General features: G+C 37.5%; 1 long non-coding RNA gene across 1 annotated transcript; it reads right to left on the reverse strand.

Annotated features, from left to right (window-relative positions):
• Nucleotides 1–6181: 6181 nt before the first annotated feature.
• LOC143665337 (uncharacterized) lies at nucleotides 6182–41559 on the reverse strand. Its single transcript, XR_013166888.1, has 3 exons — nucleotides 41470–41559; nucleotides 9532–9617; nucleotides 6182–9016 (listed from the first exon to the last, which is right to left on the reverse strand). It is a non-coding gene; the product is annotated as an uncharacterized LOC143665337 (long non-coding RNA).
• Nucleotides 41560–72089: the final 30530 nt, after the last annotated feature.

The following is a 72089-nucleotide window of genomic DNA, read 5'->3' on the forward strand; positions in this document are numbered from 1 at the left end:
TTCTAAATCCTCTGGAAAAATGATTAATGCGTACACTGCCAATGCGAAAATATTTTTGACCCTATTAAAGTCGACCAAGGGTAAACCAAGTGTAGGCTGGCATTGTATCAAACTAGCTTTATTAAATTTGATTGGAGGTTTGTATGAGGAAGGGACAGACAAGGACATTATTTTGCACAGCAGCTCTCTTTTGAATGAAAATATCAAGAGGAATACAAAGTAGCAATATGCCCTGGACAGGAATCACTTTAAATATAAGGAAATATTGGGAAGAACTTTGTTGAAAGGGTAAACCGTATTTGCTAGAAAATTTTCTGCTCCCTTATTGCTATGCTGGTCATTTGCCAATGGGGGTGTTTTAATTTAGGAAAGCCTTATATTTTGTCATTAATAGATGAGCTAGTTCAACCTTGCTTCCTCTCTCTCTCAGCTGTCATTGAGTTCCACAATTTAAAATTATCTTTCTGCATTCTGAACCTTAGCAGAACAAGTCTCATTCTCACAATGTTTCCCCAATGCATCCATCCTACATAATCATGCAATTAATTAATAAAGGGATACTTTTTTTTCCTCTATTAGTTGTGCTGTTTTGAATAAACGTGGCACAATTCAGGTACAATTTCATGGATAGACTTTCTCACAGGGAAAAACATCCACTTTAACTGTTACAATATTGAGTTAATGTATAACTTGATTTAGGTGTCACCACCCTGATTTCACATTTAATGTTTTTCTATAGTTTTCTCAAACCTAGGAAATAGTCAATCACATGAATAACATCATAAATATTGCCCTTTTATCACATGGAAAGTAACACCAATTTCCTTTAAAGCAGTGGTGAATCATATTATCTTTGATGCACTGAGCACATAGTAAATGCTTTGAATGAGTAAACGATTGACCATCTACCGAAGGGAAGACTAGGGCGGCAGCTAGACTGACAGTTTAGTTTGCAGCAATAGTCTAGTGAAGGTCTTAAACCACCGACCATTTCTAGTACACACACTAGAAAACAAAGGTGGTTGGAGAACAGGTAGTCAAAGGATAAAAACAAAACCCTGGGGTATTAGTTTTGCCTCCTTTTCTAATTGAAAGGCATGAGTTGTATTACTCACCCATGTTTCATGTCCTTTTCTGCAGCATCTCTTCCTGCAGAAGATTAAACATCCCTGTCCTGCTTAACTCAGGCACAGCTTTTGGACTCGGTTTGGCCAATAAAGGGCAAGGTAAAGTGTGAGGTGTGTACTTTCCAGGAAGAAACTTTAAAAGCCAGGCCATAGTTTGCTTATCCTCTTTTCCTTCTGCATGATAATCAGCAAAATTCCAGATACAGAGTAAAGTGGAGCCAAGACATAGCTGACTTGTTATGTACATGCCGTGTAAATGTGAAACATGTCTTTGTTATTCTAACTAATCCAGACTTTGGAATTGTCTGCTACCATACAAATTTAGCTTATCCTTACTGATGTGATCTGTATACTTTTAGCATGAATTAGGGAACATGTCCTTAATTATGCCTCTATGAGCTCTGGGATGAAAATTAAGGCCATCTTCCCACTACCTTATCTAGAAACCTACCTGCTTCTGCACTCATCTCCCTTTTCCTTCAGGTTTAATGGGTGCACCTCCCTAAACCAAAGGCCAAGCCCTTTATTTCTTATTTAGGTCTCATTTTTGCTCACATACTTACTGCCTTTTCCTTTGAGTTATTCCCTCTCTCCTGCAATATCAGTCTTCTTCTCGAATGGATCATTCACATCTTCCTTCGTAAACATATTTTTTTCTTGGCTTCACATTCCTTTCAGCTGGCCCCTTTCCATTTCTCTCTCCTTTTTTCTCAACAAAACTTCTGAAACTATTTAACTGTGTGGGTGGTCTCTATTTCCTCATTCCCCCATTCAATCTCCAACCCCTTCTAATCTGGTTTTCATCCAACCACTAAAAAGAAATTGTTTTTGTCGAGGTCACCAAAAGTCTCCATATATCCCAGCATATTTGGACACTTTTATGTGCTAATTTTACTCAACTTAGTAGCATTTCATTGAGTTGCCCCTTCCCTCCCTCTTGAAGGTCTCCTTACTTGGCTTCCAGCACGTTCTCTTGGCTTTATGCTCCCCACGTTTGTGTATTCTCTTTCTTTGCCCACCTGTACAGTTTGTAAAGGACAAAATTCTTTTGGGGCAGAACTGAGTCCTCTTCCATTCTATCTCCATGCTATTTCCCCCTATTGATTTTGGTCTACGGCAACACTCGTTGTTTCTACAGACACTTTTTTGTTGTTACCTCCTGGCAATATTCATAAAGCCATTTCTATTTATTTTCTGATCCCCCAATTCAAAACATCCCTGATGAAACTTTAGACACAATCCATTCATTTGTTGTTGTTTTTTAAATTCCCTCATTTATTCTTTCAAAACATGTCTATTGATCACCTACAGTGTGCAGGGCACTGTAAAAGCTGTTAGGAATATCAAAAGAAAATCAGCCATAATTCTTGCTCTAAAAAAAGCTAGTGGGGAGGAAATTGTGCCCACAATTTTACAATTATAGTAAAATGAGAGCATTTCTAATAATGTACTTTGCATAACACACTGTGGAAACCCAAAGGAAAGAGAGTTTAGGTTTTCTGGGGCAGTAAAAGAAGGATTCCCAGAAGAAGTAATATTTGGGCTAAAACTTGGTCAAACAGGGATTTGTAAGAATGGAGAAGAAGAAACGTTAGGCCCAGAGGCACGAAGATGTGAGATGGACTGTCATGTTGAGGAAATTTCAAATAGTTCGTTCTTTTTACAGAGTATCTGGGAGGTAGGGAAGAGGCGGGAGCTGAGGTCAAATTGAAGGGCTGCATCTAGGACATGAGTGCTTTTATGGAATCATATTCTTTTGATGTTCTGGATGACATTTCTGAGCCCTTCCCAGTATTTCCGTTCAACTCATCATGATCCTATATGCATGGTCTTTATTATACTAGGGTAGAGGCAACATAAACACTATTAAAAGGTATGAAACTGGAAGTACTGTCTTCTGTTTCCTTCCGAGCCCTTCTGTTCCTCTATTATATCTCTCTGATTAAATTCTATTCTTCTTGGATTATCTGTTTACTTCATTGGGTTTGGGGTAGCAGTTTTCTGGAAAGAGAGGTGCTGAAAGTTTGAATGTTTTGACAGCTTTCCCTTATAATGATGTCATTCCAGTCCTTAACCTTTACAGAATTTAATTTTTCTAAACCCTGCATATCTGCTTGAGGACTAAGCTCCCCTTTAGTCTTCAAGAGGGAAGATGGAAATGGGTAAATTCATTATAGCACATTTGAGAGTATAGCACTGGAAGATAATTCCAATGTCGTCAGGTGGCTTATTGCAGAATGCAGTTTAAACAACCACAGGAAGAAGTGGGTACAATGTCATGGCGCGGACACATGCCAGACACGTGGAAGGTCAGTGCTGTGGGAACTTTGGTGACACAAGAAGTGAATGAGGGCATATCTGAAGAGGATTCTTCTGCCATATAGGTGGTCAAACTCAGCATGCTTGAGTGAGAAATGCCAAAATCTCCATTAGAGGAAATAATGTCAACACCACCAAAAGATTAACTTTCTACTTAGCTCTGACTCAAGTCACAAATTGAGATTACAAGTTAAAAAGGCTGCAAATGAGGCCATGAGCTACAAATCTGACTACACCAGTTAATTTCAAGCATATCTGGTCAGCAATTTCACTGTGAGTCTGTTTGACAATAAAGGAGCATCACTAACAGGGTCTAAATTTGAGAAAATCCATAACCCCCTGAGGATCCACAAGATGAGTTCTAATATACTTCCTCAACAAGGCTAGGAAAATAGTAGTAGCTTAGTTAATAATTAATTGCATAGTTAGCTACATTGCAACAAGGACCAATTTCGGTCTGTAATATAATTATTTTATTTTTTTGCTCTAAGTTTTATTTTATTTGCTGTAACTTTTAAAGATAATTTAATTTGAATATGCTGATATTTTAATATTCCCAAAATAGTGGTTTGAAGCTATCCTTACTCCAGAAAAACATGTTATTAAAGCGAATTCATTCCTGTGGGTGTGAACCCATTGTAAGGAGGATCTTTTGATGAGGCTACTTCAGTTAAGGTGAGAACCACCTTGATCAGGATGGATCTTAATCCTAACATTGGAGTACATTATGAGCGGGGTGAATTCAGACAGACAGAGGAAAAGCAACAGGGAGTTGCCGGAAGCTGAAATTCATGGAAACCAGAAGAGAATGGCAAGGTCAGGAGAGGATACCCTGGGCGCTGCCCTGGCACAGAGAAACCAGGGACCAAGAATCGCCAGCAGCCAGCCCCAGAATGCCACAGGCTTTGGGGAGAAAGCATCACCTTGATGATGCCCTGATTTGGGCATTTTCCTGGCCCCAAAACCATGAGCTGATGAATTCCCACTGTTTAACTCCACCCATTTCATGCTTGATCAGCCCAGGAAACTAAAACACCTAGGCAACAGAATTTTGCTTTATCTTAAATCTGCATTATGTACATACATACGTATGAACATGGTTTAACCCAGTGGAACTCAACGGAAATTCATCCTTCCAGGTAACTCAGCACTATTTCAGTGTGGCAAATATGAACATTTCTAAAATGTTATTATGTTTACATTCTAAATCTAAGGTTATTGATATAGCTGCCTCTTAATAGGCTCTTGATGAAGAACATTTCTTTAAAAAGTAAAAACAGCAAACCAATATATATAGACATAGATTCTTGTCGATTTCGTACCTATCAGAGCAGTATAACAAAGAAACTCTTTCAAAAATATTTCAGGTAAGTCAATTTTCCATCGAAGTATTATAATGTAATATGGTATTTAAAATATTTAAATTTTACGATGCAAGATTGAGTGATATGAAAATTTGACTGTTTTATTTTTTTAAAAATCTGCTTCTCTTTTAATGTCTTAATTTTATAATAGGACAGGCAAATTGATTATGGACAGGAAATTCCAGATGAGGACTTTAACTTCATGGATGAATGTGTTGGGAGGTGAATCACAAATACGTTTTCAGGGACAAACTTTCACCATGGAGTGCTAGCAGGCACCATTGTTTTACTTGAGTTATTTTATAGTTGTAAGTGAATGGACTCTGATAACTTCTCCAGTAAATTAGTCATTCTAGTGGACTGCCTACGGCATTTTTGTGAAAAGAGTAGAGCCAAGAACAAAGAGACATTAATAGCATGAATCAGATCTGCCCTATGACTTTAAATAAGTTGAAAGAATGGAATATGGGAAGGAAAAGTGTGCAAGCCTAATTTTCTGAGGATAGAGGCAGTTTTGTAAAATGACTAAGTACACAGTGATTTCTTATCTGTCGAGCTCTGGCCCATTCAAATGCTCGATATGATTTTCCATTTACATTTGATAGGCAGAGTGGGATAGGTGGCTACTGACATTGGCGTCCCTAAAGGAAAGATGCATTTCTCACATGGAATTTGAGCCACTGAGTACATGATTCTTTTTAAATACCTGTTCTTCTCTATCTCCCAAGCACGTGTGTCAGGAAATGTGATATCCTTAATACCAAAACGTGTTCAGGAATAATGAAGTCTATACTCAAATGTATGTGAGGAAAGACTAAATAATTTGTAAAATGATTTAAATAAGAAGCTACATAATCCTGCTCTCCTTTGCTCCCCATGGTACCCATATCTTTTCTCAGTACTGGGGAAGGAGTCTGGGGATATTCATTAAGGATTTCAAGTCATTAGGGTGCTACTAAGATCATTAATTTCTACCACAAAGTCTCAAATGTATTACCCCATTCAAGTGGGTCCTGGGGAAATCTGGTACATTATTTCTGATAATGGAAAATGTACCTTTCTGCAATGGCAGCAATGCAACTCACAGGGGTGGGTATTGAGAAAGTAGGTATTCCAGGTGTTGAGAGTTCCACTGCATAGCTCACTGTTTAGTTTACAGCTCTTAGGTAGCAGCCAGTACACGACAAACAAGTTAGCCTGTTGAAAGATGGGAAAGTCACACATACAAAGCAAAGATGGACTGAGGGTTCAAAATGAAATTAAATGAGAAAAACAAATAAAGTTAAAAAAAGTTAAATTTCTTAAAAACATACACACACACAAGGTACTTTTAATGAAAACATTTTTGCATTTATTGTTTCTTCTGTTCTCTAGGATGTGGGTCAAGCTTTTGTTATTTGTCATTATGATCAAGTTCACGCACAATGAGTTATTAATACCTGGTATGTACAGGATGCTGTTTAAATATTGTAGTGGATGCAAATGTTAGGAGTAAGATGACATTCTGGTCTCTAGGAAAGAGATGGAGTATGCATTTTTGTAATGGATTTGTATCAGATATCCACAAAGTAAAGCTCGTACAGATTTTCGATAAAGCAGAGGATGGCTCTAATAGTTTGCTTTCCTGATGGACTGAAACCTGGTCTTTGTGGTGGCCTACAGTAAATGAAATTGAGGTACAGGAAATGCTTTGATATTTTGTAGAGGAAGGAATAAAAATAATTGGCGGGGCAGAAATTTTGTACTGGAATTCTCATGTGTGAACTTCTCACTCTTATTTTAATTATGTTCCCCAAGAGGGCCCAGGGAATACTCTCTTCAATGAGTCATTGAGAAGTACATGAGTGAGAACACCAAAGTTCTTTGGAACCTGAGGTGGCTGTCCTTTGCCAACAAGGGTCTAGGTTGGCATTGCTCTAATGTAAAAGAGACTTCTTGTTTTCACTGGGGATGGTGAGATTCCAGAGTGGGAAAAGCCAGGTGGCAACATTCAACCACCATTTTAAAGAGTGGGCATTCAATTTTATTAAAAATTCTTGGTGCCTATTGAGGTTTTCATATGATTTTTTTCCTTTAATCTACTTCTTATATTAAGCTTCCTGAAGTTCCAACTGTTACAGCAGCCTTTCATTTTTGTGATAAATCCTATTTTATAACAATGTTTTACTTTGTGGCTGGACTGTGGGATTCATTTGTTAATAATTCTTGAATTCATATAATAAGGTGAAATTGAACTACGATTTTATTTTATTGTCTTATCCTTGTCCAATTTTTGGTGTCAGGATTATGCAAGACTCGAAAAATACATTGGACGGTTTTCCACATTCCCTGTTTTTTAATGCCTGTGGGGATTATCTGTTCTGGGGAGCATTTACTAAGACTTTTCCGTGAAATCATCTGAGTCTGGTGCTTTTTTAGGCATAAGTCTTAAAATTTTCTCCTCTAGTAATTATTCTGTTCAAATTTTCTACCACTTCTTGAAGCAATTTGGGTAATTTGTATAATCCATTTCATTGAGCTTTTCATTGGTATAAAACAGAACATTCTCACGTAGCTATTTTTAGAAAGAATGTGTGAGAAGTAAACTTTCTGAGTCTGCTTCCTTGAAAATACTTTTATTTTTCTCTTACAATTGATTAAAAATGTGGCTGGTTAAAGAATTCTAGATTTGAAGAAATGTTCTTCCCACTCTTTAAAGCATTGCTTCATTTTCATCTGGCATAAGTTGTTGCTGCTGAGAAAGATATGAATATATCTTTCACTATATATTCATTATATGATTATAGTGAATCTCACTCCTTTGTAGGTCAACTGTATATTTCTCCATGGAAATTTTTAGGATTTTCCCTTTTTTGGAGTTCTGAAACTGCCATGATTTGTCTTTTGCTTCTTTTTTCATTTAGTCTGTTGAGTACTAGATAAGCCCAATTTTAGCTCTGGGAAATTTTACTTTATAGTTTTCTTGGTCATTTCCTTCCTGTCATTGTGGTTTTTTTTTCTTATTCTAAAAATCCAATGTGATGGATTCTGGAACTTCTACTTCTATTCTCTATATGTCTTAGGTTTTCTCTACAAGGTTACCATTATTTTGTTCTTTTGTGCCATGTTGTGGAAGAATTCTTCAGGTTGCTCTTTCAGTTTGTGAGAATTCTTTGGCTATGTTTCCATGCCAATTGGCTTTTAAAGCCACTATTTTAAAAAAAGACCACAACATTTTAAATCTCTGAAAATTAGTTATTTGTATTTCCATATGGAATATTCTCTGGAACTTCTCTAAAGACATCAATTGTACATATTTGAAATGTAGAATTCCATTGTTTTTCCTGGAAGCTCTGTTTCTCAGCTGTTAATTCATTATTTGAAGATTCTGTTGTCTTTATTATTCTGAAGCCCTCTCAAATGTTTAGTCCTTATTCATTTTCTGTTCATTTTTGTGCTTGAATGTTCCTGTTCATAATCTGTGGATTGTCTCTGGTGATTATTGGGGAGACACTATACGTGCAGTTAAGTGGGGTATGTAGGCGCCTGATCTTCCAGGAACAGGGTCTCCCCACTTGTCAGCCACCTGGATGGAAGCCCTGCCTCTCCAGACCTGGTGCTCAGAGTCATTGTGTTAGCTGTAGCTTCCAGGTAAATTTTTCTGCAGTCCACTCTTCCGTGCGGTAGACAACCAACTTAACGATTCCCCAGGTTCCTTTCTTCTGAGCCCAGAGCACCCCTGGGATTGCTTGTCTCTCTTGCATATGATTTTGATTTCGGGTCTACCTTGCAATTATTCCTAAAAAAAGTATATTCTACTAATGACGTTCTTTCCCATTTTTCAGTGACTTTGTGCAATCATATATTTTAAAAATATGTTTTCTATCATTTGTTGGGACTTAGGTGGAAGAGGAAACTGTGTGCACTCAGTCTGACATCTTGGTCAAATATTCTCTATATTCTTTGAATTTTCTGTGTCTTTATCTAGTATTGCTGATCTTCTTATATCTGCTCAGCAATTCTTTTCCATCTTTCATGGTCTTGAGAAATGTAGTCAGAGTCTGTGAGAAGGATAAGGCCATGATACTAGACATCACCTTCCTTCAGCAGGCTATCATTGAACAGACTGCTACCCCAAGTGTGACACATAGTAGGGAGTTACTAATGAACAAAAGCAGAGAACTGTTCTGGAGTCAGAGGGTAGAGAACATGTCTTCTGTGGTAAATCTGCATTCAGAAACATGAGAAAGTTTTAGAAAATTTCCATGTTCCCAACAAGGTTCAAAATAATATTGCACTTATTAGACTCTAGCAAGCAATTATAAAGATAAAACCAATTGAGATAAGAAAGTATTTTGTAGATATGAACTATGCAAATGATGGATGTGTAACTTCAAGGGTCATAGGCAACAACAAATTGAGAGAAACAAAATCAAGTTAACAAAATAGAAAATAGAGGTAATAAAATATTGCACTTCCAGGAAAAGTCTACATATTTGAAAATATTGAAAGAAAAATTTAGTAAACTGGAGGACAGAGCTATATGGTCCAAACCACACATATAACAGAGAGAATAGAGGAAAAGAAGTTATAAGCATAACTATAACAAAATAAAATTCATTAGAAGAAAAATACATGACTTTTAAAAATAAAAATAGTTCATAAAGTAGTAAGCAATCTTAATTTCACTAAACATGTATGGGTGAAATCATTGAATTCTAAAAACAGAGCAAATTTCTTACAATCGTTAGCAAGAGGAACATTTTACTTAAAACGGAATAAAAGATTGGCTGTGGACTTCTCCAAATGATTCTTTTTTGGATCACATCTATAAGACACAATAGATAATGTTAAATATAAAATTGTAGACAAAGATATATTAAACTTATAAAATAGAGCTCAAGCACAAAAAAGCATTAAATGTGATGCTTTTATGTTGATAAAAGTTAATACCCATGATAGAGCTAAAATAGTTGTGAAACATGATTAAAAAGATAACATCAGGTAATACAGAGCATAAATTGGCAGGAATATATGAAGAAAATGATGGAAACATGATTGTGATGGAATGCTCTATCATAACATTCTTAGTCTTTGACAGATTAAGAAATTAACAAATAAATAAGGATTGAAAGGACTTGAAAAATGCAATTAACATGGCTATTGTACACAGCTATGTATATGTGTGTATATTCATATATTTAAAAACTCTATAACACCTATAAAAATTCTGTGCTCTACCATATATTCTTTTTCAAAAATATTTTTAGTGACAAATCTCCACACACATACAGTCCATACATGATGTACAATCAGTGGCTCACAATATCATCTCATAGTTGTATATTCATCACCATGATCATTTTCAGAACATTTGCATCACTCCAGAAAAAGAAATAAAAAGAAAAAAAAAAGAAGTCATACATCCCATGCCCTTTACCCCTCCCAATCATTGACGACTATTATTTCAATCTACTCAATTTATTCTACCATATATTCTTTACAAATGACCACAAAATATTGGCGAAAACTGATAATATACTAGATACACACCCTTAAAATCTTAATTAATGGCAAGGAGCAGAAACTGTGTAACATATTCTCTAATGCATTACAGTGATATGAAAACTTAATTGCCCAAGTCTAAGCCAAAAATTCACACTGCTTGGAAATTAAAGTGAAACAAAACATTTTGCTAAAATCTCTTAGATAAAAGTAACACTATAACTTTAGCTGTAGCGTATTTAGAGAGATAAGGAGAACTTTCTAAATTAAAACCTCTGTGATGTTTCTAAAGTCATGGCTTGAAGGCAAATTTATAGCCTGGAGTTCTTGTTTAGTAAACAACAAAGAATGAAATCAACTAATTTAATATTTAATGCAACAAAAGGAGAAAAAGCAAACATAGGAAACTCAGGAAGGAGAAAATTATCTAAGCAGTAATTTATTATTTTGAAATAATGAAAATGGCAGTTTATAGAAATATTACTGGCACATCAGAACAAAACAAAATAAGGAAATAACTAAGTCTGGAAACCAATCATTAAAAATGGGGATCGCTCAGCAAGCAGAATTCTTGCCTGCTATGCCAGAAACCCAGGTTTGATTCCTGGTGCCTGCCCATGCCAAAAAAAAAAAGCAGGGGGGATATATCAGTAGGCAGTAGAGTTCAAACATCTTAAGAGAATTTTACATGCAATTATATGCTAATGAATTTTAAAGGCTCAACAAAAATAGGTAAGTTCTTGATAAGGTATATGTTATCAAAAATTGATCTGGAAAACAGGGGCAAATTTAAATAGACTTGCAATTGTTGAAAAAATGATTAAATAATATATTCAACTTACAACGTCTGTATTTTCAGAATTACAGTGATTTAAAATTCCCAAAGTTTATAAGCTAATCCAGAACATATAAGAGAAAGAACATTTTTAAAGCTATTTTTGAAGCTAATGAACTTTAATAACAAAACATGACAAATTTAGCACGGCAGTGAGACTACAACGTAGTAGTCTCACTACCTTAACACATAGATGCAAATGTACTACATAAATATCGTAAAATAAATATAGAGGTTGTCATGATCAGGTTCATGTATCAACTTGACCAGGTGGTGGTACCCGGTCACCTTGTCAGGCAAGTGCTGGCCCATCTGTTGCGATGAGGACATTTCATGGACTTAGATCATGATTACATTGGCTGTATTTACAGCTGACTGCATTTGTAATCAGCTAAGGTAGTGTCTTCTGCAAAGAGTGATGCTTAATCTAATCACTGGAAGGCTTTTAAGGAGAATACAGAAGAGACAAGTCACTCTTCCTGCATCAGCCATGGAGCCTCTCCTGTGGAGTTCATCCATACCTTTCATTGGAGTCGCCAGCTTTACAGCCCATCCCATGGATTTTGAGTTCTTCCATTCCCACGGTTGTCCAACTAGCTTCTCCTGAGAGTTCGTTGAGGACCTTCATTGCAGTTACCAGCTTGTGGCCTGCCCTACAGACCTTGGACTCTACATTCCCATGATTATGTGAGACACTTTTATAAATTCTATATATATGGATATCTCCTGCTCATTCTGTTTCTCTAGAGGACCCTAGCTAATACAGAGGTATATTAATAGAATAAAACACCATGACTAAAACTAGTTTTTAATCCCCCAATAAAATAACCATTCATCATTATTGATATATTAATTTGAACCTTATGCAATAGGTTGCAAATAATCAAGGATAATATCCACATCTTGAGAACTTTCATCACATCTACAAAGTCCTTTTTGCCATGTTAAGTGACATATTCATGGCTTTCAAGGGTTAGGGTGTGGATGTCTTTGGGGACCCTGTTATTCTGTTTACCACACTTAAAATTTTTGAATAAATGTAGCATCTTTTCCAGATTAAATTCTTGCCAAACCGAGACCAGAGGGATACTTCCTTAATATCATGAAACATTTGTATCACCAAGCAGCAGCCAGCATCTTATTTTGTAGAAAAACCCTGGAGATGTTCCGATTAGAGTTAGGAATAAGATGAAAATAATGGCCACATTGCTGTTACTTTATATTGTTTTGAAAGAAGTAACCAAGAACACAAATAAATAGGAATATAGACCTAGTTTAGAAAAGAAACTTAGTTCTCATTCTTTGTCAGTGATGCCAGGGCATAACTGAAAAGCAGAAGAGTTAGTTGAGAAATGGTTAGAATTAATTTAGGTTTAAAGTATCTAGAATTTTAACAAATAAACAAAAAACAAACAAAGAAAGTCTTTTAATATGCCAGTAAGAAATGGTTTAAATCAGGCAACAAAAAGAGACATGTTCCCAGGGATAAAAGGAGAGATAGAAAATAGTGTTGGAGGCTGTAGTTTAGTTTTTTTTTTCGCACGGGCAGGCACTGGGAATCAAACCTGGATCTCTGACATGACAAGGAAGGAACTCTGCCACTGAGCCACATTGCACTGCGAGGAGGCTGTGGTTTAGACCAGTGATTCTCAAACTTTTTGGTATCGGGATTAAAAAGTGCTTTAAAAAGTATTAAAACGTAATGAGAAAAAAAAGGTAATAAGTTTTTGTTTATGTGAATCATATCAATTGGTATTTATCTAAATAGTCCCTAAAACAGATATTTAAAAACTATTATTTAGTAATTAATCTAAAAAAGTAAGCCAATATATATTAAAATAATAATATATATTTATGAAAGGCAACTATATTTTCCACTCCCTCCAAAAAATTTATTGAGAAGAGTAACATTGTTTAAATTTTTTTCAGTCTTTTAAATTTAATATCAGGCTTAACAGAAAACAGGCTCAACTGAATTTTCTTGTCTGCTTCTACATATAATTTGTTGTGATATATTGTTTTTGGTTGACGTACATGAAGAAAAGCCGGCCTCACAAAGATGTGTAGTTGGAAAAAGGAGGAGTATTTTAATAATCCTTTTAGAAGAGGGTGGACAGTCTTTGAAGTTTTGGAAAGTGTAGTTGCAATGAGGAGTTTGAAATGGCATTAATGAACATTTCATTCTTTGCTTCATTAAACTACACTGAAGAAACAACAGCAACAACAAAAAAGCAAAATAAAAAAGAATAAAAAACAAACAAACAAAACAAACAAAAAATCCATTGAGCTATCCTGTACTTAGAATGAATCTTGTCCTCATGCATGCTTTGATCATTAGGGAAATATTTGTTCACTGAGTTTGTAGAGCTTTGAAATGTTGACACTTCACTATAAATAGCCGAAGATCAATTTTGTTAATATCACCACCAATATCATCAAGAGAGTTTTTAGGTATTGGGAAGGTGCCAAGCTCCATAGTGGCAGATAGAAGTTTTTTAAGATTCTAAGTTTTGCTTGAAAGAAATTTCAGGATTTTTCTCTACTGTTGTCTAAATCAAATTTATCCTGACCAAATCCTGAAGATTACAAAACTGGCCATTTTACTTTACAACCAATAGCTCATGATCCACAGGAAGATAAAAACATTAGTGACGCTTAGATTGTAAATCAGAAGCACATTTGCAGCTCTGGTCCGTCAACAGTTCACATAAAGTGTAATGAACATCTGAAAACCATGGCAAAAAGTGTGCTTTTAAAACGTTTATTTAGCAGAATATGGAAGGACGATTGGAAGTAAGTTGGTGTGGGGGAAACTAGAGGGAGTAAGGAAGCTCTTTCAGTAATTAAATTACTGAAATTTCAGTGGATTCTAATCGAGGTTGGGGTACTGAGAATTGAAATGATGAAATGTGTTAAAGGTATATATCCCCTAGTTATTATTTTTATAATTGTTGTTGCAAAATAAGAGTCCAAAAAAACTTGGCCAGAGATTGAGTGTTAGATCAAAGGAAGAGAATTCATACATGATTCTATGGTTTAAATCTGAGGGAAGAAGAAAATTTGGGCACTGAAATGGAGATGGTTAGAGGGAGTCGGTAATAAAGAGAAAAATGAACTTGGTTTCTGAGATGCCAAATTGGCAAAGATGATGCTCTGTGGGCAGATGGAAATATGAGTTTATAATTCAGGTGAAAGCCCCCAGGCCTGGAAATGTTAAAAGTGGAATGCCTGATCTGGACATGCTAGAGCTGATTTAGAAATGTTCTCTAAGCAGAAAAAATGAGAGATTGGAAAAAGAGAACTGTGCTTTGGAGACATCCACAGAAAATGAGAAGAGGGAAAAGGGCCGTTGAGGGACAGTGAGGAGGAGAATGCAAACAGTAGGAAGAGTATCCTACTGTTTCAGTACCAGGTGGGCCCCCCGGGGCGACTGCAGCTAGGAGCTCAGGATGAGAGGAGAACTGAGAAGAGGAGGGCCCCATGTTCTCAGATAGAAGCAGTTTTCAGGGCATTGCAGAAGGAAAATCATTTCACAGAAGATCATGTAAACTGAAACAGGGAGTTAGGTCACTTGAAAATGATAAAAGAAAGAAAGAAAAAAGCAATCTTAAATGGACTACACACTGACATCAAGGACATGTTTTAAATGGCTTTTCAAGTTGCTGTTGATTTGAAGACAGATGGGAAGGAACTAGTAAAGAGAGAGAAAATTTAGAGATCCATTGAGAAATCAAACAAGTGCGTAACTGGACCCTCGAATGTTTGGGAAAGCCTAACGTCCAGTTTGCTTTTGAACAAATGAATGAAAACTTAGATTCCTTTATATTTGGAAGGAAAATGAAAATAAAAAAAGCTAGTTTTATGGCGATGATGAGAGCTATAGGACAGGAAAAACATGCCATTGTGGGTTCTTAGTGAAAATGGTGGTTTTAGCTGTGCTAGTACTTGGGCAGATTTTATCTGCCATCCAGATGGCCACTGGGAACTAGAGTGAGTTTGCATGTCGTATATAACCTAAATACTCAAGATTCAATCTACTGGTTTTATTTAATGCCATATTCCACTAAAGTGATATGAACACTCTCCACTGGAACGTCACAATAATGGGACTCTTCTTGTGAAACAGTTTTCACTGATGAGACTGTCTCACACAGGTTCTTTTAGGTATTTAGTAATGAAAGATCCAGACCTTAGTTTCAAGTTTTGCCCAACGATGATGAAACTATGTTTCATCATTTGTAGGTCAGCAACTAGAGTCTAGTCAATTGAAGCTGATTTTCTTTACTGTATTGAAAATTTATGCATGTACTTAAAAATTAATATAAACATCTTTCCTGAATGAACTTGCATTATTAAATAGAATCCTTTTAACTTTGGGGATAGGAATATAAACAGAGGTAGCATTAATTAATCTATACATTGTACATCCACTCGTTAAGAAATTTACCTTTTGATTAACCATGCTTTATACCCAAAATCGGAATTTTTAATGGTATAATCCACTGATTTTTACCACCTTTTGTCTTCCCTTGTAACCCTTCTTTCTTTGCTCAGGTTGTGTCCTGTGGGCCATTGTTAAAATCACTCCTTTTGCTTATATCATCCCTCTCGCCTTTTTTACCCAGGTGATAGTCAACTTGAAAAAACCCCATTCTTGTTTATATACAACTTTCTCCCCATTCTGTGTTCTCACCTTAATCATTCAACTAGCTGAAAAAAATCACACACTTATTAAGTGTAAACTGGGCTTTTAATGATTCAAAGTAAAATATGTATGCGTCTGATTCAATTTCCTCTGTTAGATCTACTTAACGTGCTTATAAATAAACATATTTTGGTTTTCTAAATCACTTAGAATTCGCTCGTCTGCAAAGTCAATGGAGGTTTTCAATAGTCAAAACCATTTTAAAACAGAATTAAAGGAATGAGAATTCCTTTAGCTTTTCATCATCAATGTTCCTAATTAATTTGATAGATGTTTATTGAATGTCTACCATGTGCCAGGTAGTGCTCTACTCATTAGAGATATAGAAGTGAGCGATGCAAAGCTCAAAACTAACTAGACTGTAAGTGGGGCACTCTATATATGTCAGGTGCCACTATGGTCAATGGAAGAAAAGAAAACACTGTTAGAGGAAAAGAAGGCTTACTAGGGCATGGTTAAGGAAGGCTTTCTGAGAAGGTGACATATGAGTGGAGAACTGAAGGAAGAGAAGGAACAACCCATGAGAGTCTCTGGAGGAAGAGTATCTAAGGCTGAGGAACAGTGAGGGGAAAATTCTTGAGGGTGGCATGTGCTTGGCATGCTCAAAGAAATGCCCATGTGGCTAGAGTGGGGGGAGCACAGTGGGTGAGGGAGAGTTTGAAAAGGGGTAATGTCAGAGAAGGGACAGTGGCCAGACCATGGAAAGCCTTTCCTGGAGATTGTGTAGACCTTGGCTTTAACTGACTGAGATGGCCAGCACTGGAAATTTCCAAACAGAGCAGTGTCATGATCTGATTTGCATTTAAAAAGCACCATGGGGCTGGGGGGTGGGGGGCGGGAAACTGAAGAAAGTAGGGATATGGGTTAGGAGACCACTATAATCATCCAGGCAAGACATGACGACTGTTTGGATCAGGAAAGTAGCAAGTGGGTGGTGAGAAGTAGTCAGATTCTGGATATATTTTGAAAGTTGAGCAGACAAAAACTTGCTGATAGATGATATGGAGATTAATGAGGGGAGAAAAGAATGACTACGAGATTTTTGTCTTGCAAAGAAATTTGCAGAGATGGGATTGTGTGAGAGCTGTCTTTTCTTTTTCTTTTTTTTTCTGTGGGGGTGAGATGACAGGGAACTAAGAATTCAGTTTTTCATGCATTAAGTTTTTGATGCTTTTTAGATATCAGGGTAGAGATGTCATGTAGGCAGCTGGATATATACATATGTCTGGAATTCAGGGGAAAGATCAAGAATGGAGATATTATATTTCAGAGTCTTCAGGAAATAGATGATATTTATGGCCATAGAAGCTGGCTGAGGTTATCTAAAGTTTGAATGCACATGGAGAAATGAAGTCACAGATCTGAGGCCTGAAGTTTAGAGGTTGAGGAGATGAGGAGAAATCAACATGGAGATTGAGAAGGAACAGCTAGTGAGGTGAGGGAGAACTAAGGGGGCATATTGACCCAGAAGCCAAGTGAAAAAAATACTTTAAAAGAAAGAGATCATGTGTGTCAAATGCTCTTGAATTTTTTAATGAAATGATTACTGGTAATTGACTATTGAATTAACTGATATGGTAATCATTAATGATCTTGTCAAGTGAAGGTTTAGTGGGGAGGTGGGGTGAAGCTTATGGGAGAGTTGGAGGAATTCTGGCAAGAGGAGCAGAGAGATGGGTTGGTAGCTAGTGTGCTGTATGTATTCAAGAGAGGGCATTATTAAACATTGGAACATTCTAGCATGTCTTTTCACTCACATAGATCCAATAGAGAAGGAAAATTGATTATAGAAGGGAGAGCAGACAATTGCTAGAGCAATGTCTGAGTAAACAAGAAGGGATGAAGTGCAGGGATGAGGTGGAGGGGATGGGTGCTCAGAGTAACAGGCAGTTCACCCACATTAACAGCTCAGGGGCAGAGGATAGGAACAAGCTGCGAGGAGGTGTGAGGATATAGCCCATAAATATTGCATGCTCCTTGCTTAGGTTTTGTGGTTATCACCATTCTATTTCTCCAGTGGACTTGATGGTGGCCTGATGATGATAAATCATCACAATAAAAATCATAATAGTCCAAAGTAGAAATTTGCTCAAGAAAGGGTACTTCTCTCTAACTTCTACAGTTTTGAATTTTGAGCAGCTGAGCTCCCTGAATCAACCATGCATACCATGATTGTCAGAAATATTAACATTTAAGACTCTAGTCTAGGGGCTACTCTAGATCTGTCAATTCAGGTATATTTTATTTTGCCTGTATCACGTTTTAAAACTTTGAATTAGTTTCTGACATTTTAAAATTAGTATACTTCACTCACAAAAATATCTAGTCTTCTTCTCTTGAAAAATGGATAGATCTGGCAACACTGGACGATCACTGGCTGGAGCTGAACACTGAGCAGGAGGCATGCATCTCTCTGTTCATCTCTGCCCCGGCCCAGCCTTTCTTTACTGACTTGTTTATTTTGATCACTTGGCCTTTGTTAGCACTTTGGTTTGCAAATCCCAACTCTGGGCTTTAGACCACATTTAAGCAAGGTTCATTTTGTGTATTAGTGCTCTTGCTTCATGAAGCCATGATGATAAATCCCCATATGTCGACGTTCTACATGATATTTTTCTGAGTTTGAATTATTCATAGTAGAACATTTTTTCCAAATACCATTGCATACATCCAAATATTTCCCCTGTTCCATGTCATCATAACATTTTTAATCTCTAGAATTAAGTTGAACTTCCTGGGACCAACTATAAGCAATTTGGCCATCAGCCTTTTTAAGAACCAACTTTAATAAGGTCAACCAAGTTTCTCAAAATAGTTTAGATAACTCAAGTTATTTGTGCCAAGTTCCCTGCTAAAATTCAGTCATTATTATTTCTTTTTGGGGGGGGTCGTGGTGCATGGTCCAGGAATCGAACCCGGGTCTCTGGCATGGAAGGCAGGCATTCTACCACTGAACCACCTGTGCATCCTCAGTCATTATTTTTTGACACCTTGCCCCATGTCAATGCACTTCTCTTGTGTGGTGTTGTGTTTATGCTGGTTTATGGTGGGAAGGAGCATAACTGGATGTGACATGATATAAGTGATGCACTGGCATGTATAATTTAAAGACTACACTTGTACTGGAAGCAGACACCTGCAATTAATTCAGATCCTGAGAATTTAAAATGAAACTGATGAACAAAAAGAGAAATGTCCATGAACTGAGGGATACATGATCTGATTCACACCCTCAAAGCTAGATTAGTATGTTAGTTCATTATCACCACTAAGGATCTCAGAGACAAATATTACCCGTGTGTAAAGTAGTCAGTCATTATTTTCTAAATTCGGTTAGGTTCTTCAAAAGATAGTCTATGTAGTAAACATTTTAGAAAAGCATTTTCATTCTTTCATTTTAATGACTTGGCTATTTAAATTATTTAAATCTCAAAGCAGGTAAACCAAAGCTCTCTTTCATTACATTTCTCTGGATTTATACAGAGAAATATTTTTATTTTAAAGATGTGTTTGTTTTAAACAATAATGACATTAATTTCTCATTTAAGAATAAACTTTTCCCAGCCCTCTCCCCTCTATCATTCTCACATTCAGCTTCATTCAGTGTACTAACATGATTGTATTCCAGTAAGGTAGTATTGTGGGGCTGGGGGCACAAACGAAATCAGTAGGAAAGATAGATGATAAAGACTGAGATGGTATAATCTAGAAATGCCGAGAGTGTACAATGATAGTGACGAAATGTACAAATTAAAAAATGTTTTTGCATGAGGAAGAACAAAGGAAAGTCAGTATTGCAGGGTGTTGAAAATAGTTGGTAATTCATAATTTAAAGCTTTAATTTAGGTGTAAGTCTAAAGCAAAAAATGTAAAAAAATAAAAAAAACAGAATAAACTTTTCAAATAAAAGTAATATATGTTTATCATTAGAAACTTGGGAGGCACAAGAGTATTAAAAAGTGTTGCTAAACATCCCATCCAAAGGTTTCCTGCCAATTCTTTCTTTTGCATTCTTATCTATCATTATCTATCTATAGCTGTATCTACGTCTATATCTATAGGTAAGCATTTTATAACCACTGTAGTATATCTTATAATTGTGTGGATCAGGGATGTGAATAAGTTTCAGTGGGTGTTCCTCTTTTCACATGGCATTGCCTGAGGTCATTTGGTGACCTTCAGCTGGCAGATGGGCTGACCTGGGAGGTCCAAGATGGCTTTTCTCACATGGCACCTTATAGAAGGACGGCCCTGTAAAGACTTGGCCCAACTCAAGCTATTGGCCAGCTCAACTCATTCTTTCCATGTGGACGTCTCTATGGGGCTGCTTGGGCTTCCTCACAGTATGGAAGCTGAGTTCCAAGTCTGAATGCTCCAGAAGTACATATATTTAAAAAATATTGTTGGAATCCAACTGTACATCCAGCTTTGAACTCTGCATTTAACGTTTAAGGTCATGTTATAGGCGTTTTCTTATTCCACAAAAATTTCTTAACAATTGATTCTGATAGCTGCATATTATTTTCTATTATATGGAATACATAATATGCATTTTGTATTATTTAATGGAATTTATTTAGCTACTACACTGTTACAAAATGAAGTGATAATTTTTTACTATATTAATAAATATAAAGTAAAATTGCCATGCATAGCTTTTTAACTGAATTTTTATTTATTCCCTTAATATGTGGAGGTGGAATTAGCGAAGGGTACAAAAACTTTTTAAGGCCTTTGATACAGATTGCCAAATTTCTTTCCAGAAGTGATGCAGTATTCATACTGTTACCCTTAGTGTATAGTGTACTTGTCTCGCTATTCGTTCATCAGGACTTTCACCTTTAAGTCATTGCATATCTGATCATTAAGCTATCAGCATCTTCTTGATATTATTTGCATTTATATGATCACAAGTAAGGTAAAATATTCTCATGCTTATTGTTCATTTATATTACTTCTTTTCATATATTTGCCTATGCATGCATAGAGATACAATAAATTAGCTTATCTGAACTCTTTATATATAATAAAAAATGATCTCTTTAATTTAAAAACATAAGTTGTAACAAAATATATCTAAGTACTTTGGAACAGAAATTCAAACAGTAATATTCACATAGTTTAAAATTTCCCTATATTTTCTAAATTTGAACTGGATTTAAAAGCCTTTTCAAATAAATAATTTTGCTTATATTATTTATTGGCACAGTTTCACTTTCTATTCCTATAGAAATACTTAACCTGAGATATGCAGAAAGTTAATAAAAATTAAGGTGACTATGTGATTTTAAAAATTCTCTCTCTTAAGAAGAATTACAAAATATCCTCTAAAATCAGCATTAAAGATTGAGCCCTTTGACTCTTTTAACAATTTTTAAAAACATTCCCGAAATTCTGAAGATATGTTAATTGTGTATTGCGCTTTTCTTACAGAGTGCAAATCATCATTCATTTATGAAATATTACCAGTTTGAATAATTTCACATAATTGTTATTTACATAGTTTCTCAAGAAAAAGGAATATCAATACATTCTACTGAAAACTATTTTTATTGCTTAATTTTAAAACGATTTGAATTATTTAAAGAATATGACTTCCCTCCCTCCTTCTTTTAGGTTAATTTCAGGACACTGTTATAAAAGTAGTGAAAAGTAAAACGTCTGATATATAGGTAGATATAATATAATTACGTAATAGATGTATATTTTGAATGTGAAAGACCATGAAACTTGTGGAAATTCACTGTACAATCTCAGTAGCAATATCACAAATTACCTTGGGAAAAAAACAAAATGAATGCAGGAAACATTTTTTTCTTTTTGGCTGGGAAATGAAAGTATTTCATCATGATGTCCTGCCAAGATTTGTCCTAAATAAATTCAAAATCCTTCTCTTTACTTTCCAAAATTCTCCCAAGTGCATTGCTATTGATTTTGAAACATATATTTTCTCATAGACTTCTTAGTCAGTGTGCTTGATGTTTACTAACTTGCCTGTTAGTCATTTTTCCATATCCTCACTTTTCTTCATTGCTTTGTTATGCAAGTGTTCCTCTAAACTAGCTGGGCTACTAGTGATTTGGATTACAAGTCTACCCACCACACATATAAAGGCTGTGCATACATTTTCTCTTTTTGTTTTGCAAAATTTGGTGATCCTGAAAGAAATGCTTGCGGTGAAGTTACATTACTAGCTACCTAATGTGATGCCATGTTAAACTCTAATTGTCCCTCCACTGAACTTAACAAAGGCAAAATATCTATTTTTTTGTATTAAATCAAATGCAGTAGCACACAATTGCATGAAGCTATTCCATCTCTTTTTACTCGAGAGTTTCATAACAGCCCCCTTTACTGCCGAGGGGTTTCTGATAATGGTGTTCATGTGGCTTTGGAACAATAGCAGAATGTTAATTTATTCCCTAGTGTTACCTAGAGGCCCTGACTTGGGTCCAGGATTGGTGACGCCCTCATTTAAATACTGGGTAGGATCAGGCTGATCAGGTGGCTCAGAGTTAGCACAATGGGCCGTGAGGGGAAGCCCACTCCCTGATCAGGGCAGATCAGGAGGATTCCAAGTGTAATTGGTCTCCAGGGATATGTAAGTCACTCTTGCACACCCCCTTCAGACCTCCCGAATGCCTTGCCAGCTGGAAGGAAAAGAGCTTCTTGCATTACCCACAAAGGAAGTGGGGACTGAGGAGAGAACTGGAGAAATTAAAAAAAGGAAAGAGACTGCAACACAAATGAAGAGGTGGGTAATAATATTGTACATCTAAAAGCCTGGCGAGTGTGTCATAAACAAATGGGATTGCAATGGTCAGTAGACAATTATATCCTGTTCCCTCATTTAAAATGCTGACTAATTACATAGAGCAAGAGGAAATTAGCACAGGAACCTCATTCTTTGCCAACTCCACATCAAAATGCTATAAAAGAAAAACATGAAATCAATCTTCTGTGGCTTTAAAGAACTCATAGTTCCTGAAGACGAAACATCTGCACAAAGTCCTCCAAAGTATAATGAGACTTACTGGATGTTCAGATCTCAGATATTCAACTTGTAAAAAACAAATGAAAAATGCCAGCACTACCAACAAAAAGCTAAGGCTCTCCTTGTTTTGTGATCTGTGTAAGCATTTTAACTGTTTTTCTTATCCTGAACTTATTACTTAAATTCCCAACTCTCATGTCAAATAATGATTTTCTAAAGTGGAAAAATATCTTCCTTGGACAGAGTTGTCTCCTGAAATTTCTCTTGGTATACTCCGGGCTTGCCTTAGGGTTTAGCTGAATTCTTGAGGCTCCTATTCAAAGAGGTGCTGGCGAATAGCACAGTTGCATTTAGTTTTATCTTATAATTTTTCCGAATATAGAATTTTTGAGAATCGAATCATTTTCTTCTATTTTACAGTTTAAAGATGCAACACCACGAAAAACAAAACAAAATAAGCAAACAAAAAACCCAGTTCCCCAAAGACTTTAAAGACATTTAAATAAGCACAAAACATCAAACCCTTGAATAAAAGCCTCAAATCTTTATCAACCTTTTGTTAGAATACTCTAAAATATTTGGAAGATGAAATAGTGGAGAGAGTTAGTAAGCCAACCCTGCAAAGTGCCTTTGGACAGCGAGGTGGCCTCTCTGAACCTGGGTTTCCTGCTCTTTAACATAGCAGGTACCGATGCTTTGCAAAAGCCCACTTTAGGGTCCTGCTGAGCACACGCGCCAGAGGTGACCAGGTAACCCTGGACGCCAGGGCTCTATACTGGTTTCCAATGGAGGATTTCCACTGCTCTTTTCAACATGAGGTTTTGGAACCGGATTTCTTTTTGGGCAAAGAGAAGTATTGCATAATCCTGCTGATTTAAAATCTTTTTTCTTAAAAACACCGGACTAGATGACCTCTTGCGGCTCAGTCAGCTATCACAGTCTGTGAGTCTATGCCAAACACTCCCACGGGAACCCTACCAGGAGGTTCAGTGCTACATCTGAAATGGAAACTATCAGTGAGGAAAATAAGAGGGCTTATATCTGAAGATGAAACAGGTTTTTTCGTAGAACCATAACAAAAGGCTTTCTCAGGAAAGCAATTTAAATAACTCTTCTTTATGGTGGTCACCTAGATAGCTTTCATTCACTACTTTTAACAGGGGTGGTTGCTTGCTGGCATGGTAAGGAGGCAATAATCTTTTAAACATTATCCTCCCTCAAATGCTAGGGTCCCGGCATGTCTGTTTCAACCTGGCGAAGGCGAAGTTGCTGTAGATTCATTTGCTATCTTGATAGAAAGAAATAGAGAAAAAAAAATTTTTTAAAGCTAGTACCGAATTAAGACAGCTAAACAGTTTAATGAGGATAATAGTATTGAAATTACTGCTGAGGTATTCAGCAAGCTGCTAGTAACTGATCCATTGAATCAGTAGCATCTCTGGTTTCAGATAGAATCCTCTGGAATAGAAGCCCATTGCTCAGCTCAGAGGAGCAAACTCAATTCTTAAGTTAAAGGGTTTTCTAAAGTTCATAAGTTTCCCTCCCCATGCTAACTCCTCATTGCAAGGACATGGGGGATATGATGTAAGAGAAGTTTCCCTTGGGGGAAGCAGGAAGTTCCCAACAGGTGGAGAAGGAAGACTCAGCAGACGGACAGCGTGCACGTTTAGAATTCTGGGAGGAGACCTTCTCAGGGAGTCACCTTCATGAAAGGAAGTGGCTGCAACACAGCACAAATGTCAGAATGCAAACACCAGCCTGAGGCAGGATTTCGTATAGGGCGCAGTCTGTGGGTCAGAGCTGAGTGTGTTGGCAGCCAACTACCAGGCGGTCACTGAAGAGATGGTCAGGGTGACCGGTGGCAGGGGGCTGCAGGACGGCGGGCTGCCCGAGCAGAGGGAGCAGCCACAGCCCGAAGGAGAGAGGCCACCGAGCTCACTGGCGAGCTATTGCGGTGTCCTGCCTCTGCCGGGGAAGGGACCGCGACCTTCCCCAGATCAGGCAGTTCCGTGGTGGAGTTAATAAGGACAGACTGACACTCAGAGATGAGCAGACTGGGCCTTCTTCCACCCAGGTGGGGCTCTATAAACTCTCGGTGCCTGCAGACCCATCCTGGGCACGCGTGGAAAGAGTTGTTAGCCTGGGACTGTCTCGGTTTTAGCACCAAAATCCGAGTCCTGCAAAAAGCCTCAGTACCAAGCAAATGTGGACAGTTGGTCACCTCCTTTCATGTTCAGAAAAGCGAGATACTTTCCTCTCACAGCATAATGAGAGGGAACGAGACTGCCAAAGCAGTGAGGTGGACAGCGGGCAATACCCGCCCAGGAGCTGAGGCTTATGTCATCACAGAGGTTTGCTGTTTTAAAAGGTAACATTTTTTTTTTTTTTTTGAGTACTCCATGTAAATTAACTGAGGAATGTTTTGTACCAGTGTCATAAAACATCTTTTAGATATGGGTTAAGTCTTTTCAATTGAGTCTAGAAGAGGAAGTAGTCATTCTCATTCTGAATTAGATTTCGTTTTCATAGTAATTTCCTTCAACCCAAGAAGGACCTATGGCTACCAGTTTTAAGTAAACAAATCTAGTTCTTTGAAAAGTGGAAGGTAATGTAACTGAGAAGCTAGGAGTTAAGGGATTATTATGATCACTGAATTGTTTTATAGATGTTCTTTTTTACTGTCTGGTATATCAGAGCAGACAGATGAAAATACCTGAAATCCTTGAATTGTAATCCAGCTGCTTTAATCTCTGATAATGATTGTGAAGTCCTTATCTTGTGCCCTTGAGATTGTGAAAACCTTGTGACTGACCCTCACTTGTACGCATTTATCCGGTTTTTCAACTTTAGAGTCTTGTGATCACTAAAGACAGTCCCTAATGTTTATTAATGAAGGGCGGGGGGTCAGCCCAGAACTAACCACCCCATGTCCAAAGTTGTCTTGATAACCAAAGCTGGATCTAACCGAAGCGGCCCCCCTGACATGCAGAGCACCTTGGTCTTTAACCTCTAAGTCCCCTATGTCTCATTTAGCCATTTTCTTTCCTACCTTCTATGATTAAGGATGTAATCAATCTGCGCATGCTCAATAATTAGATCATCTCTAATTACGTCATCTGGGGCCACTGTGCTCATTATCCTCAAATCCTGCCCATCTTTTAATGCAATAAAACAATCAGAATTACTGCAGTTCTGGGAGACAGATTTTTGGCCCATTAGATCATCTGCTGTCCGACTTCGTGCCTAGCAATAACCTCTCTCTGTTTGAAACCCCGGTGTCTCAGGAATTGGTTGTTTGAGTGCACAGGCAAAAGAATTTGCCACCTTTGTCTGGTAACAATGAAGCCTTCTCTAATGGTATCTGTATATTCTTGCCACATTTCCCATTTTGAGTTCATCATGGCAATGCAGCATGGTGACTAAGCAAGTGGGGTCTGGCTTCAGACTCCCTGGGTTCAAATCCCACCCTGGGCCCTCAGTGGTCAGGCCTAGGGAAACTTACTTAAACTCAGGGTGCCTTGGTTTGCCTCCTCTATAGAATGGGGATGATGTTAATAAAGGCAATATTATTCACCTTGCAATTTTTTTTAGGATTAAGCAACACAATGAACTTAGAGATCTTGTCAGTGTCTGGCACATAGAAAACCTTCTATAAATTTTTATCAAGTTTCTATCCTTTTTATGTTAATGTATGACTCCTCCAATAGACTGGAAGCTCTATAACTATAGGGACACTCTCTAATTTTGCCCACTGTTTGTCTCCAGTATCTGGTGAAGAGTAAGCATTTAATGTTTGTCAACTATTATTAAGATTAATTTTTGGAGAGAGAGAGAAAAAAAACTACCCAGTAGCCTTCATACTATTATTTCTGTCTGAATTTCTCTTTTTACAATTGTTCCTTCTTAAATTAAACAATGCAGGAAAAAAAAAAACAGTGGAAAACTAACTGGGGTAAGTATTTGCGCATTGTTATGAAAATACACTTTTACAAGCTCAGACCTTACTGTCTTCTAGGACATCTGGGGTAGGCAGGAGAGGGGAAACACTCATCTGGAAATTTGAAAATCTGGCTCTTTATATTTTCTCCTCCCCCAAAATTATATACATAAGTGAATTAAGTGACTTCGTCCTTCTCTTCCATAGTGCTCTCTTAAAATCTTTAAAATTAAAGGGTTGGACTAGATGAGGTCGAAGGTTACTTCCAGCTCTGGGTTTCAGCAATTTGATTAAAGAACCAAACAAGACAGTATACAATTAAGTGCTAAATTGTACTGAAGACAGCAAGTTAATGCTTTTCAAAAACTTTGCTTCTTTTCTAAAATGTCCCTCGACTGTTAGTGTCCCCTTCTTCTTTTTGAAATCCAGTTCTGTCCTGTATGGCTGTTCTGATTCAGATGAAAAATAATTGCTCCCGTGTAGATTCCCCAACAGCTGAGAACACCTGACGCAAGAGGCGCAGTCAAGCATTATTGCGCCCCATGTGTCAATGAGGGAATAAGCATGACTCCCACTTAGAAGGTTCATGAGCTGAAGGAGGCTGGCAAATTACTCCATAATTACAGCTGTCCTGGCAGCGGGGCAGAAACAACATGCAGCATGGCCTCCTTATCTAGAGGTGGCTGAACATTACACTGCTTCTCAAATTACCTTTTTTCCTCTTGTCCTTCCTTTGCTACTTTTCTCCTTGTGTAAGACAAATTACTCTAGTCCTCTTGCTGAGAAAGCATGTAGCGAGTTGCACAGCTCTAAGTCCAAGGCATAGGATACACTCTAATTTGCTAAATGTAGGCAGGAGATCATTTGATTTCCCCTCAGTTCCTCTGTTAAAAGGAGTCTCACAAAAACCCTTCATGGACTCTAAATGACAACTTAGAATGTACTGTCCTTCCCCTGAAGGTACAAGTATGACTGACTTTTTGAAATGTCACTGCTAAGATGAGACAATTCCAAGCGGACAACAGATAGACTGTTTTTTTTGGGGGGGTGGGGTGGAGATGGGATGTCTGTAATTGATTTTCATTTTTAAAAATCAGTTTTATTGAAGTGTATTCACACACCAAGCAATCCATCCAAAATGTACAATCCATGGCTCACAGTATATTCAAAGAGTTGTGTATTCATCACCGCAGTCAATTTTAGAACATTTTCATCACTCTCCAAAGAAAAACCCTAATTTCCTTACACCCCCTTATTATTGAAACTTAGCATTGGCATGTTATCTTTGTTACAACTGATGAAAGAATATTAAAATATGACTATTAATTATAATCCCTAGTTTACATTAGATGTATTTTTCCCATATACTACCTATAGTTAACTCCTTGTAATAGCGATGTACATTTGTTCTAACTCATGAAAAAACATTCTTATATTTGTACTATTAACAGTAGATATCATCCACAACAAGTTTCACTGTGTTACAGTCTCATGTACTCATGTACAGAAGGAAAGTATCTTCTGGCTTTCCTTCTAGTGACATTCACAACCCGAAACTTCCCCTCTCAAGCACATTCACACAAATAATCCAGCACTGTTAATTACACTCACAATAATGCATCATCACTTCTATTCATCTCCAAAATTTTTTAATCAAACTAATTAAAAATTCTGCATCAGATTAAGCATCAGCTCCCCATTCTCTACTTCTATTCTATCTCCTGGTAGCCTGTATTATAGATTTTAAATCTAGGAGTTGTTTATTATAATTAGATCATATTAATGAGATCATACAATATTTATCCTTTTGTGTATGCTTATTTCACTCATCCTAACGTATTCAAGGTTCATCCACTTTGTTGCATGCATTGAGACTTCATTCCTTCTTACAGCTAAATAATATTCTATTGTAGTCATATGCCACATTTTGTTTATCTATTCATCAGTTGATGGACACTTGGGTTACTTCCATCTTTTGCCAATTGTGAATAATGTTGCTATGAACATTTGTGTGTCTTTATATGTCCCTGCTTTCAATTCTCCTGGGAATATACCTACTATTGGGATTGCCGGGTCATATGGCAGTTCTATACTTAGCTTCCTGGGGAACTGCCAAACTGCTTTCCACAGTGTCTGCACATCCACATCCTCTGCAACACTTGTAGTTTTCTGTAATTTTTAGTAGTGACCATTCTAGTAGGTATGAAATGATATCTCACTGAGGTTTTGTTTTGCATTTCCCTAATAGCTAGTGATCTTTTCATGAGCTAATTAGCCATTTTATTTCTTCTTTTCTGTCAATGCAACTATTTTGCCCATTTTAAAATCTTGGATTGTTTGTCTTTTTGTTGTTAAGTTGTAGAATTTTTAAATATATTCTGGATAGTACACCTTTATTGGATATGTGTTTTCCAAATATTTTCTCCCATTAGGTAAGTTGTCTTTCACTTTCTTGAGTAAGTTTTTGGAAGCCCTAAAGTATTTAATTTTGAGGAGGAATCTCCATTTATCTATTTTTTCTTTCATTGCTTGTGCTTTGGGTGTAAAGTCTGAGAAACCATTGCCTGCTAGAAGATCTTGAAGATGCTTCCCTGTGTATTCTTCTAGGAATTTTATAGTCTTGAGTCTTATATTTAGGTCTTTGATCCATTTTAAGTTAAGTTTTGTAGAAAGGGGTGAGACAGAGGTCATTTCTCATTCTTTTGGATTTGGATATTCAGTTCTTCCAGAACCATTTGTTATAGAGTCTGTTCCGTCTTGGTTGAATGGGCGTGGTCAGCCTGGTAAAAAATCAATTGACCATAAATGTGAGATTCTGTCTGTGAACTTTTAATTAGATTCCATTGATCAATATATCTATCTTTATGCCAGTTCCATTCTGTTTCAACCACTGTAGCTTTGTAATATCCTTTAACATCAGGAAGTATGAGTTCTCCAACTTCTGTTTTCTTTTTCAAGATGTTTCTGGCTATTTGGGGTCTATAACCCTTCCAAATAAATTTGATAGTTGGCTTTTCCAATTCTACCTAAAGGCTGTTGGAATTTTGATTGGGATTGTGTTGATCTGTAAACCAATTTGGGTAGATTTGATAACATTGTGGTATTTAGTTTTCTTATCCATGAACATGGAATGTCCTTCCATTTATTTAGGTCTTTTTTGATTTTTTTTCAGCAATGTTTTGTAGTTTTCTTTGTACAGGTCCTTTACATCCTTGACTAAATTTGTTCCTAGATATTTGATTCTTTTAGTTGCTATAATAATAAATGGACTTTTTTCCCCTTGATTTCCTCCTCATCTTGCTCATTAATAGTGTATAGAAAAATTACTGATTTCTGGGAGTTGATCTTGTATCCTACCACTTTGCTGAACTTGTTTACTAGATTTAGTAGCTTTGACATAGATTTTTCAGGACTTTCTATATGTATAGGATCATGTCATCTGCAAATAGTGAAAGTGTCATTTCTTCCTTTCCAGTTTGGATGTTTTATAAAAAAATATTTTTATTGAGAAATCTTAACACACATACAGTGGACATTCTTGTCTTTTTCCAGATCTTAGAGGGAAAGCTTTCAGTCCATCAATATTGAGTACAGTATTAGCTGTGGCTTTTTCATAGATGACCTTTGTTATGTTGAGGAAGTTTCCTTCTTCCTATCTTTCAAAGTGTTTTTATCAAGAAAGGATGCTGAATTTTGTCAAATGCCTTTTCTGCATCAATCAAGATAATCATGCTTTTTTTTCCACTTCAAATTGTTAATATGATGTATTAGATTACTTGATTTTCTTGTATTGAACCACGCTTTATGGCAGGGATAAAACTCCTTGATCATGATGTAAACTTCTTTTAATGCATTGTGGATTCGATTTGCAAGTATTTTGTTGAGGATATTTGCATCTATATCAATTAGAGAAATTGTTCTATAATTTTCTTTTCTTGTAGTATCTCTGGCTTTGGCACTGGGGTGATATTGACTTCATAGACTGAGTTATGTAGTGGTCTCTCCTGTTCAGTTTCTTGGAAGAGTTTGAGCAGGATTGATATTAATTCTTCTATGAATGATTGGTAGAATTAACAAGTGAAACCATCTGGTTCTGGGCTTTCTTTGGGGGGGAGGCTTTTAATGACTTATAAGTGGTCTTTTGAGGTCATCTATTTCTTCTAGAGTCAGCATAGTTTTTCATGTGTTTCTAGAAATTTGTCCATTTTATCTAAGTTGTCTAATTTGTTGGCATACAGTTGTTCATAGCATCCTGTTATGATCGTTTTATTTCTGTGGGACCAGTAGTAATGTCCCCCCTCTCATTCCTAATTTCATTTATCTACATCTTCACTCTTCTTTTGTCAGTTTAGCTAAGGTTTTGCTAATTTTACTGATCTTCTCAAAGAATCAACTTTTAGTTTTGTTGATTCTCTCTACTGTTTCCTTATTTTCAATTTTATTTATTTTTGCTCTAATATTTATCATTTCTTTCCTTCTGCTTGTTTTGGGATTAGTTTGCTGTTCTTTTTATGGGTTCTCCAGGTGTGCAGTTAGATCTTTGATTTCAATTCTTTCTTGTTTTACAATGAGACATTTAGATCTATAAATTTTCCTGTCAACACTGCCTTCACTGCATCCCATAAATTTTGATATATGTTCTCATTTTCATTTGTTTCTGGATATTTACTTATTTTTCTTACAGTTTCTTCTTTGACCCACTGCTTGTTTAAGCATGTGTTCTTTAGCTTCTCTGCATTTTTGAATTTTCTCATTCTTGCCTATTGTTGATAACCAGTGTCATTCCACTATTGTCAGAAAAAGTGCTTTGTATAAGTCAATCCTTTTAAATTGATTGAGACTTATGTTGTGACCCATCTTAGATAGTGATCCATGAGCCCTTGAGAAGAATGTAGATCCTGCTCTTTTTGAGTGTGATGTTCCGTATTTATCTGTTATGTCTAGTTCATTTATCATATAATTCAAGTACTCTGTTTCCATATTGATCCTCAGTTTAATGTTCTGTCTATCAATGAGAGTGGTGTATTGAAATCTGCAACTATTATTGTAGAGATGTCTATTTCTCTCTTAAATTTTGTTAGTGCTTGCTTTGTGTATTTTGGGGCACTATGGTTAGATGCATAATATTTATGATTGCTGTTTGTTCTTGGTGGATTGCCCCTTTTTTTCTTTTATAACAGTTTTGCATTTAAAGTCTATTTTGTCCTATATCAGTATTGCTGCCCTAACTCTTTTCTGGTTACTGTTTGCATGGAATATCTTTTTCAACCTTTCACTTTCAACCTGTTTGTATTCTTGGGTTTAAGGTGGGTCTCTTGCAGATGGCATATAGGTGGTTGATTCAGTTTTTTTTTTTAATCCATTCTACTAGTCTGTATCTTTTGATTGGCGAGTTTTAAACCATTAACATTTAATGATGTTACTACATAGGCAATACTCACTTCAACCCTTATATCCTTTGATTTTTACATGTTATATCTTATTTTATCTCTCTTTTTATTTTTACCCTTTTAATTACTCTTATTGATAATCTTCATTTCTACACTCTCATCCCAACCTCTCTCTTCTGTCCTTTTTTTTTCCAGCCTGCAGAACTCCCTTTCTGTATTTCTTGTTGCTTGAGTATATTGTTGATGCACTCTCTCAGCTCTTTCAGTTCCTCTTTATCTGTGAATATTTTAAATGCTCCCTCATTTTTGAAGGTCAGTTTTGACAGACAAAGAATTCTTGGCTGACTTTTTTATCTTTCAGTACCTTAATATACCAATATTTTCTTGCCTCCATGGTTTTTGATGAAAACATTGGCACTTAACCTTATTGTGTTTCCCTTATACGTGATGAATCAATTTTCTCTTGCTGCTTTCAGGATTCTCTCCTTATCTTTGATGTTTGACATTCTGATTTGTATGTCTCAGATTAGGTCTATTAGGATTTATTCTGTTTGGAATACATTGTGCTTCTTAATATTTTTATTTATGTCCTACATAATAATTGGGAAATTTTCAGTCATTATTTCCTCAAGTATTCTTTCTGTTCCTTTTCCTTTCTCTTCTCTTTCTGGGAGACACATGATGCATATGTTTGTGTGCTTTGTCCTGTCATTCAAATCCCTAAGACCCTGTTCACTTTTTCTCATTCTCTTCTCTATCTGTTGTTCTGTCTATAAGATTTTGACCACCCTATCTTCTAGCTTGCTAATTCTTTCTTGATCCTGTTCAAATCCCCTGTTCATGCCTCTATTGTATTTTTAATCTCTTCAGTAGGGACTTTCATTCCCATAATTTCTGTTATGGTTCTTTTTATTTTGTTTTCCAAATTGTTCTTTGGGCTCACACAGTGTCTTCTTAATATCCTTGATCTCTTTAACTATATTTTCTTTTATGTTCTTGAATTTATTTAAGAGATTTATTTGAACATCTTTGATTAGTCATTCCAAGTTCTGTATCTCCTTTGGAGTTTTAATTTATTTCTTTGATGGAGTCATAGATTCCTGTTTCTTAATATGGCTTGTATTTTTTTTTTGCTGGTGTCTAGGCATCTTATTATTTTGATGAGTTTACTCTGGAGCTCAGTTTCTCTCTCTTTGCCTAAGATTTTCTTTCTGATTGACTTTGTGCTAAGGCACCTCTTTGACCCTGGGTTCACTTAATTAGAGACCCTTAATCCTTAGAGTAGCTCATGTGTAACTGCTGAGATATTTTCATCTCTTTTGCATTTAATTCTTGGCCTGGATATATGGTACTGTTTTTGAGATTACACTATTTGTGCAATGGTTTCACCCTAAGAGAAAGCTTCCTCTTCCCTCTTCCTTCTCTGGGAATCTTGATCTGTTCTGTTTGCTTTTGATTTGCCTCTATAGTTTTTAAATACTCTTGCTGTTGTTTCTAGCCGTTTTTGCCTGGAGGACAAATTCTGGGAGAAAGGTCTCCCAGAGAGGACTTTCTAAATCACTATTTCTTAGTCAAAACAGAGTCAGGGACCCATGATGTAGGTATAGAGTGGTTCCAAAGTGCCCTGGTGAGGAGACCCAGAGGATGCCAAGCTTCTCTTTGACACTCCCTGATTCTATACTTTCTTGGCCTGCCCAGCAGCTGTCAATCTGCAGTCCTAAGGTGCTCCTGCACTTTTAGGTCTTACCTGACTCCACCCATGTTGTGGGTAGAGTTAAAACAGAGGCTGCTGGCTGGTCTTTTCTGTAGTGGATTGGAACTCTACAGAGCTGGGATTTAGCAGGTTATCTGAATTTACTAATCAAAAGCCACAAAGAGTGTTGGGCTGTGCCTTACCCTCCCTTTTCTTGGAGAAAAGCAGGGAACAGCACCTCTGTGTCTCTAAATAGCTACCACTTCCACCCCCATCGCGGGTGAGGTTGACACAGGTTGCCATCTGCTTTCTGTACTGCTCTGGTTCAAACTGTAACTGCCCTCTGAGCTGGCACCCAGCATTTCCAGTTCACTAATCAAAAGCCCCTATCAGTGCTTCACTCAACCCAAATATTTTTGAGAAAGAGGGCTCTTATTTCCAGCCAGGGACTGGATCCCAGGGTAGCCTACTGTGAGAGTGGGGGATGGGCACAAGCCTCCACAGTGTGGAAAGATCTACTCTCAGATTTTCACTGCAGGATATTGATTTCTTCCTTCTGACATTCCCTGGGTGCTGTACAGTGTTCTTCTGTTCTCTGCCCCCGCCCCCCCCCAAGCAGTTGCTTCAGACAGTGCCTGGCTGTTTACCAGTGTCCTGGGGGAGGGACTGAGTTCTGGAACTCCCTACTCTGCCTTCTTATCCAGAAACCCTGAGACAGATATTCTAGTACTGAAATCTCACCATATTTGGAAAGGCAAGCTCTCCATTTGCTTTTCTCACAAACAGCTTGTTTGATCTGGCACTACTTTATGTTACATAAACCACAATCTTTTCTGAGTAAGGATGCATGTAGAGAGTAAGGGAATTGGGGTCTAACTGAAATTTCCCTTTAATTCTTGAAGGACTTGTTTGGGGGATGATGTTTAGGGACAGCTATTTCTGGTAATGAGGATATCCTAATTTGTGTCTGTAGAGCTATAGGGAAGAGTACGTTGGTAGTATCTACTTACAATATTAAACATCCTTCTTGCTAGAATTAGTAAGTGAGATGAAAACATACATAGGACAAGAGATGCTTTGTGCACCATTTTATTTGTCTGAGCATCAGTCATAAACAGGGTGTGGTTTGTGTCAAATACCAAGTATCCCATGTTTTCTGTCCTTTTGCTTTTCAGTGATATCCCCTTGACCATGTCATTCACTTGTCCTCAGGAGAAGGCTGGGTCACAGACTTGGTGTCACAGACTGGTTGGAGGGACCCTGCCTGCACATATGGCCTCTCATATGCTGTTTTTCTCTTCATCTTGCCTTATCCAAGCTCCTTGTCCCACACACCTCTCTGACCCTTTGCCTCAAGATGTACATTATCACACTCTCTCTTATTCCACTCCTCATCTTCTAATCCATTGTGTTAATTATGATGGTGCCTATTCCCCTGCAGAGTGTGCAGGTGGGCGTGTAGAGTTTAAGGATCCCTCAGGGGTCTTTGGGAGGGAAACTAAGTGTAAACTTGGTGCCTGGTGAGTGGGGAAAGGAAGTCCCTACAGTTAGGAGTGAAATCTAGAAATAAATATTTTCGTAAAGCTTTGTATTTTGTGTTAACTTGTTTGCTAGCTGTCTGTCTCAAGAATTTAAGCTTCATGACAACAGAGACTATCTACTTCCCTCATACTGGATATCTAGCCTCTAACACAGTGCTTATTGCATATTTTATGCTCAATAAATATTTGTTGAAAGAATACCTTTTAACTTGTATGTCAGCAGTTTGTGTGCTATGTGTGTGTGTGTGAGAGAGAGATGAAGAGAGAGAGAGAGAAAGAGGAAAATTGATATTGGGGAAACTATTTATATTAGAGGTTCTCAAACTTTCTTGGCTTGCCATACCCTTGGTGTCCCAGTAATTATTTTATGGCATTCTTCAGCCAAAAGAAATTTAAAACTGTTACGTTAAATTGTTAAGATCCAAACCACATAATAAATATATAGGTCCTAGCAACTTAACAGACATTTGAAAAAAAACATGAACTGAAAAAAAATCTCATTTTTACATAACCAATAATACATGCAAGCAGGATGTTTGTGCGTGTTGACGACTGAACGACTCCTCCAATCTTGGAATCAGATTAATCAACATTGCCCTCAGTTCCTGTTCCACATTCCACGTTGATTTTCACTTGCTCATTGCAACTGCTGAAAACCCAGTTTCACAAAGACATGATGTCACAGAAAGGAATGTAGCACAATCTAATATTGAAAGTATGAACAACCTCAAGCTGATAGTTTGTGCAGTATCTGGTGGATATTGAATGTCTTCTGTTTTCCTTTACAATTTAAAACATCCCATGGTGAATTCACTGTGGTACCCTGGGATGCACTGGTAGACAGTTTGGGAACTTCCAGTTCGGAGTGAAAACTATGGTATCATGATGAAAAGGTAATGAAAGGTTTAATCGTCCTGTGTACTATTTACCTATCGTGGCAATAACAGTCATCTAGTATGTCTTGGGTTAACTCCGCTAAGTTGGGTTTGATTGAAATAGTCAGCTCCTTACTTTCGAAGGCTATGACTCTAAAGTGGGGAGACCAATTTCTCTAGTTATTCACATGAATTAATCTCCCAACTTCACATCCCATAGGTCGGACATTCACAGGTAGTGACCCACAGAGCATGGTGTCTGCTTAGAACTCACAAAGGAAAAAAAAGAGGTGGAGGGTACTGCTGGCTGTGCTGACATTTGTGGCTAGGGGGCTTACAGCATTTGTGTCAACCTACAAATTATCTGTTGGAACTGGAGGAATTTTCTTAAAAGCTTCCAGTGAAATCCTATGACAAATAGGTACAATCTAACCTCAGCCTTCCCACTAAATGCTTTATTCTTGGCATTTATAAATGTTCATTACCATTGTGTATTCTTGAGTAAATTTGGGTTTCAGACAATAATTTATAATCCTTCTTCAGGAGCCAGCTTACCAGTGCTCTTTCTTAGCTGAAATGCGAGATCTCAGAAGGTGAAGTGAGTTTCACCCACACAAAAAGTCTACATTCAGTATTTCTTTAAGTGTGGATTCCTTGACAAACACATCTCTCCATTTGCAAGGCCCATGAATTTAAAACCTCCAGTAATAACAGGCCTGTTTTCCCTCTCCTTGTGAAATGGTATCCTGCCAAAGTGCCACTGCAATAAAGCTCTGTGCCCTAATGTTGGTGTCAAAGTGCCAGTGAACCAAGACTGGCAGCAGGCTAATTTGGGAGAAGTGTCTGCCTCAGCCTCCTCCACTCACTCCTACTGATCAACTCAACCACACAAGCTATTCAGCTTGTCAACTGTTTTATGGGAAAGGGGAAGTAGGGGATGAAAAGAAGTTACGACATGCCCTTCCTTTTCACTTAATACCCAGATTCCCTGGTGTCATGGCTCTATCCTCCGAGAGGTTAATGGCTTCATAAGTGTATTTCTGGATGTAAGAAATATACCAAAGGTGCTTTCATGATATAGCAGGTTTTGACAAAATAGAGCACTTTCACAGACAACCTTAAATAAATTGTATATGCCGTTGCATGAATGTTTGAACTATGTCTTGCCTGATTTTTTAGTCATCTTTTTCCTTCTGTTAAAATCAATCAATTTTAAGTAAAGGAAAGTAAGAAGTTGCATTGCTAGGAAGAATTTGGTGGGTGAGAATCTGGTCCTTTTGTAGTGTTGCTTTGGGGTAAAAAAGCCACAAAAATGTCATCTGTGAGCTGCAAACGCTAACTTTTTTGTAAACTAAGCACTGACTCTCTCGGTCCACCCTCATTAAATTAAAGCATAAGTGCACAGAATTTAGCTCTTTCTCTCAGTCCATCACACACATATATTAAATGGGGGGATAAAAATGATTCTGGCTTCACTGGCATGATGCTCCAATGGGATAATGCATATAAAGCTCTTAACACATAGTAAGGATAAAATAAATCCCTTTTCTTCTCTGCTTCTTTCTCTTTTTTTAAACAATTATTTATTATTATTGATTTAAACAACTACCTGAAATTGATACACCATGATAGAAAATCTTTATTAATGCAAATTGGCTCCAAATAATTTTTTCTGTAGTTAAATATTAAAACAATTAAATAAATAAATCCAACCTGGCATGAAGAAATTATGGCAAAATAACCATGGTCCTCAGAGGTCCTAACTCCTTATTTGGGAGAATGACTTACCCTAAGGCAGTAATACTTGCTGGGCAGCTTGTGAACTGCTCAGAAGGCTTAACAAGCCGTTTGTGGCTCATTATAACCTGATTTACTACTTGTACCCTGTGTGTGTGCTTCTTTCCCACTCAGAAAGGAGTTTCCAATAAAACTTGTAGGTTGCACTCTCTGTATCTTAATACTGGGCACATGACTGCTTTTGTCATGTCCCATAGTACCTGGGACTCCACGGGTTATCTTAGTTCTCGCTAGAAATAATAAGGGATGGAGGTAGGTGTACACCATCCCCGAACGGAGTTAAGACCAGATATAAATGTAAACATTTTACACAAGCAACAACAGGAAAGGGAGAGGGTTTCATAACTAATGGAGGTCTGCAGACTCATGCAAGAGAGATGAGAAAGTTCTAGAGATATATATCCAGACTCCAAGAGTTTCAAAGATGGAGGAAGCAAGATAGGGACAGCTTGTGTGTGTTTCTGAGAAAGAAAGAGAGGAAGAGAGAGAGAGCAAGAGACAGACAGAGAGGGAGAGAAAGAAAAGAAGATTTTTACTGGCTTTAAAGAAGTAGCTCATCTTTTTTGTTGTTTTTTTTACGATTGTTTTCTTGATACAGAGAGTTTTCTGCTCAGGACTCCTTTTTGGAACCTATCTTCTGTGCAGTATGCATTTGTTAGGTGCAATTTTTCTTTCTTTTAATGCAGTTGCTTTGTAGTGAGTGGCATAAGAGTTATTTTAATCTCACAGAGGCCAGCTTTTAGTGATTATGATTTTTAACCTTATTTTTCAGTTCGCACTATCAGGCTTACAAGCCATCTTCTTCAAAAGACAACTCATTTTCATTTTCAATCAAGTTCTCTCCACGATTTTTCACATGGCTTCCTTCATGCCACTAATTTCACTTTAGAGCCGGCATCCTCTGCACATCCCTGGGCTTGCTGCGCTAACATGTTTAAACACGATTAGTCTTTATTAATATAAGAGGGACAAAGCTCCAAGAATCATACACCTCTTAATTTGCTATAGTTCCAAAGGGGGCCTCAACCCTGGAAACTGAAAATGAATGGGCTTCTTGAGACGCAGTAATACCGGATATTTTCCTGCTAAGTGGGAAGTCTGCTTTATGGTGACAGGCATGATTTGTGTGGCATTCCGCTCAACTCCCTGCTATATCAAATGCCGTGAAAACACCCAAATCATCAAAAAAACATTTCTTGGTCACAGCTGATGATGACTTTACTTTCAACAATTGTGACACACTTAGTTCAGAAAATGAAGGGATTTTGACTTCCTTCTGCTGTTTTACTTCCACTATATTTTGAGAATAATGCCATCTCAATGTGGTATTCATTTATTATGTTATTCAACAAATATTTACCCAGAGCTGTGACAAGCACAAAGAAAGGGTAGAGTTGAATGAGACTCTCCACAAGAGAATTACAGTTTAGGTGAATACTTCATCTGTTTTGTACTATCATGAAAATTGTGTTTGACGTTTCAAAATGAATTTGTTTCCTCAATAATTAATATTTTATACATCAGGTTCATACCTGACGCTTAATGTCTGTTGCCTATTTTAGAAGATTTGAAGTAGGTTACACATATTCAATAAGACATTAACATAAGGCTTAAATTTGAAGAACCGTAGAAAGGAGCAGAGGAGGTCATTAGATCTGAAATCTAAGCTAAGGATAGTTTCGATAATTGCACATTAAATTTAGTTTCCATGAAGGTCACAAAGGCCACAAAAAGAAGTTCCATGAGTCATGTAGTATTCATTTTCTAATAAAAGGACATATACCAGTTGGTAAGAAGGAAAAGTTCCCAGAAACAAATTCGAACAGAAATCTAACCTTGGATTATGATGATGAAAGAACATGTCTTTAATAGTAGCTTCTGGAGAAGATGAAGAAAATGTAGTCATTTCTTATACTGACTCTTTTTTTTTGCATGGACAGGCACCAGGAATTAAACCCGGGTCTCTGGCACAGCAGGCGAGAACTCTGCCTGTTGAGCCACCATGGCCCGCCCTGACTCTTGACAAAAACAAGAGACTCTTGATAAAAACAATAAGATGCTATATTGCACTCATATGAATGTGTTTCTGCTGGAACTGAAATGATGTGGGCCAGGAGTCACCTTTTAGCATTCTTAGTAGACCCAGGAATAGAGCTCAGGAAATGGAACTGAAAGGATGAGACCAGACACAGCCTGTTTCTGACTGTGGCATCCCTCTCCTTCCCTCTTCTGGGCCTGCCTGACACCACTCCCCCTCTTTTTTTTTTTTTAACATTTTATTTATTTATTCATTTATATTTAATTAAATGCAATTTAATTGAGATATATATTCATATGCCATATAATCATCCAAATTGTACAATCTGTGATTCACAGTACCATCATATAGCCATGCATTCATCACAATTGATTTTTGAACATTTTCATTAGTCAAAAAAGAAAAAGAATAAAAGTAAAAATGAAAGTGAAAAAGAACACCCATACCCCTATCACCCCTATTATTTATGATTATTGCCCATTTTAGATGAGACTCTTCAATAATTGCTTGTTTTTCTTCTGTGGTGGCACGGAGTTGGAGAATAGTAAGTTTAACCAGAGTTGGGGCATATGCAAGAGAGAAATTAGAGTAATGGACCTTGGAATGTAAGCTGGGCACAGAAGAAAGTATGATGGGAGTTATTTCAGGGGATTAATGTCCCTTCTGGGAAAGAAAATTTTGTAGTTGGAATATTGAAGTAGAGACATCAAAAGGTAACATAATATTTTGAATTTAATTAATATCTCTGAATTGTCCACTTGAAAGTGGCTAAAAGGGAAATTTTGAGTTGTATGTATGCATGTTATGATAATGAAAGTTAAATAAAAATGGTAGGAGGAGGTGGTCAGAGAGAGGAATGTTGGAAATTGAGATTAATTCTGGAGGTCGTACAGTTTTTGGTAATGACAACATCTATTATAGAATCTAAATTTTCTCTTTAATATACATGCATAGGTATTTGTACATGTATATATACATATATATATATATACCTATCTCTCATATTGCTCTTCAAATCACTCTAATAATTCCAAATAATATGTTGATATTAAGAAACTGTGTTTTATTTCTTGGGGGCAGGGGTTGCATTGCTAAGCTAAATGGTGCTCCTGTCACAGCTGCGATTTGACATAGGGAGCTCCATAGAGTGCGTCCAAGGATTTCCCATTAAATTGATGGCTGTCAGGTCCCCGGAGCCTGGAGTTTGCTGCCGCTGGAGGTGGCTGGGTATGCATGTGACTACCAGTGTGTCTCAGATGATCGGGACTAGAGGGCCTGAACCTGGCCCCCTTCCCCCCCCCAACAATGTGGCAGCAGGGCTGTTCCCGAGCAGAGGGCAGGGGCCTACCCTTTCCACGCTCTCCCCTTACCATAGCCGCTGCAGCTGCCTCAATCCATTCAGCAGTTCTTTGGGCTACCTTTATCCTCCCCATAATGTTCCTAGACAATTTTGCCTGCTGTCCTGGTTGTTAGTGGGGCATCATAATGTAATTTGTGACCTAAATAAATGCAGAGTTTCTTTTTATGAACCAATAAGGAAATATTTCTGAATGTTAACAACCAGGATGTTTTTAAAATTTTTTTATTGTAAAAGAATAGCACATACACTAAAAAAAAAAATAATAATAATAAATTTCAAAACACACCACAACAATTAGTTACAGAACATATTTCAGAGTTTTGGTATGGGTTACAGCTCCACAATTTTAGGTTTGTCTTTCAGGCTGCTGCAAGACACTGGAGACTAAAAGAAATATCAAAACAATGACTCAGCAGTCATACTCCTTTGTTAAATCCTATCTTCTCTGCATAATTCTACCTCCTCCTTTGACCCTTCTCCCACCCTTTAGGGGTGTTTGGGCTATGCCCTTTCTAGCTTTCTCATGTTGGAAGGGGCTGCTGATAATATGGGAGAAGGTGATGGAACTGCTGATGTTCTGCAGAGACTGGGCCCTCTGAGTACAACCAGGATGGTTTTTGACAGCAGATATCCCATGCCCCCTCTAGGAATATCAACTGTCTTTCCACTGAACTCACTTGATATTGAATATTTCCCCTTTTCGTGTACATTTTTAAATACATTTCTACTTTCTCTATTTGACTGTAAGCTTCACGAGGCCAGTGTCCGTGTCTGATTTGATTTCTATGCCTCAGAGCCCTAAGCACAGTCCCTCGCACTCTCCTCACACTCGTTAAGTAGCTGTTAAGTAAATAAAAAGAATGTGAGAGGTTTATTCCTGTCTTCAGGGTCCACAAACATGGGTGGAAACAGGTGAGATGTCTTGTGATATTTTTATGTTGGTTTTCTGAAGGTGAAAACTTGGAAAAAGATATAACCAAACCCTAATCTTTGAAGTATTTTCTCTTTGGGATTAAGTACCAATAGAAACCTCATATTCACCTGGAGTATCACATGAAGCCTGAAGACTTCTCTCTTCCAACTTAATTATAAACAGGGTGACCATAAACTTTGTTGTCTAAACTGGGATACTATTGAGGATGAAGAGAGCCACTTTTAATAATTATGCCAGGACTTCAGACATAATCCAGGACTATCTTTTGGCTAATGGGAATGTCTGGTCACATAACTATAGATAAATTTATATTTTCTAAATAATCGGTTGCCAACAGGACACTCTGTTTTCTTTCTTCTTCAGTGGTCATGCAAGAGCTAAGAAACAACACATGTAAGGTATTTTATACTTAGCAAAACTGCCTTTTTATGTGTGCAACTGAGCAAGGTCTTTCCCAAGTCCTTTAGTCACCTCAAAGCACATTCTCAATTCTTAGGCATAAAGCAGAATGAAGGAAAAATTAGCCTCCTTCTTTCTAGAGTACAGGAAGGTAAAAACGCACTCAGAAGCTCTATCATTCTAAGTAGCTGGTGTATATCTCAGAGAAGAAAATTACTTTCTCATAGATGGCACATTAAATCGTAAGCTCTAAAATTTGGTGAGATCCTAATGGAGAAGAGAGGGAATCAATTTTGGTGGAACACCCATCATCACTTTTTTCCTTCATTTGTAAGGATATTTTATCTCAATTTAGAGGAACACAGTTGCAGGCAGAATAGCTGAGATGAGTGAACTAGAAGCCTAAACGCATGGGGGCCCATTCTGGCTATCTAAGTCATCAGTCATTTGCTCTCGGTGTGAGATGCCTGGATTTATCACAGTAATATTCTAGTTTGTTTTCTGTAGACCACACAGGTCTCACTGCTGCTCATATGCTGATGGCCTTGTCCTCACTGCTGATGATCAGAATTCTCTTTGTTGGACTTCTGTGACTCAATGACCTTCAATAATTGAGGACAGAACATGGTATTAAGTATTAAGGGTACTGCAAGTGTCCACAGTGAGATGTTCCTTCCCCTAATAATGGACCAAATGTCTGTCAGAAATGATCAGCAGGCTTTCTTGGAACATTAAGAGGAGTGGAAATAAAGGGGCCCTCCCTGGTTCCATAAATTACACAGGAGTATCCAATCTGCTCATCTTCACCCTGTAATTTGGAATGGAAAAATCTCTTGTGCATAAACTGCCTTTCCTGATTCTAACACAATTAATCCAGAAGAGAAGTGGGAACGGGTAGCAGGTTTTTCCCTTCAAATTTTGTTGTTAATTAAAAAAACAATTATCAAGGATTTTTAATTACTTTATATGTGCTGTATGGCCTGTACCTGCTCCTCAGCAAATTAGTAAGATAATGCTTGAAACATCTTATTAAACAGAATTACTCTATCTCCTCCTCCAGATTCACATGCCTACTTAATAGGCCTCTTTTGTGAAACATTTATATCCATTAAGTTATCTCACAGTTATTAGCATTGTGCATTGGTTTCTAAATGTTTTTGGCCCAGGACCTAACAAGTTGACAGGCTCCTATAAGGGTGAGTAGGAATGGACATTAGCCCTGCAGAAGAGCTTCAAAGATATTCCCCCAGGGCAAGTGGGTGTTCTGGACCTGCCATAAAATCTCTCTGGTGTGGGGTATAGAGACCCCCTGGGGAGATGTTTGCTAAAGGAAAATTGCGCTCAGAAAGGACGGCAGAGGGTCCCTGGGATTGAATGTGATAGGAAAGAATGAGAATATCTACAGTCAAGAGCTGACAAGTGAAGGACTAAAACCTAAATGTGAACCATGGGGGATTGTGACAAAGGAAGGAAACAAAAGGAAGAGGTGATGGTACTGTGAGCAACAGATCCATGTGAACTATGCTTCTTCAGACCTTGATGAATGAGGATTCACCTACTTCAGTGTTTCACAGGCTAAGCTGAGGTCTGTAGTTCATCATCTCGAATTCAAGCAGAACCAGGCAGAGAATGAAGGAGCAAGCTGCTCAGATTTAGAAAATCATGATTTCATACTTTTAAACAATCTTTGAAGAAGTCATTGTAAATAATAGAGTCCATTTTAGAAATATGTGATGTTGGGGTGTGAGTATGTAGTTAATTAAGACATTTTTCAAAGAGTTTTTGAATGTTATAAATTTTAAATGACTCTCATTTAATCTGAAAATGTATTTTATTATATTAAATGGCAGTTCCCTAAAGAGTCATCATGTCATGGTGATGGTACTCGTGGCAATTTCCTTTTAGTTTAGTGCTGGGCTGGGTCAAGATCTCAATTTTTTTACATCAAATTGGCACATGAGATTTGCTAGCTTGGCCAACAACAGGGGATGTATGCAGAAGAGCTGGGGCTAATTCTAAAACTTCTATCTCTCTTCTGGACATCTACCGTAATCAGTCCACCGTGCCCTCGTTATCTAATAGATACTATCAGTTTGCAAATGCATTGATGTCACACATGCCAGGCTGCCACTTACCTGGATGAGAGTCTCATTATGGCATACATTGCTCATGAAATATGTGTGCAGTGTTAGGGAAGTTATGGAAGCCCTTTCATCTGCGGGAAAAATAATTTTTAAAAATTTGTTATGAATAAATGGTCATGGTAGGGATTTTAAGGGAACACTAGGTACAGGCTTGAACTTCAAGTTAGATGCAGGAAATATGATGGATATAAAGAGAAAATGGAAAATAGAATTTGAGAACTGTAAAATGAGCATGTTGACTAAAATTTATAAGGGTTGCAGTCATCACTAGGAAAGTGAGAGTTGCAAAGCAGTTTAGAAATTACTTTCAGTAGATCAAAGGATGACTAATTGGTGGCAGACCCTAAGTGGAGTTTCCCTGAGTTGGAACAATGGCCTCCTCTTCCGAGTTATTTAATTGCAGGGGTGATCAGATGGAAGTAGGTGAACTATATGGCAGGGGTGGGTGTGTGTGTGCGTCTTTGCTTGTGGATGACACATGACCAGAGCCTGCATGCATTTGGACGAAGGTTTGCTTCTCATTTTGGTGTGGCACACAGCTGTGAGCAGGAGAGCAGTGGCAGCCCAGGGCAGAGAACTGGATGGGCAGCCCATGTGTCAGGAGTGCATGAGCATTGGGCAGCCCAGGAGGATGCAGTGTTGAGAACACGTCCTGCGCACTCCAGAAGCACACTCAGAGGAACCTGCAGGTTGTCGACGAGACAGGAAGTCTATACAGGATAGTTTACTGCTGAATCCCTTGGGAGTGCAGGTGAGACCTCTAACACTAGAGAATAAGTGTTTGTTCTCCCTTGTCCTCTACCCATGGAAACAGAGTAGAGTTGGATATGATCCAGGTTACCTGAAATGGTAAGAGATGGAACATGAAGGGAGAACAAGGGGTACTTGGTCCCCTTACATAGTTTATCTAAGGCCAGCAACTCAATGCAGCTTACCTGGAAGGGACTTTGCTTCCATTCTCGAATTATAATTCCTTTATGACTTTCCCCAGAATGCCTTCACTTTTTAAAATTTTATGTCATTTGTTTTTATTCTGTCCTTATTTAACACACCTGTGCCCACTAGGCTATCCTTCTTAAAGGGTAGGGCCTCTCTCTTTTATTTTTTTGGCTCCTCTAACCAAACTCTAAAGTACATTGGACACAATAGACTCTCAAAAATGTTTACTAGATAAATGAAATGCCATCTTTTCTTCCTCCAAATATCTTATCTAAAAATGAATGGTTTTCCCATTAGTTTAAAATTTTGAAATTTTAAAATATAGATGGTTTGTTTAATACAAACATAATTTCCTACTGTGGCTTTTTCATTATATCAGGAAAATATTTTTAGATCATTTCCTTCTGGCCAAGAAATGCGTTCTGTTAAAATTAAAAAGGTAAAAATTGATGACTTGTCTATAATGCAAAGGTATTTTATGGAAATCTTGTTCTTTTGAGAGCCCATAAGTGTGAATTGCAGTAATTCAGTGTGGAGTGACTGTTTTTGTTCCAATAAAAACTTTTTATCCTATATGCTTGTTGTCATTTTCTAATTTATAAGATGGGGCTAATAATCCTCCTCCATTGACCTCCTAAGTTTATTGTGACACTCAAATAATGGATTGAATCTTTGTAAGGTGTCAAGCCTATGAGGATATTAGAATATAAGGATTCTTCATTCACCCATATATTCACTCAATGTATATTCAAGCGCCATGTGTGTGCAAATGCTAGGTACAAATGCTCTAGAGAATTCCAAGATACATAAGGACCTCATTTGTCTTCCCTTCAAACAAATGTCTTTTAACTTCATAACATCCAAAATTGATAGCCCATGTAGCAATCTTATAGATAAACCAATGAGGCAAATAAGAGATTTTGTTGATGTAAGTCTCTGAAAGGCAGAAAGGCTTCAAGAAGTTTAGAAAACTTTCAGCAATGGCATTGTAGTTATAAAGCAGCAGATTAAACCAATGAATAAGAAAAGGTGGTGGCATTCAAAGAAAACTATCTTCCAGTATTCGAAGGCCCATATTATGGAAGAAACATTAGATTCATTCTCTGTGTTTGGCTCCAAGAGGCAGAATAGAACCAATAAATGAAAATTACAAGGACATAGATTTCAGATTATCACAAAGGAGTGATAATTAATATGCTAAACTATTGGAAACCAGAATAGGCTGCCTGAGGGCAGGGGAGTTTTCTGTAACTGGAAGAGTACAAGCACAAATGTATACCTCTCGTTTGAACTGGAGTGCTTTACGTTGTTTTCCAACACGGAGATTCTGAAATTGAGTGAGTCTATTGAAGTTGGTCTTATTAAGCTGTGGAATTCCTACTTTCCCCTTCCTTTTTGTGGACCCACTCCCCAGCTCTCTTTCCCCTTTCCTTCTGAAGGAGACAGAGTCAAGGTGAAGAGTAAAGTTTCCTGTAGTATTAATTCTGCCAGTAGAACATAGAGAGTTTCTCCCTCAAGATGAGGTTTCTATTTAAGGATAAAACCAGGGTCTCAGATTTATGTTTGCATTTATCTTTCTTTTTATTTTAAATGGAAGCATGGGTTTTTAATATTGTGTTCATATTGTTTCATTTCATCTTCCAAATTTAAGTGTGTAGGGACAAAGCAAGCCTATTTTGCTTTGACACAGGATTCGCTCTTTCCTCCTCTCTTCTCAATCAGACAGTTTTAAATTTTGGTTAGGCACATAAACACACTGTGATGGACGACATTAATAAATAAGTATTACGCTGGCTCTGCTTGAGCAGTCCCTCTTCATCTTTATCTTTTTTTTTGTTTAAATCCTGTGAGGTCTTAGAATGCTCTTTATGGAGATCAAGAAGATTAAGCAAAATTAGCTCTCAACTAGATAATGGGCTTCTCTCTCCTGGCATGTGTCTCCCTTCTCTGCACGTGGTGGCTCCCTCTGATATCAACAGGAGATTCACAGATGGGGGAAAATATTATATTCTGGAGCACAGGACGCACGATGGGATTTCCACTTTCTCTTTAGTTCCTATCAGTGAATATGTTAGAATTGGAATCCAAAATGAAAATGATAAGAAATTCAGCTGGTTACTTGGGGGCCTTGACATTCATCTGTCTGCAGGGCAGGCTGACCTGCTCAATCTCGGAGCTAGAGGTATCTGCCCTCATCTTGAGAGTAACTAAATCACAGGTTCATAAACATATGATTGCATAAAGGAGATTATTTGCAGGGGAACCATGCTTCACCCATGCCAAGCAGTGAAATTCATGCTGTTTATACTGTCCTCCAGAGAGAGACTGGTTTACTCATGAGCAGAGTCGGCAGCTGCCTACATGGAATAATTTGAGGATCAATGAGCGGCCCCCATGCTTTAAAATACATCTCCCTCATCAGTCTGCAGTGGTGCCTGAAATTTCTACCATTACTGTCATTTCTGAAAAGCCTTTAAGAGGACATATGCCCTATTATCTTGAGGGAGGCAACCTTAATTAACTACATAACGTATTAGAATGGATGCATTTTCTTGTTAATAACCCATTACTACCATTGACATCCAGCAAAGATTAGGGATCTGAAGAAATAGAAGCAAGGGCAGGTGAGTTTATAAAGGAGTAAATGGAGTAAGGTAAGTAGAAGGTGAGGAATCATAGTGTGTGTGTAGGGGGTATTACTCAGGTCCTAGTGCGGGACTCTAAAATAGGGACAACCAATGGGGAGAAAGATGGTTCTGGGTATTTTGCGGCAGGTACTGGGTTATACAAGTTCCCAAAATGTGAGAAGAGAAAACAAAAGGAAGTATGGAAGGGTATGAAGGACAAAATTCATTTACCTCATAATTTTGCTAAACCAGGACTTACCCCTCTCAAAGAACTTCATAGTCTTAATAACCACTAATAGAGTGATTTCAAACTAACTTAAATGCTCTCATTGGAGGGGAGAGTATATGACTTTAATCCCATCTTAATGGAATAGAGAACTGATCATTATAATTTGGATGGCAATATTTTACCAATTTAAAGTGCTTTTTTGGGACTTGTTATCTATAATATCTGCCATGTTTTTTTTTTTTAACCATGGTTTCTTCAGAAGTTTTATTTCAAAATACTTATTCCACCCCCACTATAAAGCATTCATAGTGTTTAATGAGACTCAGAGTATTTTAGAGCTCTTGGGGATTGAATCATGTACTTCATGAAAGATATGTTCACATCTTAAACTGCATTCCTGTGAGTGTGAACTCATTTGTAAATAAGACCTTTTGAAGATGTCATTATTAGTTATGGTATGGCCAAATTGAATCAGGCTGGGTCTTAATCCATGTGCCAGGAAGCTTTAGGAAGAGTGCAAATTTAAATGCAGTCAGTCAGAGGAAGCCGGACGGAAGCCAGTAGAAGTCAGAGGCAGAAGAAGCCAGAGAGGAGAGAGCGCCCCATGTGACAGAGACAGAGCCACCGCAAGGATGCTACTGACCCCAGGAGAAAGCATGGTCTTGCTGACATCTTGCACTTTTAGCCTTCAAAACTACCATTTCATAATTTTTGTCACAGCAGATGTGGCAAACTAAGACAGGAACTGAACTTGATGGCTTGAGATCTTCTAGCTCAAAGCCATTACTTTAGAGAAGAGAAACTGAGACCCACTGTCATGAAATGTCATTATTTATTCATTCATTTATTCAGCAAGTATTACTGAATATCAACAGAGATAAGTGGTAAGTAAACATAGATATAGTACTTTCCCTCAAGGAGCATATGTTTTAGTGGGGGATGGGGGAAGATACTAAACAACTCTCTTGGTTTCCTGGGGCTGCTATAACAAATTACCAAAGTTGGGTGGCTTAAGACAACAGAAATTTAATGTCTCACAGTTCTGGAGTCTAGAAATTGAAAACAAGATGTTGGCAATGCCATGCTCACTTCCAAGCCTTGAAGGGAGGATCTTCCTTGCCTCTTCCAGCTCCTGATCGCCCCAGGCCTTCTTTGGCTTGTGGCAGAATAACTCCATTTTCTGCCACCATCCTTACATGGATGTGTCTGTGTCTTCATGTACAATTTTCCCTCTTCTTATAAGTATACCAGTCATAGTAGATAAACTGCCCACCCTGATCTGGGATGACATCATCTTAACTATATTGGCAAACACCTTATTTCCAAATGAGGTCACATTTATAGGTACTGGGGATTAGGACATGAAAGTATCTTTTCAGTGAACACAATTCAGCGCACATGAACTGATCACACAAATAAGTATAAAATAAAAGTGATGATAAGTGTTACATGTTTTATGAAAGTAGGGGAATGTGACCCTGAAGAGGTGGTGCCAGAAAAACCTCACTGAGAATATGATTTTTGAATTACTACCTGAAGGCTGAATAGGTCTTCACTAAGCAAATAGGAGAAAAGATAAAGAACAATCCAGACAATGGGAAGAGCTTGTGCAAATGTCCTGTGGTAGGAGGACCTGGCATATTTAAAGAGTCCACAAAGGGCCTGGATTGTTGAAGCTCAGAGAGTGAGAGTGAGAAGATGCTGGAGAGGTAAACAAGCAAAGATTGATCATATAGGGCTTTGTTATAGACTTTGGACCTTATTCCAGGGGTGGTGTGGAGAAGGGACTGGAGGATGATACAAGCGGGTTCAGGGACTGAAACTGTGATCCAGAAGAAAACTGGTGGTGCCTTGTCCAAGTTTTGGTAGAACTGGCACTAAGTCTTCATTTCTTGCCTAACAAGATTGTGTTCTTTCTGTTCATGGTAGTCATTTGTTGTTGTCTGAACTTCTCACCATCTATTTATCTCATATCCATTTTAGTTGGGGATCGATCCCTCCTTACAGCCAGTACCTGTGGTTTGGTTGGAGCTGATTCCATCCTTAGTTCTGAAGATATCATGTAACTCATACCTGACTAATGAGATCCTCAGATTCTCCTGGTACCACAGCAATTGACTCAGGAATGGGCATGTGATCCACTCGGCATATGAGATGCCATCGAACTGTTGCTAGGACTTCTAAGACAGAGAAAAATAATGAAGCAGGACCTACTGAAGTCATCTTAACAATAGGTGGAGATGAAACTGAAGCCCACACAGCCAGCTGTAAGACAGATGTGAGAGGTGGAGCAAAAATACATCCAGATGGCATTATCTGAGCCCTGAGTCTAGACATGACAAATAGCCACACCCTGGATTTTAATATGGAAGTCAATGATATCCCATTTAATTGGAGTTGGTTTTTGTCGGTTTATCTATCATGTACAAATCAGAGTCCCAGCTAAAACAGTGCTAAATTCTTTGTTCCTTTATTACCTTATTTGGGACATCACCAAAAAGGGATAAGTTATGATTTCCAATACAACCTTTGCAGGAAAATAATTTTACTATAAAAGTAGCTTCTCTGGATTCATTTGAGTCTAACACTAGAAACTTTAGTATTAAATTACTTTGCTTACCATATGATATCAAATTTCCACGATATTTTATTCTAACTAAACATATTCCTTCACTAAATAATCATATATTGGCAAAAGCTTTAACATATATATTATTTAGAAAAATGTTTTTAAGTCAAATTTCCTATCATTAGGGAAAAACAACCAGCTGACTAATATTCCTCAAATAATATAGTGGCATATGCTACAAAAGTAATTTTGATGCCTCTTTAAAAATACTGGTTTCTACATTCATCAAGAACTCATTTCAGATCTCTATTGTAATATTTTTATTCTCCTTATCTGTAATTCATGAACAGACTCTATTTTCTCACTTACCTTAATCCAGGTAATGGCACATACAATTTCTTGAAGTTTTTCACATCATTTCAGAATTTTCATTTTCTTTGTAGAAAATATCTAAAGAATTTACAAGTTGTAATATTTAAAAATATATACAAAATCTAATGGAAAAATTGTAAAGTGAGGCTTTTGTGGGAATTTTTGAAACCGTAGAAGATACTTTTTAAAAATTAAGTGAAATTCTCTTTCACCTTCTAATTGTATTGTATGTAATACTCCACCAGGAAGCAAAGCATTCATTCATACATTTTAGAATTAAATGTGTTTCAAGAAATTTACCAGTGACTATTTGTTCTGATTTATATTTTACCAAACCAAAGCACTGGTAGGTTTAGGTGACAACTCACAGAGAGCTCTTCTTTTTTTTTTTTAAACTTTTTTTATTAATTAAAAAAAAATTAACAAACAAAACATTAAGATGTCATTCCATTCTACATATACAATCAGTAATTCTTAATATCATCACATAGTTGCATATTCATCATTTCTTAGTACATTTGCATCGATTTAGAAAAAAGATATAAAAAGACAACAGAAAAAGAAATAAAATGATAATAGATAAAAAAAGATTATACATACCATACCCCTTACCCCTCACTTTCATTTACCACTAGCATTTCAAACTGAATTTATTTTAACATCTGTTCCCCTTATTATTTATTTTTATTCCATATGTTCTACTCTTCTGTTGATATAGTAGCTAAAAGGAGCATCAGACACAAGGTTTTTACATTCACAGTCTCATTGTGAAAGCTATATCATTGTTCAGTCATCATCAAGAAACATGGCTACTGGAACACAGCTCTACAGTTTCAGGCAATTCCCTCCAGTCTCTCTGCTACATCTTGAACAACAAGGTGATATCTACTTAATGCGTAAGAATAACCTCCAGGATAACCTCTCGACTCTGTTTGGAATCTCTCAGCCATTGACACTTAGTCTCATTTCACTCTTCCCCCTTTTGGTCAAGAAGGTCCCTTGATGTTAATTCTCAGCTCATTCTAGGGTTTTTCTCAGTCCTTTGATGCTGAGTCTCAGCTCATTCCAGGATCTCTGTAATACGTTGCCAGGAAGGTTCACACTCCTGGGAGTCATGTCCCATGCAGAGATGGGGAGGGTGGTGATACTGCTCATCATGTTGGCTAGAGAGAGAGGTCACATCTGAGCAACAAAAGAGGCTCCACAGAGAGCTCTTCTTTAAGAGAGCTCTTCCATATTTAAAATATGGAAGCCAGTAGAGCAATTTTTTTTCCCTCAAGTTGGAATGTTGAGGATCAGCCCTAGTCTAACAGACATTGATGCTGGCTGTTCTGTCCATTTATTTTTCCACTTGAAATCTGAGTTTTCCGAGGCACCTGTGAATGAAACATCTGCCTTTGCTGTGGTAACCAAGACCTGTGTGGCAGGTACATCATGGTGGCACCCAGGCAAGCTCTAGAGGGCCTTGGCGCTTAGGAGGTCTGCCTAATAAGGGACAATCCCTCAGACCTGGAACATGATACTTTCACTTATCATTTTGGTTTGGACTAGGAGGGACAGTCAACAGGGCTGGTGGAGGAAATTGAGAATGAGGTGGTAGATTTTTCCTTATTTACATGGATTTCTGAAAAGAGAATAATTAACTTCTTTAGGACCTAAAGAAATATACAGAATTGAGTATGTACAGTTAAATAAATGGTGTCATGGTTATGCCAATATTTGACAAAAACAAAGGAGGAAGTGGGATTGTGAAAAATCTAAGGACCAGCTATACATGTATTTATCTATGTATCTATTAATATTAATATTAGTTCATCATGCAAGAAAAGGAAGATGAATTAATCAGAGATTTTGCCATTAATGTGCATGCAGTCTAAAACAGGCACACAAGTGATATTAATAAATAATTACTATACATATTTGAATGGATTGTCTGGTGTGTTGAATATATCTCAACAAAATTACATTTTAAAACTGTACAAAAATGGTTTTATGTTCAAAGGACTGTTGGTTAGAATAATCAAGAAAAGCTACCTGAAAGAGTAGCTATGTCTTGATGATTGTGCAAGGTTTGTAAGGGCATTCTAAGGAAAAGAAACAGTATGAATAAGGTTATTGAGGTAGAAGAGTGAGAGTTCAAAATAGTGGACAACAAGGAGTTCATGAACAGAGGGAGTAGAAGGAAGATTGGAAAAATAAGTTAAAGCTAGGAGAGCATGGAGGCACTTGAAAGCTATACCAAGGATTTTGTAGTTTATCTTTGAGGCAACGAGGAGCCATAGGGTACTTGGGAGCATGAAAACAGTAACATGGTAAGAAGGTTTTAGGGAGATTAAGATGGTAAGGGAATAGGAGGCTACTGCATTAGTCCTAGTAAAAGGTAATAGAGGCCATTTCAGGGAAAAAGGAAGGAAGGGACGGTTGGGAACGATGCTGGAACGATGAGCAGATCTTGGCAATTGACTGGATGTGGAGACAAGGACAAGAAAGAAGTGAGAGGTGATGTTGAGGAGATAAGCAAAGGTGACCATTTGAAAAAAGGGAAATTCAGGAAGCGGAGCAAGATATAGTAACATGAAAGGGTCCAAAGAATGTGATTCTCTTAATGTTTGCAGTCAGCTCTTCATAGAAACAGGAGAGCTGGATAAAGCTACTACTTCATTGAATTTTTTGTTTTATATATTTCTTATGCAACAGTGCTGTTCTCAGTACCATCCTACTACACTAGTATTGTAATCATGGTACAGTGACATTTGCTAAGCTCTAATTCAAACAAATTTATTTATTTTTTTACTAGTGCCAGGTGCTTGCACCAAGTGAAAGAATGACCCCTTTTTCTTCAAAAACCATTTATTACAGATGTAAGAGCCACATATTTCATCTCCATACGTGCTCTGTTGATCCATGGAAAATATTAGATGCAAAACTTTTATTTTTAGTGGAGATAAAAGCCAATAATGTATGAAATAGACATACTCACCAACATGCTATTAAAAAATATGAGGCAAACACTTTATTCCATATTATAGAAATATTATATATATATTTTAATGCAGTTATTTCTGCTAGTGTTAGTAGTATTTCTGAATCCTCACCAAGCATGTGGCTCAGCACCCAGAAGAGTATTTTAAGCTATGGAATAAAAACCATCTAACCAAGCTGGTGAATGTCTAGTAGGAGGAATGCTTTTATAAAATCTTAAGAATTCAGGGAACCACAACTTCTCTTAAAGGCCTCCTGTTTTTATCACTCTCCTTATTAAGAACTTCCTACTTAAGTCCTGTTGAAATCTTTCTTCAAGGGACAATTACATTTCTTCCCTTGAATTTGGCGAAGCCTCTAGGGTGAGTGTCGGTCCTCCCCAAATGTTTGGTGGTTATGAGAGGACTTGGGAGACAGTCTTTTCCTAATTTCCTAATCCTTCAATAGCATGGTGATGGAGCCCCAGCCTCTGGAGTGTAGATACATCAGACCTTCTGCAAGTAAAGTAGGAGGAAGCAAGATAAGAGCCTCACGTGTTAATTGAGCAGTTCTTCAAAATCCTCAAGTGTCCCTTGAAACTTCTGCTTGAGAACCTCAATCACAACCGTTTTTGCAGCCTTGAAATTAGTGTCTCAGAGTGAATTGGTTCATGCAAAGTACCACGGGCCCATAGTCAGAAACATTCCTGCAAAGAAGAAACACACCTGTGGTTCCAGATGAAACTTAAAAACTGGGCCTGGCCTTAGATGAGGCAAGGAAGCCCCTCAGGCACAAAATTTAAGGAGGTTCTCAGGGGCCCACCATGTACTTGCCCGTCCTGAGTGTGAGCCGCTCCTTAAGTTTTGGGCTCCAGGTGCCTGCTTGCCTTATCCTAGTCCTGACCCTCATGAACACAAGTCATCTGAGGAACTAACCATTCTGACTTCCCAAGATGTGACCTGCATCTCTGTTTTGCTTCCATTCTATGGGCCACAAAAATAATCACAGGTGCTTAGGGTGGGGAGAAGAGAATTTTCTCTCCAGGAGAGAATAGCAGTAAGGATCCAGTGATTGTAAGCAGCAGAACTTACTCACTGAAATGAAAAATAAAATCTATGGGAAAATATAGGGATAGCTTCCTGACTGAAAAAGAAATTTGAGCAACCAGGCTTAGGAAGTCAGGGAGCAGTTAGTTCTAGAGGCCCGAGGAGAAGAAACTATTGACTTCCAGAGGGCTCTTTTCACACCTTCCTATGCTGCTCCCATCCTCACATCACTTTAAGTCACAGATTTAAAAAAAAAAGTGACTGTCTGACCTTGGACCATGTGCTTCCCCTTGGCTGGGAGAGAGCAGGGCATTTTGATTATATTCCTATTATGACTGCCTATCAAAGAATAGGGGAAGAGTCATTTCTCAAAAGGAATTTTTGGTGCATCGTCCAAATAGTGGGAAAGGATGTTTGGAAACATCAAAAATAGTAAATATTCATTGCAGCTTGAGAGTTTCAGCTTTTAAACTTGGAAAGCCTTGTCCAGGAGTTTGGGCATGCCGTCTGTTAGGTAGGCTGGTGGCGGTGGTGATGGGGTAAATATGCCTGCTTACGATGGCTTTGTGATTGGTATGTCATCCAAATTTCACCTACCTCATCTCTGAACATGATTAACATCGTTATACAAACCATTTATGTAGGACAATGACAGCATTTGGGAATGCTCAATAAATGTGAGCTCTGATAACTTTTAAATATGAAAATGAATCATGTGGGACAGTAACTTGAACCTTTCAATCATTTATTTAGTCATCCACTTAGACGTAATGAACACGTATGTAATGAACTGCTCTGCTGGGTAGTGGATACTGAAGAATGGAAGATATTGTTTCTGCCTTCAGGGCACTATCAAATGAGAGTGGAGTTTGGGGGGCAACTGTGTAAGTAACGCAGAGTCAATTGTGTTTGTAGGGATACTCAGTGTGACTAAAGCTGATGGGGAGTTAGAAGAATGAAGAGTAGGGGTGAGGGTGGGGCAGATAATTCTGGGCTGGTTTTAGGAATAGGACTTTATGGAAATGTGTTACAGTAATAATGAGAGTTCATGAATGCAGCATCTCCATAGAGCAGCAAAAACTCTTTGAGCCAACTTTATCAATCCTCCATGTTGAAATGCTTCATCAATCAAAATCACAGGAATCAGAACCTTATTCAAATTATTACGTGTTGTCTCAAATGGAGCAAGGCAGTATTTTCTCTTAAGCAATTTTTAGAAGATCAAATATGTGTTTATTGCCTTTTCCTTTTTCCCCCCTACACTTTCAAATTTATTCTTATTTAGCTGTCAGGAGAAGTTTTAAAGCATGTGGTATTTTTGCATTCAAACCGAGACTCCTTTCTCACCTAGGCTTTCAAGAAGCCTAGTGATCCTAGCCCAAATATCTTCTTTTTACAGATAAAAAGATTGAGCCCTACAGAGGGTAACAGTTCATGTATATTTGCCAGATGAATAAAACAATGGCCTAAAAGCATTAATAATTTTAAGTGATGTAATGTGTCCAGTTGTTGAACATGCTGGACTCAGAAGCTAGGATGGCTGAATGCCAGCTCAGGCCCCCTTGGTGGAGAGCAAGCAACAAAAGTGATCAAGGGTAAAACTCTTTTCCCAGGACAAAATGCGTACTTTGAGTGGTAATCATCTCTTAACTGCTATTGCCATATTGGGGAGGTAGTTCATTCTGCTAGTGGGAGCACAGGCTCTGCAGGGGCCAGACTTGGATCTGAAGCCAGACTTTATCACTTACTAGCTATGCGCTCTTGTACAATTTAGCCAATTCTCCAGGCCTCAGCTTCTTCGCCTGTCAAATGAAGACAGGGAGGGCACCTATGCACATGCGATGTACTTAGCACAGTACCTGTCACATAACCACTATTAGATATTGCTAATAGCAAAAATAGGAAGATTGGATGGAAGTCGAATATTGATTTTGTTCCAAAGCAAAGCACCTTCGCCATGAATGAAGGAAGGTTTCAATATCTTGCATGGCATTAGTGAGGCCGTTGCTTTAGTGAGACTATCTCTTTAGTCATAGAACTCAAACCAGCTATTCTTTTGACAGGGTTGGATGCAAATCACCTTTTCTCCCAGATTATAGAAAAGCCATCATATTGGATGATGGGCCCTGTTTGTCAGTTTTTTTGTCACAAACTCCTTCCGGTTAGAGACATTCTCTGGTTTGCACGCACTACTTTCTACCAAAGTAATATCTGTATACTTTGTTCCCAAACTAATTAAAAAGGCAACTACTCAACCATTGATGCATCCAAATCACTCATTTTTCTCCAGAGGAGTGACATTTTCTTCAGTAGCAACAGCTAACTGTTAATGGTGGTGGACATTATTCAGATTGTGATCCTGAAAGCTAGGCTTGTTTTGGAATGAGCCCCGAGGAAGCAATCAGCTGATGCAGAGATATTTCAGTTGGGGCTTTGGTAGCTAAAAGGACAGGTCTGAGGAAAGCTGTATATATTTTTAGGTCACCTCTCCTTTGTCAGAGGCAGTAGAGAACACTAAGGGGCATCATCAATCTCCTGGTTGTCAGGTTATAGCGCAGGGGACACTCTAGCCTGAATGGCCTGGCTGTTGAAAGTGGCATAATTTGCCTTGTGCTATGGTACATGTTATTAAAACTGCAATTTAATGTTCTTTTCCGAGGAGGTTGTCTCTGGTGTTTTTATCATCCAGGGAAATGTGGTGCCAGAAATGATCGCATTCCTGGCAGTTTTCTTTGAAAATGGTAAACTTTTTCAGAGTTTACTCTCTCTTCTATTAGGGTTGATAATGAGAAATTGTGAGGATTATTAAACACTCCTGGCTTTCAGGAGGAACTTATTTAGCACAGATGTTTCTATAATTGCAGTACACTGGGAAAATTCACAGTGTTCAATGGCCCAAAAACTCATTATTACTTATTACCTCTACCTGGGTATTGTAGCACTAGTAAGCTGGGCCGAAATGTTTAATTTAGCAGGGACTATAACTGTGGATCTCAGATACTCTAGAACGACTACTGAGAAGAAATTATTGGATGTTTGGCCCAACCTTTTATTATTTATTAATCTTTCAACTGTTTGCTGGCCTCTTGGTATGGTTAGTAATCTTTTTTATGAGTTCAGGACATATCATCCTGTTAGATTCCTCTAGACAATTCCATAGCCTATGCCCAGGAGGTAAAAATAGAATCTTAAGGGACTTTGAAAACAAATAAACATAGCTAACTACGTGTCTTATAGGATAAAAGTTGGAATTTGTACCACTGTATTCAGCCTTCTAGCACTTCTCAATAAAGTGCCACTCTCTAGTCTCAGCAACACTATTTGTCCTTTTCCTGAATGCTGGCAACATTTAAGAACAGAGACTTGGGAGAGGCATTGAAAAGGCTTACAAAAGGCAGAGGACAAAAAAGTTCCTTATATCCTCTTATTCTCTATACTCTTAGGACCTACACTATTGAAAAATCCTTCATCTCATCCTTTATTTCCCTAAGCTGAAGAGAAATTATTTTGTCTTGGTTGCAAGTTTTCCGGGGCAAAGTTTGATAAACGCACCTGCAGATATGCCGCTTATGGCACTTTTTTGTTATGTGATCAGCTAGTCCCAGTTTGACCAGCCATCACCAGCTTTAGCACTAAGCAAGAGTAGTCCTGCATCCCAGGAACCCTTGGTCTCAGACAAATCCGGACCACTGGTCACCCCATCGCCATGAATCTTAGGGTTCTTATGGTCTCTTAATAATGCAGCTCCCATCCCAGAAGACAGATGAATTTTTTTTTCTCTGCAGCTAGAAGAACACTATTTTTATTTCATTACTGTAAAAGGCAATTCTCACTCATGAGAGCCAAATCATAGAAGCTATCAGAATCTAAAGAGCACATTCTATTAAATTTGGGATTAGAGCTGAAATGTATAACAGCTGTAATCTTAAACTAAGGCCCCAAAGTTTTCTTTTTAAGATTCATTTGCTCATAATTAAGTCAATCCCAGTCATTTCTTTGTCAATGACAAAACAAAGATCATAAAAATGATCTATAACTTGGACCTATGAACATACTTTTATCTGAATAATCTTATACTTTTGTCTGAAATTACATTTATTTTCCCCCCAAGCATTTTGATTGGCTGTTTGGAAAGGCACTCACATATATTCAGAGCGTATTTTTTGCTTTTTTGCATATAGAATATAAATTTTTTGAAAACACTATGAAGGTTTACTAGATATTTAGAGCTCTGCTCCGACTAACTAGTTAAGTAAAACAAAGAGCAATACAGATGATATTTTGTTTAGAAAGCGTGTGGAAAAATTTCTGAAAACTATTACCTCCTACCTTGCGTTGAGTTATTCTGGAAAGCAGGAATAAGTGTGTACATTTTGTTGATGCTCTTATTACCACTTCTGCAAATGCTAAGGTAGCTGGATCAGATTGGACCTCTTTTAAAACCAGGAAGTGCAACATTGTGCCTTTTGCCTTTGGTGACTAAATTACAAAGGGACATTTCAAACCCGGAGCATGGAATTAAGATGCACATTTTTCTGAATGTCAGAAGACAAATATAACTGTACTTTGGCTTTTAGGAAACCGAACAACTTGGAACAGTGGTTCAAAATATCTGATAGAACTAGAATATTTCATATATAAGTACCCCAAAAGATGATCCATTAAGTAAGAGGCTGGACAAACTTCCACACATTGATTTATTTCTAATTTGTGGCAAGGCATTTCAAGGTTAAGGTATTTATGAAAATCTTCTCATTAGTATTCAAACTTTTTAAGTCACAGAGCCTTCCAGTGAGATCTAAAATGTTTAATCCACTTGATCATGAAAACAAACTATTAGGAATCAAGAAATAGCCTCTGCTTTATTTGTAGCTCCCAGCTTCAGATGGGACTCAGGAGCATAGAGGTCTGACGAATACAAAAACTAATTAAAAGTTTTTACCAAAGTTATTTGAACATCAAACTTAACTTGACTCCCTGCTAAGGGATCTGATTTTTTAAACAGGAGGGCAGAAGGAAATTTGACCACCGACTTAAATTTTGCTTGTATGTGTTCACCTCTCATTTCTTGGGCTTCATTTTTTTTGAAGCTCTAAATCAGTTTCTTCTTTGAGATGGAAAATAAGTGACAGAGATAAATCCAAAGCTAGTGACACTTGCCAGCCTCAGATGAAGTTATCAGCATTTCATCCTCACTGCATTGTACTGAAATTCTTCTCACCCATCCGTTTCCTGGAACAGGCTTGCTGAAGAGGTGCAATAATAACTACTCTGCCAATTAAGGTGCTCTACCTGGGGCCAGCCAGAGCTTAGTTTGGGGACAAGGTCACTTGTTGGGATGGAGTTGCAGTTGCCCAATTACGAGTAGCTCCACTACCTCTTCTAACTTGTCAAATAATGAGGAGACTTTGAAGGCTAAATCCAGCAGTAGCTCCTAGCGGGGCTAATGCAGAGTGAATGACAATGATACCTCAGGAGTGAAAGTCTGACAATGTCTGTCAAGCTCTGTTCACAAGGATGATGAAGTTCATTGCTACTCAACACTACCGGGGAAAAAGGTATTGGTCTTGATCGTATCGGTGAGAGAGGACCACATTGCTCGTTTTAGAGGAAGTTCATTAATTCTTTCACACCACTCATGTTAACTGGGCATAAGCATAATATCCTAACGACGGAAGATGAACGTACTAAAAGAGGGCAGCTCATCCACAAAACTGTGCACTGCCAGTGTACTGCCTTTATCTTGACTCTCTAGCCAATGACTTTTTTTGTTTATTTGCTTTGTTTCTAAACTCTGTGTTCAGTGATGAATAATAGTGATTATACAATTATTTTTAGTGCCCATTAGCAACAGGACTGAGAGATTAAGAATACCAAAATTTTGCTCCTGAATGAAAAATAGAAAGGTTTTATACTATTAATAATAATTTCCATTACTGACTCCATTGATGAATCATTTAACTGAAGACTGAAAAAATAACTCAACAAAAAGCCCTGTAAAATTATGCCATGATTAGTGTGCCAGCCCGAATCTGTGGTGGACCCCAGAAAAGCCATGCCCTTTGATCCTTATTAAATATTGCTGGGTGGGAGCATTTTGATTGTTTCCATGAAGATGTGACCTACCCAATTGTGGGTGGTAACTTTTGATTAGATGATTTCCATGGAGGTGTGTCTCTACCTACTGAAGGTGGAGTTGCTTACTGTAATCCTTTAAAAGAGGAAACATTTTGGAGAGAGTTCCTTTTTGGTAGAGCCACGTGAAAACCAGCCGACGCCGCAATGTTCGCCATGTGCCCTTCCAGCTGAGAGAAAAGCCCTGACTGTGTGTGCCATGTGTCTTCTCAGCTGAGAGAGAAACCCCGAACTTCATCGGCCTTCTTGAACCAAGGTAGCTTTCCCTGGATGGGTGCCTTAGATTGGACGTTTCTCTAGACTTACTTTAATTGGGACATTTTCTCGGCCTTAAAACTACAAACTAGCAACTCATTAAATTCCCCCTTTTAAAAGCCATTCCATTTCTGATATATTGCATTCTGGCAGCTAGCAAACTGGAACAATTAGCCATTCAACATTTGTAGAAAATTGACTAGATGGCCTGAAAATTAATGTCTCCCAAGCCTAAACTATTCTTTTAAAAACAATGCTCAAAGCCGGATAGGTAATGTCACAAAGGAATTTTGGCTATTATATTCTTTTGCATGTGTTTTTCTTTCACTCATGTTTATTTATTGAAATAGTGAAGGATACTGCTGTCCTTTGGTTATGCTTGGATTCTGCTGTGTAAAAGATCAAGTGAGCAAATGGCCTTTTTGGCTCCTTTGGATGTTCTGACTCACTCCATGAATTCTGCTCAAGTTTGCTTTGGATAAGTGGACAAAGCCTCACTTGGTGATGACAAATAAACACACAAATCTTGAAAGAGATGCAAATATTACCTCTTACTCACCTCATAACTAGTCAGCTGATTCATCTTTGTGAATCATATGTTTTTGTCTGCTGAGGAATTAGTTCTGCACTCCCAAGATAAACTTTTAAAACGACACAACTAGTATTTGAATGACAAAATTCACAAATAATCTTCAATCTTATGGAATGGATTTTCTTTTTTTAAATTTTGAGTCTTGGGCTTCAAAATATTAGTATTTCTAGCCGTTTGCTCTTGGTATATAGGATCAATTCACAATGGCATTTCTCATATATCTATCCTTACATCACAGCACCTATACTTGTAGTGATCTTCCAAGTTCTAAGTAGGCTGTTGGAAATTAGATGATGCAAAATAGCTATTATCCACAAAATCTATCTTTGCATTTTGACAGATTATTATGAGTTGGGTAAGTATATTTACGTATTTTAGGGTGGCTCTTTTACCTTTACTTGGAGATTTTTAGTAGCTCCATGGAATGGGGTCTGGACTGTTAAGGCACACATACTATCCTGCTTCCTACTTAGTAGTTTGCTGATTGTCAATTGCCAAAACTATATCAAAGAGAGCAAAAGGGAGACTGTGGTATTTGATTCATAACTGTGCCTCTGAGGCATTTTTGTGTATGGAGTTTTCTCCTTCTTTTAAAAAAAATCTAGAACAACGTTTTTCTTTGTTGACAAATCTCATTCTCCTCTACAATCTATCCCAGCTCATATTACTAAAAATGTGTAAGCAAAATGCTTTCTCTTGGGTGTCTCAAGACTGCTTCATAACAAGGAGGTACTCTTTGCTAGCAATTAATGATTTATTTTTTCTTACGGAGTTGTTAGAACTTTGTCAAGGACCTGGTCTAACTTCTCCTGCTCTTCTACGAGTCCGGTGTAGCAATGTGGTCCATGGCGTTTGCTGCCCTTCTCCTCTATGTTGAGAAGACGCGCTCTCTACGTAGCTCTCGGTGCCTGTACTCTCCCTTCTCGCTGCTATTCTGCTTCTTTATAGAAAGTTTTCTGCTCTTCCCTGAAGGACCCAACTGTCAGTTAGCTAATCTGTAAATTAGTCTATGTTAAATTGCTCTTGGAGGTTTAGTAGTCCTTTCCAGGTAAACATAGACATGGATTTTAAAGAACTTTAAATTGTTACCTGTTCTGAACATCCTACCCACTTTTTGTTGTATGATCATTTGGTGACACTCATGGAATGCCATAGGGTATGTGTGCTTGGACCAGTAAGCCTTTTGAAGACTCTCCCATCACTCCACCCCATGACCGACCAGTCCCCTGCAAGACTGCCTGCATCTGAGACTCTATGACATACATTTCCGGACAGGCACCATACCAATCCCAACCTTTCAGACTCTGCCGATATCCCAGATCTGTAAAATGAATTCTTTCCACAATGAGGTGAGCAAGAGTTGACTCCATCTCAATTTCTCTTTTTTATTTTGCCATATAACACCGTGTCTTAAAATAACATCCGGACCTGCTGGGACCAAAAGGACAGAAGCAAGTCTCAAATAATTAGAAAAATACAAGAAAACATGTTTAATGATTTCTTTTCGAGAAGAGGGCAGAAGAGTTGGACTGATTTTCTGAATATTACATGCTACAATGGCTGGGGACTAATAGTAAATGCTCATGTTTATCATTCCAACCACAGTGCTGAGAATTGCACCTCGCTTAATTTTCTGAAGCATCTGTAAGAAGTCGTACTGTTTTTATTTACATCTTACAGGTGAGGAAACGAGAATGAAACAAGCAATAAAAATGGAAACAGAATTTGCATCTGTGTTGATTCAATTTCGGCATTTTTACCCTTTTCACCACATCATAACTGTGTTCTGTTCAGCTGTGATGCCTTTGGATTGGGTTCCCGCATCATTGCTCAGGCTCAGGGCAAGTTTTCTTAACTAGTTGAGACCCTGACTAGACCTGGGGTTTCCCTAGTTGCCCTCCCTAGTTGTGAAAAACCCCGTTTTAAAGACACGAGGGTATCAGCCACCCCTTCTGATTGGTTAGATCCTTTAATCAGGGCACTTCATACAGGGAGAAAAAGCAAAAGATAGAAATAGTTTGAAGTTTCAGGTTCTAGAAAGAATGAGAAGGACAGGTTTTTGGTGACTTTCTTTTACTACAAAAATTGTCGTGTTAGTTTAATTTTCCTTATGCGTGCCCCTAGTGTGTTTCTGTAACCATCAGTTTTTGAGATCCTAGATAAATGAAACATTTGAATTTATTTGATGGCTATGACTAGTGACATATGTTTTGAAATTTGGGGCATTCAGGGATATTTTACATAACTACTTCATGGAATTAGTCATCCATTATGAACTTCTGTTTGTGTTTTACAGATTGCTTAGCAAACTACCTTAATTTTTCTTTTACCTCTAGCTAACTTCCTTATCGCATAATCTTAAGCAGAAAAAAATCATGCTTAAACAGTGAAAAACGGAAAAAAGGTGAAGCAATTTATTTTAAATAAACCCTTTTTAAAGGTATCAGGTCCTAAGCTCCAAGACAATCTATTTTAATATTCATTGTTACCAATTTCCAGTGAACTGAGGAAACTAAGATACTGGGGGTCAAAGTTCATTGTCTCTGAAGCTGCAGCTTTTGTTTTATCTATTAAATTCTGCTTAGGCTAATACTGCTGAAAACATTTGCCTGTTTGGATTTTAGATATAGTCAGGAATGTGACATAAACAGAGAGTGAAAAAAATCCTGTGTTTTCCTCTTACTTCTGTTTCAGAGGCTTGTTAATTGGGTCTGTAATAACCATTACTGGGTTCTGCTTAGGATCAGAACCTTCTTCTTGAAATGTAAGGTATTTATTTTTGTAAACAAAACATTGGATTTTCATTCAAATGAAAACATATTATAATCAGTGGACCTTTCTTATTATTTCCATTTGAAGATTCCCACCAGGTCTCTGACAAAGTACAAAGGGATCTCCAACAAACTGCAAAGTACAAAGGGCTTTACCTCCAGCATGAATAATTTCATAAGTTGAGGGGGATCACTTTTTAACATTATTAAATTTAATGAGCCTAACATATTTTTATTTTAAGAATCAGAACCTCCTAATCCACATAAGAGATCCGAAAATGTCATGGTCAAACTAGAAAGAAATGAAAACATTTGACAAATGCTTATAAAAGGCGTGTATAATTTGGTTATGCTCCTTTACATCTTGGATTATATATTTTTTCTCTACAGAAGGTATGTTTCCTTAGAGACAGGATTATGCTATCGCTTGTATTTTAGGATTTATTTGACATGAGAAGTGTGTTAACTCATCCATGCCTAAATGAACAGCATCCAGTAAAAGCATGTGGTAACTTTTTAATCACCAGACTTATTCTAGTAAAATGTTCTTACCCACAGAGCTTATCTACTTGAACAAATATCTAAGATATCAGACATCTTTAAATATTCATGTTGAAAATGAACAGCCTTTTCCTCCTCTAAGTACAATACCAATATTTACACAAGGATTCTTCAACTAAGTGAAATAATGATATGGTATTTAAGAAATGAAATGAGTTGAAATTCAAGGGAACCTTAACAATGCCTATAAAAGACTAAAATATTTATATTAACTTAACTGTGCTTAAGTGCCTTTTAAACTGTCTTTATAGAATTTATAGGTCACTATTGTTTGGTATGGTTGGGAATAAAAACACACTTTGCACTAGACGGTGATTATTGGCTGAATGATTGTTCATCTCTCTAACTCTATGAAACTTGAACTGCTCCAGTTTTCTATTTTAGAAAAAAAATGCAATTTTCTCTCTATCTTAATATTAATAATAGCAAAAAATTCTGGTGCTGAAGACTTGGGATCTGTCCTTTAAAAAAAAAAAATTAAAACTTTGACCATAAGTGAGAAAACTCTGTATTTGCTTTGGTTTGGGGTTCAACCTTGGTCTTAAAAGGTCAAATTTAAGCCAAAGCCACTTTAATGATGCTCATGAAAGTTCAGCTTTTAAAAAAAATTTTTTTTTATGTCTTGGTCAGTTCATTAAAGAAATCCAAATTTCAGAATTACAGAATTACAGAAAAGAATGAAAAGCAGGATGATGGAAAGATAACTTTCTCTCTACCTAATACATATATATTATATTAAATATATTTCTTACAGTGATAGAAAATGAGTACCTGTATATATTTTTGGTGACTGTAAATCAGTACTAGCTTTGGTAAGGAAAATTTAGTGGTACCTACCCAAAGTGTTACAAGATAAATGCTCTGTAACAGAGCAAATCTCCTTTAATAAATTTATTCTATGAGTGCAATTAAAGATGGATGCAAAATATATCTCCAACAATGTTCATATTAGTGTTATTTTTAATAACACAAAATTGGAAACTACCTATAACTTAAACAAAAATGGATAGATTAAATGAACTAGATTATATCCATACAATAGAATACTATATAGCTCTTATAACTATGTGTAAAAGTGTATTCACTAATGTGGAAAGATATTCATTATAAAATGTGAAGTGAAAAACTGTAGTTTACACAACACAAAGGGTTATTAATGGATATGGCTGGGACATGATACCAAGAGGAGTTTTATTTGCTATATCTATAAAGAGTGTGTATCAAATCTGTATTGATAAAAAATAAACTTATTTATAATAGAAAAAGATCCTTTAACTTATACATTTGAACATAATCTAGGAGTTCAGGAGAAGGAAAATTTTTACCATGAACTAACATTTCTACAATTTAGGGCTACTTAAAGAATGCTTTTGTTTTGATATTTAGAAAAATGAAAAATAAATTGCTAATGAAGTACAATAGGGAAAAAAGCACAGGTGCGTTACTCTTTTCATGTAGAATCTTTTCTCTGGCTTTGTCTTACATACCTAAGACAATGACTGGCTGTCTTTAGGGAATATTCATTTTTTTCCCTTGTTTGTTTTGTTCTGTTTATCTAAGGTAAAATAATTAGTAGTGGAATAACTAGCAGTAAATGCTTAGTAAAACGCATGCTATTATATGTTCAACAGGCATCTCTGCGGCCTGGGACTTGATTTTAGCATTTGCTGAATGGTGTGAATATTCCCTCTACAGCTAACTTCCAAATTACCAAGATGACATCACTGAGCTGGAAAGAGATGTGCACATCTTGCCCTTGTGAGCACACCAGCCCATCCAGGGATGGCCAGAACTCTACTTGGGAGAGTCTATGAATGGGTGAAATGAAGGAAGATGAGGTGCAGAAGCACTTCAGATTGAAGATTAAACTTGGGAAGCATTAAGAAGTGGAAAGCTTCCAAGGGCAAAGAGGAAAGAGGGAGAGTAAAGCATCATCATGCAGTTAAGTATTGCACATTGGCTAGGGCTCTTAGGAATTCTCCTAGAGTGGCGATCACTTTCTCCTGTAGAAGCAGCAGCTTCTGGGCATTCTTAAGTCACTTCTCAGGAGATGGGGACCCAGACCCAGGAAATCTGCCTTTTGGAGGGACACTGAGGAGACTGCTATCATTAGCCAAGAAACCCTGGATTAGGACGTACGCATTGTGATTCTGTATGATGTCCAGGAGTGGGGATAGCTCATAATTCGAGTGAACATTTACTTTTCCCTCCAAATTGGATGGAATGTTTCTGAGCATGAAAGGAAGTATTACTGATAGTTACTTCAGGGGGACAGGTTTAATCAGGGACTGTCCTGGGAAAACTAAGTAAATGACCACCTCACTCATAGGCACCCTCAGTAGAAGTCTTTGCAGTTATTCTGGTACCCCAGCTAGGAAGGGTGAACATGCAGCTACAAATGTCTTACTCTCAGCACTCTATGATACATAAAAAAATCCCTAGCTCTTGCCTCAAACATGCTGACGATGGTTGAGCTCCTGAAGTATGGGAACCCTTCTTTGGAGACACCCCATTCAGTGGGAGGGAGCCCCTCCTACAGTGGGTGCAAATCCAACTTAGTAGACCAGTGGACAAATTTTAAGAACAATTTAAAGCTCTCTTTGCATTCAGGTCTGCCTAGATTTGAGCAGCAGCTCCTACTAATGAGTGTTTTGGCCAAATCTATGTACATGGACAGCGTCTTAGTTTCCTAAGTCTGCTGTAACAAAGCACCACAAATTACGTGGCTTAAAACAGAAATATATTGTCTCACCGTTATGGAGGCTAGAAGTCTGAGTCAAAGTTTCACCTGTGATCTGTAGTGTTCTGCTGGTGGTTTGCTGACGGTCTGTGATGTTAGATTATGTCATAATTCAATCTCTGCCTCCAGTACGTGGCTCTCTTCCCTTTCCCTGTCTGTGCCCAGTTTCTCACTTCTTTGATGGATACCAGTGATATGGGATTAAGGACCCACAATGATCAAGTTTGGCCTCATTCTAATTATAACATCTCCAAAGATCCTATTTCCAAATAGGATCACATTCGGGCAACTGGGAGTTAGGACTTAAACGTATCACTTTGGGGAACACATTTTAGTTCATAATAGAGAATTTATATGGCACAAACTAAGAGTTACCGAACAGACTTTTCCCCTGCTGCACCCGGTATGAAGTCTGAACTCCTTAGCATTAGCATTCATTCTGTAGGGTTACTCCATAGTGACTTTTCTGTTTTCTTCCACAAAAGAAGCATGAGCAGAAGCATATTTAGAAGCATGGCTAGCTGAGGGGGCAGGGAGAAGATTACCCTTGGGAAGGGTGAAATTCAGATTCACTAGCATTAACGGCCAATTACTTTTGTATAGCACCATGGTAGGCACTTCTAGTCAGTGGAGGTGATAACTTAGATCAGATTGTTTTGGCCTTCAACATGCTGGCAGGATCCAAATGGTTAGAGCAACAGTTCTCGACCTGGAGGCTCTGTGTTCTTGGGTAACGGTACTGGGAGACCATTATTGCAAATGGCTCAAATGTGTATATACCAAAGCCTTGTTTGTGTACAAGATAAATGTCATATGTATGTATGCTACTGTCTTTCAACTATTTGTAGATGGTATCGTGGTTAATTTAATATAGTTTATAAGAGACAACAAAAGTCTTATTGGATTCATATACATGTATTTGTGTATATATATATTTATATTTTTATATAATATGTATTTGTATAGCACTTTATTCCTTTCTCAGGACTGATGTGAAATCAGCGATTCAGTAGTTGATAAAATTTTTGTAGTTTAAAATATATCTTCTAATGCAAAAGGTTCAGGGACCATGGCTCCAAAGAATATAGGGACAACTAAAATGACCACATCCAGTCCCTGGCTATACAATTGGTCTAGCAAAATTAGGTTTCAGGATTCTGGGTAAATATGTACAACACATGAGAACGACAAGTAATGGACCAGGTAATAGAGACAATGACTTTATTAGCGCTTGACCAATGCAGTGGGGATGACTGACTGGTCCTGGGGGAGGAGCCTGGAGATAATCTCCTAGACCACAGGAATACAGGGAGGTTGAACATTCGAAGTTTAACTTTTGGGGACAACTTAGAATCCTTTGGGCCACAGAATTACACATTTTCCTTGGTGTGCATTTTCCTATAAATCTCAGTGCCCTTTTAATCAGTCTTTATAATAAATGCATTTATTTCATGTACCTTTTTCAATAGGACTGGTTATTCCTACTTTTAAAATATATAATGAACTTATTATATAAAAAAATTCACAACTTTTTCAGACAACCCCTGTCAGGGATGGGGAAAACCAGACCCATGAATTCCTTTTCTTTCTGGCAGGTTATTGGGTCCATACTCTATGTCCATATATATAATACAGGCCAACACCTGGATTTATTTCCTAACCTTTCCCACTTCTTTAGATTTTTCAGTGTGCCCCCATTTTTTACACATTATTGTTTTCCTAAGAAAGTTAGACTTCTGACCTTGCAAAAGGACACTATTTTCTCATCTCTCTCTTATGGGTTTATGTAAGTTGACATTTGCTGTGCCTTCTCTCTCACCCTTAGCTATTTGAAAGTGCTTGCCCAGGGTTTCCTTGGGGACCTAGTTTCCAGACTGAGGGCTGGTGTTGCTTTCAGGGTGAAGCCTCCCAACCTCTTCAAAGAATAGACAGGTTTGACCCCAGAGTCCTTATTTATAACAGCTCGTCACAGGGCGGCCGTCTTAGGTGACCTACTCAGACTCCATAGACCGTGCTCTAGGGCAGATGACACATTTCCTGATTAGGAATGAATTCCTGCAGCAACAATATTAAATATTAAGAGCCACAAATAGATTCATCGAGTGGTTCTGTGACCCAAAAGAATCTTTTAGCAGTCCTCTTGCATTCTTAAAATCCACAGCATTTTGAATTATTGAGAAATTTGAAGGATTACTTTAAAATTTTTTCTTTTGTTTGTCTGTAACTCCTTGGGACACCTGGAGGGGATAAATAAGGAAACCTAAAAATGACAAATGAGTGTATTTTGGAGGTGAACAACTGGGAATTTTTTTTTATAACCCTCCAAGTGTTCAGTTTAGTGTCTCTGTTAATGAAGACAGTATTGAATCATGCAACACGAGTGGGAAATGGACACTGCGCACAAATGCCACGCCTTCCCTTTGGGAAGTTCAGGTATTTGAATGATAGTTATTTAAGTCTTGACCTTAAATCCATTAACTTAACAATTAACACATATTTATTCAATTGTTTTGAATTTTCCTAGTTCTAATATATCAAGGCTAGAAAAAGTAAAAACAAGCTAACAAAAAACCGCATCCATATGTTTCATTTGTACAGTGCCAGACCATAGGCTTTTAATTTATTTTGCCGATAGTTTGAAAAGTTAGTTTTGGAAATATTGATGTATTGAACTTATAAGTGATATTTACATATGAAGAATGGACTATCTTTTCAAGCAATTAGTCTTGTGGAATTTGCCAAACCAACTTAGAATATGCACTTGAAGCATTTAGTTCCCAATACCTGAAGCACTTGATATTTTTTCCCTTGGAGAGCACGGTGCAAAAATCTGTCTGAACAGACAGTGATCACATCGTTTGGAACCCCTACATTTTACGCTGATATTTGCAAACTCAAATTTTCTGAATAGAGTCAGAATTCTTGAACCAGAATGTATTCAGTGGACCTGCTAGTCCTAATTACTGGGTTAGTATAGATGACTAGAAGTTAAGAGTCTACTCTTTGCATTTGGATCTCCAGCTTCTTGAGAAGTAATCTGGCATACTTCTTTGCTATATATTTAATTTACCCCAAATAATCTGTCCATAGAGATGGATAAATTCTTCTCTTCCTCCTCTTCTTCTTCATCCTTCTCCTCTGCTGTTTTCTTTTCTTCCTCCTGTGGGAACGTCATGGCCAAGAAGTTAATAATTTAATCATTTGAATCCTAATTGACAAATTTGGTAAGGCTGCCATTACTTTTATGCTAAGTTTATTGAGTAATCACATTCTCAGAGCGTGGACACAGATTATTTATTGTGAACCGCATTATTATATTAACCTCCTGGAAAATACGTCGATGGAAAATTGTGCCT

This window comes from Tamandua tetradactyla, chromosome 21 (genome assembly GCF_023851605.1).
Source record: "Tamandua tetradactyla isolate mTamTet1 chromosome 21, mTamTet1.pri, whole genome shotgun sequence".
In the NCBI taxonomy this organism is placed as follows: Eukaryota; Metazoa; Chordata; class Mammalia; order Pilosa; family Myrmecophagidae; genus Tamandua; species Tamandua tetradactyla.